The following is a 72,089-nucleotide window of genomic DNA, read 5'->3' on the forward strand; positions in this document are numbered from 1 at the left end:
GTATACATACGACCCACGCCATTATGAGTGTACGCGTAACACGCTTGTAGAGGTGCGCGTATGTATCGCGTTGTATGCGTACTCTATAGACCTTTTTCTGATCACGTCACCTAATCGATATTGGGGTCTCAGATGTAAACAAACAACACGTGCGTTTCCCACATGCCCACAGTGTGAAAACACCAAATACTGCGTATTTTCTCCTCTGTTTTGTCATGTTTCACATTAGCTTCCATAAAATAATTTTTTAAATGAAACTGTGTACTGGTTATCTTTGTTTCAGCTTGTTTTGATACCACAAAATACAAAAGATACGGAAAAACCGCCATGCTATTTGAAAATTAATCTTTGTTTTGTTTCACATTTTTGTTTACTTTTTACACCGTGAAGAACTAAACGCGTACTGCGAGCTGGTAATTCCGCGCAGGACGCATATCGTGGCGCAAAGTTGATCGCGCGCGCCGGCGCGGTATTTGCGTTTGGGTGCTGATGACTCGAATGATGGACCCCAATATCGATTGATTGGTCGGACGTCTGAGAAGTACGCGCCACAGAATATGTGAAGTTGTAAACAAGTTTCGTTCATTTTATAATAAGGGTAGTTTCTACGACGGTAGCTTAATTGTTGCTTTAAAAAATATTTTACAATTATTAAAATAATATTTAACTGACTGCGAATGAGAATAAACGATAGCAATTTTTGTTTTTACTATCCTCTACCTATAATAGACGACAGGCAGATACAATATTGTGAGTAATTGATGCCGGCGCAGCCATCGTTTATTCTTTAAATAAATGGAATATAAAAACCAGCATCATTTCATTAGCTTCATTTTGATGAAAACCACCATTTTCAATTTGCACCCTTGTTGATTTTATAGTGCAATAATTGAAATATAAAATGTTGGTCGCATGCATAATCGATTTTTCGACCGAGCCCTTAAAAAGTCTTCGAAATAAGGCAAATTGCATCAATATTGTATGAATGAATCAAGTTGTGCGATAACAATGACGCCCCGGCCCTAAATTATTTTTAATATAATCATTAATTTTCCATATTTAATGAAGAACATTGCATCGCAAATATACATGTATCTACATGTAAGACTGAGTTAAACATTTTCTTTGAGAATTTGTCACAAAAGAGAAAAGAAATTGACGACAGAGTCTTATATTCCGCAAATAAATTCATCAGGATGTTGACATACCGGGTGATGTTGACATACTTTCTCAAATTGAATGATCAACTTTGACCGTAGTCGTCTGTTGCTTCATATTGGTAGCTGACATAGGTGGCGCTGTTAGTAACTGATCATAAATATGCGGAAGGAAGTAGTTGCTACAATCCCTGTAGAGTGTAGCCTGCCCCCTCTTTCTTATCCAGATTGATTCTTTTATGTATCATTTAAAATAATATGTTCAGGGCCTCTCGGAAAAGACCAAGAGAATATTAAAGATGAACGGTTATAAAGCAAATTTCATAACCACATAAAATACTTACTCATCCGACTGTGTGCCTGTAACATCTGGAGTGCCGCAAGGGACAGTTCTTGGTCCCTTGCTATTTTTATCATTTATCAATGATCTTCTGTCTGGCATTTCTTCAAACATCCGTTTCTTTGCTGATGACTGCCTGAACTATCGCCACAGCAGAAGACATCACAACTCTCCAACATGACCTTGATCTCCTCCACCAATGGACTAACACATGGCAGATGAAATTCAACACGGACAAGTCCCACTCTATGCTGTTCTCCTTGTGCCGTAACACAATCAAAAACAACTACCATCTTGGAAGTAGTGTACTTTCAGCAGTCTCAGAGTACCCATACCTAGGCTTGACTTTTTCCACCAACATGTCATGGACTAAGCACACCAATGGAGCAATTAACGGCAAGAGCTAATAGAATCCTTGGCCTCATCCGACGTAACCTTCGTGGTGCCTCCCAGAACCGCAAAGAACGGGCTTATGTATGTTTGGTGCGCCCACATGTTGAGAACTGCAGCCACATATGGAATCCTTACACCACTAAGGCCATCATCAGGATTGAAAACATCCAACGTCAAGCTGCAAGGTTTGTCCTCCACCGATATCTGAGATGACTGAGAGTGTTACTGCTATATATGTTGCAGGAGCTACAATGGACTTCACTAGAAGAGCGGCGTAAAACATCCAGACTCCTTCTCTTGTACAAGATCAAGCACGGCATTGTGGCAGTAATTCCAGCCTGTTACCTCACTCCAATGGTTCCATCCATGACAAGGTCTTACGTACATCCACACAAATTCCAACGTGTTCCAGCACGTATCCAGTTGTATCGCTACTCCTTTTTCCCACGTACAGTACAAGTGGTGTGGTGGAATACCCTTCCAGCGAGCACCTTGTCATCACCATCTTATGAGGTGTTCAGGGGAGCAGTAGCTGCAGCCAACCCAAAATTTTCCATGGTCTTTTTACTCGCACATATGTAAGTTTCTGCACTGATGGCACCTTCACCGCACATGTTCAACTTTATTCCTGGGCTGGAAATCCAAGCTGATGGACTATGCCAAGTATTGCAGTAGAAGTAGAAGTAGAAGTGTCATCCAGGTCCCTTTTGCATTGAAAGCAAGGATTACTCAACCAGCGATTTGGTAGCCCAAATCTCTTTTAAATTATGAGAATTTAAAATAAGCGTGTAGAAATTTTTTTACTATGTTTGACCTTGTTTTATTAGGAATTGTGAAACTATTTGTTTTGTTTTTTCATTGAATTATGATGAAAATTATGAGAACTGAATATAAGCGTCTTGAAAAAACATGTTCTTTTGTTTGACTTTGTTTTATTAGGATTTGTAAATCTATTTCTTTTGTTTTGTATTGACTTATGAGAGCTGAAAACAAGCATTTAAAAAAATCTTTGTTTTATATTGTACTTGAAACTCAAAAGAATTTTGCTTTCAATTTGTTTATGACGCTTTCAAACGGTAAACTACAGGGTAAGATGGGGGGTAAGTGGGACAGTGGGGTAAGTGGGACACTTACTATACTAGATCTTCATTGCAGCACTAAATCCACCAATACGATACCGAATGGTGACTTACCCCATTGCAAATATGTATGTTATAATTTAATAATTTCACTGCTCAATATAGGAGTTTGTTTGGTATTTGAGCTGCGGGAGATGCTTGAGACCAACACTACCTTGATGTGGCGGCAAACTTTGAGGAATTTTACGTATTTATTACCAAATATTCAAAAGTCTTTGCTGAGAATTAGGAGAAATTGAGAGATAATATATTTCATTTAGCATAAAAAAGAACGCTTTTTACAAGCCTGATAGCAGAAAATCATGATGAAATCATGCAATTAAGCCAATTAGGGCCTATTTAGTATGGTGTCCCACTTACCGCATCAACTAGGGCTAGGTGGGACAGTGGCACTTCAAAATCAATTTTGATAAAAAAAAAAAGAAGTTACTAAGTTAAATTGCATATAATGCCGACAACAAGCTCAAAAATTAAATTAACACCGAAAACGCCTATTGAATGACTTGATTATTGATTTTGTGGCTGAAAATCGCAAATCGAGGGTTTTTGTCACCAAAAACCAAGAAAAAAAAATCTGTCTCGTGTATTCAGGTGAAACTAATAAACATAATGGTAGTATAGTATTACTATTGTTTTGGTATAATTATGTTAATAATGCCCAAATGCTCCAATATAAATATGTACCGGTATTGCTGTAAAATATGTTCTTTTAATGTAAGTACGGTATATCACAAATATATGTGTCAAATTTACCCTACCTTTTTGTGTCCCACTTACCCCAAAGTGTTGGGGGGTAAGTGGGACAATTGAGTCATTACAAAATTGGCCCCGTCATTCTGAACTGAATTGGAGTGTCGCCTCAAAACTAACACCAATCTTTATTCACTAGGCCTATATACATGAGTTTATATCCAATAGTATCCTTAAGTGTCCCACTTACTCTTACCAAAAAGCTAGATCCTTATAATTGTATTATTATGGTTTGTGTATTGTGTCTCCGGCATTATCCTACGGTATTTTGTTTAGTGTCTCAAAATGATTATGAGGTATTAGAGTTTTTTATATTCAAAACATGTCCCGTTTTTTCACCCTAAATCGTGCCGTATCTAAACTTTGAGTGTCTATTTATATCTATCAGCTGGGCTTTGTCCTTTTTATGGACTTTTCTTGTTAACACTGTAACTCGACACAGGATGACGTCATAAACGTACATGTAAACAAACCCTTTACATTACACGGAAGCCGAGACCGTCGCGTGAAGCAGTAAAAGCGTCCTTTTTGCAATATTTGAGTTGGTAAGTCTATGTATTCGATGGATTACCTTATAGTTTCAGTGCTGATCCTGAAAAATCAAGGCACATTATATGTGCATGTGTGCATGCGTGCCTGACTGTGTCATGATATGATGACAATATATATTGTAAGCTTACACTGCACTGCCACTGACTTTGTATGTACATGTATGTTAAAGTATTATTTTAAAAAATAGACCTTATATAGAGGGTATGTTGACTATAAAAGGAAGCAGTCAAGAGGTGATGAGTTGCAGTCTGAAAAAACCACTAGTGTAGTGGTGAAACCCCGGGGGTGAAACGTCACTGAAAATGTGAGTAGATCAACATCATTTTGCACTGGAATTGTTCAAAACGAACCATGTTTACAGTTCAATCCAACATTCCAAATGAACTTGTTCAAAGATGTGGGGATGAATTCTTGAAATGTTCTGATGAAAATCGCCGGTCCCTTTTTGATGTTCCAAAAAATCTTATCCCCATTTCGCTTTGCAAAAACACATTTGCCCCTCCTCAGCATGCTCTATTGCAACACTCCAAAGAAGAAGAGAACTAGATGGCCGAGTGGTTAAGGCGTTGCGCTGCCGGCCGGGAGATACGATCGACGAGGGTTCGAGCCTTGGGCTTGCCTTAGGTGAAAATTCTCTTCCCTCCCAAAAAGCTCCTATATATGGTCAGAAATCCTTCAATTGAGTTCAGTTACATCACAGAATTTAATTGTAGAATTTCTTCTCACCCCCATACACTGCTTAGCACGTGCAGATATAGGTAGTGTATGTGCGACGTCCGTGATTCGGAGGTCACGTAAAGCTGTTGGTCCCGTGTTCAGGAGGATTCATCCCTGTGGACGTTAAAGTGTCAGAGCTATTCGAAAAGTGAAGGGGGATCATCCCCGGTTCTGATATCTGCACTCAACCCTCTTGGTTCAAGAGGGCAAGATGGGCGATACAACTGTACATAGGCCTAGGTTGTCTACCCATAAAATCCTGTAGAATGTAGAACGCAGAAGAAGAAGAATTTAAGAAAATGAAGGCGAATAAGAACAAGAAGGAAAAGCTTCAGGGTGAAAAGAAGAAGAAGAAGAAGAAGAAAGGAACAAAATAAAGGGGAAAGGGTGAAGAAGGGAGAGGATTAGTGAAATAAGAAGAGAAACAAGAAGAAGAAGAAAATGGACAAGAAGAAGAAAGAGAGTAGAAGGAACAGCCAAGAGAGAGAGACGAAGAAGAAGAAAGAAAGAGAACGAGACTGGTGGGGAGGGGGATATGAACATGAAGAGGAAGAAAGTGACGTCGAAAAATTGAAGGAAAAGAATGCGAGGGAGAGAACTGAAGGAAGAGGAAAAGAAAGGAAGAAATGGGGAAGGAGGAAAAGGAAGAAGAAGAACAAAACAGAAGTAGAAGAAACAGAAGAAGAGGAAGAGAAAGGGAAGTAAAGAGGAAGAGGAGGCAGAAGAGACTTCAAGAGAGAAGGTCATCTCTCTCTAATATCTCCGTGTGCGTCCAGATTGGAAACAACCTTATAAACTAGAGCGAGTATCATTCTTCATTCTCGCTATATATTAACTATATTAACTTTGATAATGGAGTTTGTTATACTCCCAGTTCACCTCGGATTTTTATTACAAAGTTACGGACGTAATGAAGAAGATGTGGTAAGGGAGGACAGTTTTTATGGTCTACTTAGCTCAGCAATGCTTTGCTGTCTTCGATAATGGTTCGTGTACGCTAGAGCGTTCGATAGGAACAAGCGAACAGTATACGAGTTTGCTGATATCTATCGGAGCGTTCAGCAGAGCAGCAGGATTATAAACACGGTCGATGGTAAAACCATAATCAATTTCCTTTGTGTTCATTAAGTACATAACGACCCACTCATCAACTACTCAAGTGGTCATTAAATAAGCATGTCAGAGGTCGTGTCTGCGGACAATAGAAAGTCAATAATGTGTGTACGTTTATGTTTACATAAAGTGGTGTAATTAGGTTTCAAGGGGTTGTTAATTTGTAAAATTGATTCGATCGATATTTCGGTCAACGCGTGGTATCGGAGCGTAGTATACAATTGAGCGGAGCCTGGCAGTGTTTGCTACAGGCTTTTATGGGTTTGGGCTTTGATAAAAGCCATGCACCTCTCCGATACAATGCGCTATCGAAGACAGCAAAGCATTGCTGAGCTCAGTAGACCATAAAAACTGTCCTCCCTAAGGAAATAAATTACTTAATTAGCAGTAAATTGTGGTTTTGGTTGTCTTGTTGCTTGTGTGATAATTGATCCGTATACTTGGCTGAGTCTGAAAGCCTAAATAAGACCCAAATAAGACCCCGGCCGAACTTCTAGTTATCTGGAGAGCTTTTTATTAGCGCCCATACCAAGGCCAAGTCTTCGATGTAAGAGCCGGTGAACAGGACTACCAATCTGAGGGACTCGCCGAGACGAGCTGGCCAAGACGTTTCTACCAAGCAGTGTTATCTATCCTGGTACCAACCTCGTCGTCTAAAATATTTAGTGAGTCCTTTTTCCCCAAAGCTCTGCACCACCCCCTCCGATCGGTACGCTGCAGAGGATACCCCCGTCGGAAAATTTTGAAAGAAACCCCTTTCCAAATCGCCTACAAAGCCCTGGGTAAAAAGATATATATATTGTATCCTTTATAATTCAGATTGATCAACCTACAACATTGACAATGGATCCAGCTAGTACATCGTCGAGATGTTCTTTTGACAATCTTCCTGATGATGCACTCATTATCATCTTCTCATTCCTCACCTTATGTGAGCGTCTTATGGTTATGAGGTAGGTATTTGTTAATGCATTGTCAATTCATTTTTATCTTTGAACAAATGTTTGTTACATGAAATTCAATTACATTTGACGTATCTGGTGGAAATAAAATTTTACGTCAACAAACATTCGTCAGAACATTGTTGAACATGACTGGAAATAAGGGCCTATTCCAGGACTATTTGAGTTGAAATGATCTTCTTTGTATTTTAAAGCTTTTGAGAGATACAAATTTGTTCAATGTGGATTCAGGCCTGGGCAATTACAAAACATCGATCCCATTGGACGGATTGTATCTCAAAAACCGACCATAATTTTTGTTTACCAATTTTTTTTCTATACCACAATAGCTTGTAACATTAGTTTTGAACACTTTTAAAATTTAAAAAACAAGAGAGCACTTTATACAATCTAAACTATTACTTATAGTACGTATGTGTTAATTGTTTCTCTCTGTCTCTATTTTTAGAGTTTCAAAAAGATGGAATCGAATTCTCTCAAATTCTCAAGCCTGGACACACGTCGATTTCTGGGACGAACGACAGACGACAGAAAAACCTGACGAACACGGTAAAACTTGGAGATTTCCAAATGACAAGAATTCTGTCCTGGATTTCATGCGCAAGTATACAAGTGGAAGATTAAAATCCATTCGTCTTCATGTTATCAGTAAAGATATTCTTTCACGTCTACAGCAATATCGCAAACTTGAAACCTTTCGCTTACTAGCTGGTCGTAACCCGTTAGAAAGTGCTTTTCACTTTGAGGTTCGACCTGACAATTACCTGGATGACAAAGGCCCCCTCTATAAAGAGTTGTTTCTTCGCCTCGGAAAGTTGAAAAACCTGCGATGTTTGACATTTCAGAGAATGTATTCACTACATTTGACACCTGAATATTTAGACCCAGTTTCTAATTTACAAGAGATAACAGATCTAGAGTTTGTCGACATATTTTTGGAAGACGGGCGATATCAATTTGGCACTGATTTAAACGCTAACATTATCCAACTTAGAGCAGCGATGGTAATACTATTGAAGTTGACCAAAGTGAAGTCTTTCAGGTTTTCACTCGACGAACCTAATCCAATTCAAGCTCACGTCAACTTCGATGTGTTTTTGCGTGGCATCGCCGACAAATGGAAGAATTTAAGACAATTAACATTAGTTGGAATACGTCCGCCGTCCCGGGAAACATTTAAATTGTTGGTTTCAGCACTAACACAATTGCAGGAGTTGGAACTCTACGGTAAAATGATAACTGATGAAAACATCGCACTTATTGCTACACATCTCAAGAAGCTCACATCTCTCAAGCTTACAGATGGACAATATACCTCGACTGGTATCAGAGGTTTGTGTGGTCATCCTTCTATCGAAAGACTTTATGTGCGGCATAGCCAGCACAACCAGGCTCCCGAGTGGCTTCTGGCCGTGTATGATGTCATCATTTCTCTTCCTCACATTACCTATGTTAAAATATTAGGATACAGGGTTATATCACTTCATGCACAGCACAAAATACCGGCGCTTCAAAAAAATGTTCAGATAGAAGTGGAAAACTCACCAATCCGTTTGCAAAACTGTCTTTTTGACTAGACTATTATACCAACACAAATATGTTAATTTCGTAATAATAGCTCATGATAATTTCATATAACATGAAGTACAAATAACTCCTTCTTTTATATTCGCTTTCGTCTGAGAGTACATAAATGAGAGAGGCGCTACTTCGATCACAAAAGTGAGGACAGTGTGAGCTTGTGCAAGAGCATATACAGTGTATGAGAGTCTGTCGATCCTCGCTATTCCAAAAGGTAATTTTGAATACGTAATTTTATTAATGAGCTGATATGAATATGCGCAGATATATCGTGCTGACAAAAAGTGATTTATAAATAAAGCAGGCGACGCCTTAATAAAAATGTCTTTTCTCATCTTTCCTGAAGTTCTAAGTAATTAGGGAGTGTTCAGAAATACTTTGGGGGGGGGGGGGCTGGAAAATATTTTTTAACCCCTCTTTGCGAACCCAAAACTTTTTCGACCCCCCCTCTCAATGGAACTAAAACTTTTTTGCCCCCCCCCCCCTCATAAAGGTTCATAACTATTTTGACCCCCCCCATCATAATGTACCATTCTACATAAAATAGCAGAGGGCACATATTAATGATACTAAAATTTGTATTCATGTGCAATGAAATTGTACCCATGTCAGTCAGCCCTCGAATGAAGGATCTGAAAGGGCACGGCAACTTTTTAGGGCAAGTTGCAAGGCAAGGCAGCACAGCAGTTTGTAATATTTCAAGAGGGCATCATGGCAACTGTTGACAATTTGAGAAGGGCACCAAGGCAATTTCTCAAAAGTGAAGAAAACACACACAAACATAGATGATTTTATAATGAAGGGGCAGGGCTGGGGCACCGACAGCAACTTCATTAGAGGGGGACGACAAGTGTCTGCCTTGGGTAAAGGACATATTTTGAGGGCATTACGGCAGTGGGGTTTGGGCACCCACGGCAAAATGCCATGGGTGCTGTGGGTTAATTCGAGGGCTGCCGAAATGGTGTGTTTTGCTAATTGATGGTCAGTTCGCATGTTCGCGAAGCGCAAAATTTTTCAATTTTACCCTATTTGGGCCCAAAATATGGTGCTTTTCGATGTGCTAAAAAAGTTGAATGTGGCAATTATTGTTTTATTTTTTCCTCTATTAGGATTTTCAGTGGATGTCCTCCATGGAAAAATGAGGGGGTGGGGGACGTGTACCCCGGTTCTCAAAGCTTTCTCCGCCTATAATTGTAAAGCAACATGATTTAGTTACTATATATCAGTGATAATAAATTAATAATCTGTACTACATGAAACATTATTGTAAAAATTGACACTAAAGAAGAATTGCAGCTTTTAGTGATTTATAGAGCTGACCAGAAAGAACTGACACAAAGCTCAAAATTAAGTTATAGACAAGAAAATTTTTAACACTGGATCAAATGTACTTTTGTTCTGGTTTATTACTGGAATATTTGCGAACAAATTTTTACACCCCCCCCTCTACGTGCCGAAAAACATTTTAACCCCCCCTGTTCATACACCCAAAACTTTTTAAACCCCCCCTATTCAGAACTCCTAAAATTTTATGACCCCCCTACATATTTTCCAGCCCCCCCACCAGAGTATTTCTGAACACTCCCTTATTTCTTTACTAGATTATTAACAACTCACGTCCGGCGCGTCTGCGTGGATTACTTCGCTCGGACAGCTGAAGCTGCCCTCGCGAAGTAAACCCTCAGACGACGCGGCCGCATGGTTAAACGGCGATGAACGGTGTTAAACGGTGATAAACGGTGATGAACGGTGAAACACGATTGAATCCCTAATTCATCTAAGGTGTGGGATCCATACGCAGGACCTAATTGCCCATGCAGATTGACATTGTCCAACGGCGTGCTGCTAGGTTCGTCACCATGGTCACACCGACTACAACCCCGACTACAACCAACATGACCAACAAAGCAGTCTAACCCAAATGCTACAAAGTCTATAATGGCAGACACTCTATGAACCAGAACGCAGGGCTCACAGCAAAATCATCATGCTGATGCTGTACAGTGCATGGTCTTGCCGCCATTCCTGCTGCTACACCATACTTGTTCCCATACTTTTTCATCAGACCAGACTAGAGGCCACAATCAACAGTTCAAAGAACAACACCGCAGAATTATATCTTATTTTCTTCCCAAGTGCCATTATCTGGAATCCTCTGATAGTTCGCCACAGGGCCCGGGGCCACTCAGAATTACACTTGTAAGCATCCGCGTGAAAGAAAACGTGGGTTTAGGGTGGTTTTGAAAAGCAAAACGAGGATCCGCGCGGATCCGCGATAAGGGTCTCAAAACACTCATGTATCTCCTTGAAATTTCAAACCAATTCCTCGATTAGGGCGTTTTTAATCTCGTTTAGGGTTTAGGGTGCCAAAGTTTCGACATCCTCGCTTATGGTCATTTTTGAAAGTAAATTCACGCGGATGCTTACAACTTTTATACATAAGTGCCGCCCCCCCCGCCACAGGGTCATCTTTTTACTTGCACCGTACACACGCTTTTAGGGGTTGTGCAATAATTGTGTGTACCCCGGGGTGGTGAATTATAGGGGGGGGGCAAAGATTTTTTGGCAGACCAAAAGGGGGGAGGGGCAAGCATTTTGTGGCAGGTCGGAAGGGGGAGGGGGGGTCAAGCGATTTTTGGCAGGTCGGGTGGGGGGCAAGAAATTTTTGGCACAGATATTTTGGGCACCGTTTCTAATATTACGCGCTAAAAAGGTGTAGGAAAACGTTTGGAACACGTTCAAATATGCAAAATTTCCTCCAAAAGGCTTAAATTCAGGTTCCCAAAAAATCATACTGTGTAAGGAGGGGGGGGCAAAGATTTTTTGGCACGGCCAGATGGGTGGGGGGCAAGCGATTTTTAGCAGACCAATTTGACCACGTTTCAATATTACGTTTAAGAAACGTAAAAGTGTGGAGTTTTGATTACGTTTAAATAACGTTCGCATGAAACGTTTCAAAAACGTTATCATAGCGTTTTTCTTTGTCACTTTTGGTCTCGAAAACGTTTCAAAATTACGTATTGATAACGTAAAAGTGTGGAGTTTGTTTTACCGTTTTAATAACGTTTCCACAGAATCATTATGACGTTAAAGTTCTCGATCTCTTGTGTAGCATAAGACATGGAACCGTTAAGAAATGCATTAACTGATAGTTCAAGTTTCACATCATGAGATAATGCTTATCTCAAAGGCTTCCATGCTTCATGCTTTTGACGGTCTTATTGCTGGCAGGAATGTTTCAGATAAGCCAAAAAGATGAAAGCTATATGTAGACTAAGGTCTGTTGTTGCACCGAAGGATAAGGTCGATAAGTTGAAACAGTCAGGAGCAGTCTATAAAATTGCATGTTCTGATTGTCACGCCACATACATCGGGGAGACCAATAGGAAGCTTGAAAAACGGCTTGCGGAACACAAGTCAAAAGCAGCTGGCTCCAAGTCAGCCGTACAAGAACATGTAAAAGCAAGTAAAAACACGCACCAAATAGACTGGGACAACGTGAAAGTACTGGAGAAAGAAACAAAAGACTTTCCCAGGAGGGTCCTGGAAGCCATCCAAATCAAGAAACAAGGACCTTCAGTTAACCGAGACACAGGATTGGCGAGTACCCGCTAGTCCGAAGGTTTGCTAGTCCGAAGGTTCGCTAGTCCGAACACGTATTTCAATGGAGGACGTGACGGTCGCTAGTCCGAATTCACAAAAAGGTTCGCTAGTCCGAAAAAAAGGTTCGCTAGTCCGAAGGTTCGCTAGTCCGAAGGTTCGCTAGTCCGAGGGTTCGCTAGTCCGAATTTATTAAAAGGTTCGCTAGTCCGAATTGTTAATCAGGTTCGCTAATCCGAATCAAAAAAAGGTGCTCTAGTCCGAATTTTAAATAAGGTCCGCTAGTCCGAATTTTATATAAGGTTCGCTAGTCCGAATGATAAATAAGGCCCGCTAGTCCGAATTCTAAATAAGGTCCGCTAGTCCGAATTTTCTTTAAAGAACCTGATCAGCGCCACCATACACCGGTCTCAAAATGTATTGGAGGTGTTTGATCAAATATAGCGTGTTACCTGAGTAGGTGCACACAGGTTCACAACATTGTTCATGTTTTGCATTGTTTCTTTAAAAGTAATGATGGCAAGTACATAAAAGTATATACATTTTCAGAAAGGAAACAATGCAAGTAACCCAATAAGTTTCCAAATCGATGAAAACTGTATATTTATGTTCTAAAGACACAAAAAGTATACATGGTATAGATGCTGTTTTTCTAAAGTATTTGAATATTTATTCCTTTTAAAAATTACTGATGTAGGTTTTGCAGAATGAATGAAATTGCAATCAAATATACACCATCGCCTCAATAGTAATGGATATAATTCAAAACAACAACGAGAGCTAGGCCTATTATGAATGTCTAAAATACAAACATTTCTATTTATTTTATTTCTTCATTGATTACTTTATCTATAAATCCTTCTTCCTTTAATTTTTTCTTTCTTTCTTTCTTTCTTTCTTTCTTTCTTTCTTTCTTTCTTTCTTTCTTTCTTAAATGCGGACTAGCGGACCTTATTCAAAATTCGGACTAGCGAACCTTATTTATAATTCGGACTAGCGAACCCTAAATCAAATTCGAATTAGCGGACATGATTTTAAATTCGGACTAGCGAACCTTATATATAATTCGGACTAGCGAGCCTTATTTAAAATTCGGACTAGCGAACCTTGTTAAAAATTCGCACTAGCGGACCTTATTTAGAATTCGGAATAGAGAACCTTCGGACTAGCGGACCTTCGGACTAGCGAACCTTCGGACTAGCGAACCTTCGGACTGGCGGGCCTTCGGACTAGCGGGCTGTAACCGATTAGAATTGGATCCTGTGTGGGACCCTGATCAAACCCAGCGACACCAGGGGCAGGACTTTTCCGACTTCTGTGACGTCATCCAGTGTGATTTCACATGATCAGGTTGGTCTCTAGCCGTTTCCAAGAAATACATCAGAGCCATCAACATCGGCTGACGACGAGGAAGTTCCTCGAAAGCGCTCCCGGTAAGCGAAAATAAACAAGTAGTGTTGAAGTTTAATTTAATTTACTTTCATTTTATTACCACTACGTATGAATCTGCAATTCTATATAGTAGTAAATGGTTATGAAAAAGTTTATATAATTATATTTAGAAGTGAGTAGTGAGAGTAATAGTAAAGGCTTTTATTATTGAATGCAACATATTATAATGACACTTCAATACTGAATTCTGATTTTAGAATCAACCCGTTTATTAATCGCGAAAGCCCAAGTTTAATAAAAATCGACTATATACTTTGCATTTTTAACAGGACTTTGACCGGGGACTTGGTCCCTACTCCCTAACACACACCGGCAACACACACTGTCAATCATACTTGTTTATCAATTCAATTTAACATGTTTAACCGCAAGTACAAAGCCTGGACGTACCGGTACTGACGCGCTCATGCACCTAGTACACAAAGCGAAGCACCGTTATTTACGACGTAGTTATCAATGGTACTGACACGTGCCTGGAGGATTTAAACCATAACGAGATCTGGGCGACCACTCACAAGCCACAACCTTGGCGGAAATTCGTTGCCACACCTGCACGTTCTGGTGTTAAAAGCACGCAATCGGGGCCAATGTGATAGTTCCGTATTATTTTGTATAGCCTAATAGTTGCAAATGTACATTCAGCTTACACTTGCCCCTTTCCCACCCCCCATTTTACAATGTTGGGAGACTGTATGATCTTTTGTCCAAATCAACATTGCAAATAGGGGAGCGGGGCAGGATGTTGGCCAATTAACGCTCACGTGTGGCAACATTTTTCGCCAAGCCTTGCAGATCCATTTAAAGATGCATTACATCATGGCCAATTTTAGTAGGCCAGAAATCCGACAATATCATCCATAGACAACCGTGCTAAACATGCTAACCGCAATGCAAAGTAAGTAGTCCATTTGGGAAGCCAACAGAGGGAGTACGGTGACTAAAAAGATCAGATCATACGTGAAAATCTATCAATTGTGCACACATTAATTAAATCAGAGTTTTAAGAGTAGGCCTATAGGTCCTATAGCTATATGCACTGTGTAGTGCATGGGCAAGTGGACTACGGAGAAGTGTACGTCCTCAGTCAGCAAATGTTATAATATGGCTTTAACTTACCTCAAAAAGGAATAATTTAATAATTGAAGACAGTAGGTAAATGGTGCAATCAAAATATTAAAATTATTGTTAGGCCTAGTTGGGGCCCGGGGAACATGGGGTAGAAAAACAAACTTACTTTCTTGTATTTTCACGTGTTTTTCGATGGGTCGATTATTTAGTGGTGTGCGCTCTTTCGAAAATTGACGACGGGCTGCATATTAGCGATAATTTGCAACAAGAGCTGTATAAACTTTCATTCATCAAGTTAATTCCATACACATGTGACATGATACATATGAATTAGTTTTGTCTTTTTCTGCGAGCAAGCTACCTGTGTACTTTTGAATGTTTGAGTGGCGAGTTTAGCGCGTAAGTAGTAGGCCTACTACTCACAGCCCCAGGGCTGTCAACTTTTTGGAATTGCTTGGCGTGAGACACTGTCGAGCAGTGGCGTACCGCGCTCCATCCCGGGGGGTGGGGGGGGGGTATGATATTTCCACTGAACTTGAATTATTTTGAACTGCATTTCATTTAGATGTCAAGGATAGCATTAGTGGTGGATTTGGAGAAATCTTGTCAAATTTGACATTTTGTAACATTTTGTCCGTCCCTCACATAGAAAATGTCCGTCCCTCACATAAACTTTGGACCCACTTCATAGACGCCTTGAAAACAAACTGAGTCAAATTTCTTAATTTTTGGAGAGATGGAACATTACTCTTTCATGAAAAGTGTATAACGTGTGTATAAGTTACAATAGAAAACTTGACGATGTAACTAATGGTGGCGATTGCTTATTCTATTGATTTCCGTCCCTCACACGTGAAAATTTTGTATAGTGAAATAATTGATGCACATGTGGCAACATTTTCATGCATGAAATAACTATTGGTTGAAGGGTTATATATTAACCTAACTTAGAGGACTTTGTTTATTTTACTAGATGAATTTAGGCAGATATGAAATATGCTGGATATATGTTTTTTGTCTGTGGGTCAATTTTGCTATAATCAAAGAAATCTGGTGCATGACTCAATTTCAGTCCAGATTGACACCAAACATGTTATTAACATTTTGAGGAAAATATGATATAATTTCTTTGAAGTAATGTTTGATATTTTCTCCTCACCTTGTTTGGAGACATGCAAGACCATTGAACAAGCTTGAACAGTTAGCACAGCATGATATGTTTGACCATGTAGATGACCCGGGTTGATAACAGATCTAATGTTGTACATTACACCTTGGTTCAACAAGATTTAACCGAAACATCTCGGGACTTTCATGTGATTCGGCTGGTTAAAAGTAGCTCAAAATGTAATTAATTGAACTAAATAATATTTTTAAAATTAGTTTTGTCTTTTCAATGAAACATAAAAACTGGGTTTGAAATAAAGTTTTTCCTATTTTTCTAGGACTTATAGTACCGTATATAAATATAGCTTAATCACATGTAGGCCTAGGCATGTATCTGACCAGCTTGTTGAATGGTCTAAGGGGGACACAATGGGCATATGGGTATAGAGACCCCAGCTTTTGGACAGCGCAGTTCCCCACAGACCCCTGAATTTGACCAAAACAGCGCACTGAATGACCCTTAATTTCAGCTCTAAAAGACCCCTAAATTGATCTAATGCGAGCCATTTTGCGAGGAAAGAACATTTTGGAGTTATAAATTAGAGAGTTGACAGAAAATTTTAGGATAGGAGTTAATGTTTGGTTTGTTGTTTAAGGGTGCATTTCCCATTATTGGTGGTCTTTTGAATTGTCATAAAACATGGTAGAAGTAAGCGCGAAAAAAGTCATAGATTGTCGTGAAACTTTGCTTGATGTGATCACAATTAAGCGCCCACAATTTAAAGACATATCAAGGTCATAATGTGGTCAATTGAGCATTTCCATGAAACGTGGTGGATGTGATCACAATTAGGCGCCAAACATATTCAAGGTCATCTGAGGTCTGCTGTTGGATTGTTGGACGGTAATGAAATTTGGTGGGTGTCATCATCTTTCAGCGGGGAAAATTTTCAAGGTTATCTGAGGTCAACTGAATATTGATTGTTGTATCAACCGACTACATTTTCATTGATTATGAGGCCAATTCATGACCGTTTTCAACCAAATTTCTGCATTACCGCCTCGGTATATTCATTCTTCAATCTCCCGTATGAATTTGGTGACATTTGGATCAAAACCAGACAGAGCCTTTGATTACATACAACATTTCCCTATTTATAGTAAGATTCTGATTTAAGGGTAGACGAGGTATAATTGTTGGTCGAAGCAACCTAAAAATCGATTTTCATTATCTAGATCAATATATTATTGAAAATTAACACCTTCATGTTTTGCAAAAGTTCATTCTACAAATCGTATACTCTGCAAACTTGCTTAATTTATTGTTGTTAATTAGTTATGTACGTTTTACAAAAGTGCTGTTGTTTCAGCCCTCTTCACAACGTAACTCAAGAACCGCAGCACCTTTAGAAGTATATCTGTGATATTTTAATTCTTCTACACGCTCGCTATGAATTGAGCAATGCATTTTTTGCCAAAGCTCACTACCATTCGTAAGATGCTGTGAACTACCAAATCACAACAGTTTAAAATAATTAATAACCTTAAATATATTTAGCACACATTTTAAGAGTAAATTTGTATTTGTATTTCTTAGTATATCCTTGGTGGTATTTACCAATAAATACCCATATGTCCCATCCGGTTAATTAATTTACACACAAAACAAATTACCAGGCACTTATCAATGCTAAATTATGAAACTTGATCTTCAGCTGTGGCATTGTCATTTTAATGACATTTCTTGTTTTCTTTTTTTTCCTGTTTTCCTTGCTGCAAACATTATTAGAGTGGTAAGGGCATGAAGAGACGAAGGATACCAACAAGATGTCCAAAATTCAGTTGCAACCATTCAGATGTATAAGCTGCAGAACCAGTTTTTACTGTTTTGACAAATGGACACGGCATAAACGAAGGCACCGGATGAAGTACAGTAAACTATGCATGAAAATGAAATATTTGAATCGCATACCTGACTTAAAAACATCAATCAATGAGATATCATGGTTAGATACGAATTATCAGCAGCACTATCGAACCACTGTTGATTTGCCAAGACACGTAATGCAGGATGTGGGGAAACCCTTTGAGTATAGTGGTAATACTAAACGGCTTATTGGAACTCATACCAAGGAGAAACCCCATAAATGTCAGTATTGTTATAAACGCTTCGCACAAAGTACCCATCTTAAAGACCACATCAGAACTCATACCAAAGAGAAACCGTATCAATGTACGCTTTGTCAGAAGTGCTTTACAAGAAAGAACGCTCTACAACGACATATCAGAATGCACACCAAAAGGAGAACCTATCAGTGTAAGCATTGCCAGAAATGTTTTGCACAAAGCAGCCATCTCAAAGAACACATCAAAACAACTCACACCAAGGAGAAACCATTTAAGTGTCCTCATTGTCAGAAATGTTTTACACAAAGTGGATATTTTAACAAACACATCCGAACGCACACCAAAAGAACCTATCAGTGTGAGCATTGCCAGAAATGCTTTGCACAAAGCAGCCATCTTAAAGAACACGTCCGAACTCACACCAAGGAGAAACCATTTAAGTGTCATCATTGTCAGAAATGTTTTACACAAAGTGGTCCTCTCAACAAACACATCCGATCTCACCCCAACAGAACCTATCAGTGTAAACATTGCCAGAAATGCTTTGTACAAAGCAGCCATCTCAAAGAACACATCAGAACTCACACAAAAAGAACTTATCAGTGTGAGCATTGCCAGAAATGCTTTGCACAAAGCATCCATCATAAAGAACACGTCCGAACTCACACCAAGGAGAAACCATTCAAGTGTCATCATTGTCAGAAATGTTTTACACGAAGTGGTTCTCTCAACAAACACATTCAAATACACAATAGAAATCAAAGCAAAGAAAAACCCTTTGTGTGTCAATATTGTGTGAAATGCTTCGCCAAAAGTGATAATCTCCAAATACATACCAGAACTCACAGTAAAGAGAAACCATATCAATGTCAATATTGTCAGAAATGTTTTACACAAATGACCCATCTCAAAGACCACATCAGAATTCACACTAAAGAGAAACCCTATCAGTGTCAGTATTGTGGGAGATGCTTCACACAAAATAGCCACCTCAAAGCACACATCTTAATAGCCCATACAACAGCAAAAAATAAGACGAAACAATATCAATGTCACTATTGTGGGAAATGCTTTGCATATAGTAGCCATCTCAAAGAACACATCAGAACTCACACCGAAGAGAAACCCTATCAGTGTCAACATTGTCAGAAATGTTTTGCACACAATGGTTCGCTCAAGAAGCACATTAAAACACACAAAGAGAAACTGTATCAATGTGTGCCTTGTCAGAAGTGCTTTACACGAAAGAACGATCTACAACTACATATCAGAACGCATACCAATGGGAAACCCTATCAATGTGAGTATTGCCAGAAATGCTTTGCGCGAAGTAGCCATCTTAAAGAACACATCCGAACTCACACCAAAGAGAAACCGTTTCAGTGTAATCATTGTCAAAGATGTTTTGCACAAAGTGGTGCTCTCAACAAACACATTAAAATACACAATAGAAATCACATCAAAGAAAAACCCTTTCAGTGTCAATATTGTGTGAGATGCTTCGCCAAATGTGACAATCTCAAAAAACATACCAGAACTCACACTGAAGAGAAATGTTTTGCGGGAAAAGGTAATCTCAAAGACCACATCAGAAGTCATACCAAAGAAAAGCCCTATCAGTGTGAATCTTGTCAGAAATGCTTTACTCAAAGGACCCATCTCAAAGACCACATTAGAATTCACACCAAAGAGAAACCCTATCAGTGTCAGTATTGTGAAAGATGCTTCACACAAAATAGCAGTCTCAAAAAACACATCAGAATAATTCACCTCCAAGAGAAACTCTATCAATGTGAGTATTGTCAGAAAAGTTTTGGACAACGTGTTCAACTTATCACGCACATCAAAACCCACACCAAAGAGAAACCCTTCACACAAAGTAGTCACATCGAAAACCACATTAGAACTCACACCAAAGAGAAGTCATATCTATGTGAATTTTGTTCGAAACGCTTTTCACAAAAAGGCCATCTAAAAGAACACATTAGAACACACACAAAAGAGAAACCATATCAATGTGAGTATTGTCAGAAAAGTTACACACAAAGTGCTCACCTCAACAGACACTTAACAACTCACACCAGAAAAGAAATCATAGCAGTGTGAATATTGTCAGGAATCGTTAAAGGCCATATCAGAATTGACCAAAGAGAACGCTTCACAGCGACAACACCAGGTAAATAATTATATTGTATAATCAAAACATGTGTATGTGCTATGCATGCCGCTATATAATATATATTATAAAACAATTAAATACAAAGTAGAGTTGACATATCTAAAACCCCTTATATCAGTGATTCTTTTGATGATTTTTTGATGTGTTCTCAAAATTGCTCAAGTGGATGTAAGCCCATAGCAAAATATAGCAGGTAAGCCGGAGACCTCCAGAAAGGTCTCCTAGAGGTCTCCGACTTTTTTCACATGCAAATTAGGTATCCCCCCCGCAAACCATATGTTCTGGGATACTTAGTAAGCATTTCTGGGAGGTCTCCTGGAGATCTCCCAGAAGCCACTTTCTGGGATACTAGTTTCTGGGAACTCTGGGAGACTTCTGGGCACTAGCTCCTGAAAGTCTCCCAGAGTTCTGCTGGGATACCTGTGGGATACCTAATTTGTATGTGAAAAAAGTCAGAGACTGCTGGAGCTGGAGACTTCTGGGATACTGATTTTTGGAAAACTCAGTCTCCCTACCATGACCTTTTGTGGGATACCACTCGGAGGTCTCCTGGAGACCTCCCGGTAAATGGGCATAGTAACCCAAAAGTATCCTGCTAGTGGGAGACTTTGGGATAGTTCCGGTAAACATAGGCCTAGGTCAGTAGTGCGAACAAGTGGGTGTCCCCCGGGTGCCGGCCCTGTATTGTCCCAATGTTGCATTAATGTGGGCGTGGTTTTGAAACCCTGACATTTTCTACTATCAAAATACAATATTTGATCAGTATCATCTTCATTTTGAAGGGCCACATGTTATTATTATTATAAAGAAGAGGCATTGAGTTTGCGCTTGTTCCGAATATTTCATTTACTGCCTTGTAAAAAATCTACGTGAGCAAGGCATAATTTTTATCTGATGACACCATAGAATATATAGGTTTCATTTATCAATGGCTCAGTTTTTTGAGCTAGGTTTGTTATCGACCTTTAATACTTTGCACATCAGTTAACACAAATTCAATTGTGCTGAGTGCAAGTAACCTGTAGGTCTCCTTTATAAAGAAGGAGATCTGGTTCAACAGGTGAAACTGACCAATAATGCCTGAACCAACCGGATAATCGAGGAATGAATAGAAGAATATTCCACAGCTAGACGTGGTCCAAAATGAAATAAAATAAAAAGGACCAAAATTGGACCATTACCGTTTGCTTACGGTTGCATAATGGGAATATATTGGCAATATTATATTGTCCCAGTACAGTATTGAATACATTGGACCTCTACTGGGCCAATTTCAACCCATTTTGGCCCAGTGCTGGCAATATCTATTGGGCCAGTCGAATGCCCGTGTGCACGACCGTGTCGGACCAATACAGGCTGCCAGGGGCGTAAATTCGTTTTTGAAAGTGGGGGGGGGGACACACTGGGGAAATCAATAAATACATTAAAAATGGCCGCAAAGCAGGCCATCGCGTCATGCATGCGCGACGCAGGGGTGTCTGAGGGGATGTTCCCCCTCAGAAGTAAGAAACTTTTGCAAAATGAATACCTAATTGAAGCGATTTGGTGGCCCATTTTGGCACTATTAGTGTGTAAAATTTTAGTTTAAAAAAGCCCAAAATTTGTGAAATGACAGTCCACAAAGCATTTCGTAGAAAAGTTTTCCCTATTATTGTAGGCCTATACATGTACATGTAAATTACATAAATTGGCAATGTGGAAAGCAGAAGTGAAAATGGCTACTTGTTGACCCACCACGCAGGGGGTGTCTGAGGGGGATGTGCCCCCTGAGAAGTAAAAAACTTTTTCAAAATGAATACTTAATTGAAGCGATTTGGTGGCCCATTTTGGCACTAATAGTGTGGAAAATTTTAGTTTAAAAAAGCCACAATGTTGTGAAATGACGGTCCATGAAGCCTTTCGTGGAAAAGTTTTCCCTATTATTGTAGGCCTATAAATTACATAAATTGGCAAATGTGGAAAGCAGAACCGAAAATGGCTACTTGTTTACCCACTATGCAGGGGGTGTCAGGGGGGATGTTCCACCTTGAGAAGTTGGACAATTTTGCAAAATGAAGGTCCAATTGAAGCCATTTAGTGCATCATATTTACACTATTTAAATCATTGCTTAAACAAAAAAAGGGTCCGAACTCAATTAGCAAAATGTTAAATGTTACACAGGTCCACTGATATGTTAGGCCTATAAGACCCGCCCCTGAATTATCACACGCTTATGGGCCCACCGACCTTCACACAATGCCTAAAATAACCACAGGCCTATACCGGTACCGACTGTGCCGTGATGGGCATACTCAATTACATGCAATTTAACCTTTCTCTTCTTTTTTCTCCCTTTTCTCTTCTCCTTTTCTCCCTTTTTCTTCTCTCTTTTCCTTTTTTTTAGGGGTGGGGACCAAAAAGTGGGGGGGGGGGACATTTGATATTGTGTCCCCCCCACTTTAAAAAGTGAGGGGGACGTGTCCCCCTGTCCCCCACCCAATTTACGCCCTTGCAGGCTGCCATTCTTGGTCCTTTATAGCAGCTTTTATAGAGCCAGTATCGGGCCGATTGTATAATGTTTGCTGGGCCTTACAAGTTCAACAGCAACTTTCATTTATCACTGATTTTGTCACTTATTTTCAAAAAACAAAGAAATTTGAAGCCATTTAGAACTAGAAATTCGATTTTCGAGGTTTCTGTGGCGCTGTTTTGGCTCTCACCCAAAGATTCCATTTAAAAAAAAAAAAAAGGTCATGTTCTCACCCAATGACCCCATATTTTTTACATTTTGCTCTCACCGAATGCCAAAAATCATGCACTCACCCAATGACCCCATATTTTTTACAAATGCCCCTTAGTGCGAAAGTGCCAGCCCTACACCTAGGCCTATATCCATTTCAAATTGAAGTGCCCCCCCAGGGGTGTCCCTGGAAGCAAGATGCTAGCCAGCATGCATAGTTTATTACAATTAAATTAAAAAATGCAATTGATCAATGTTCAGAATATCACAAAAATGGTGTTTCTCGATTTGGTCAAAAAGTTTGGGTCCCGAAACTAATCCGCGTGCGGACATGGTAGGCCTATTAAGGAGGCGTTCGTGCAAGCTTAAAATAATAAGGGTGGCGCTGCTAGATCGCCGTAGCTCAAAAGGTAGTCTCAACTTGTTTCAAAAAACCAGTTTTAAATAAAATTTTATTCTTTGCCACGTAGGCCTACGTACCAAAATATGAATGGGGTAGAAAAACAATACTTACTTTAAAGGAGTGTTTCGTGATCCTATCATCCTCTTTTTATGACATTTTTCAGTAGGGCCTACATCCACGAAAAAAAGCCTATTTCCAAAATTTCAGTTGATTCCGATTTTGCGTTTGCGAGTTATGCATGATTATGTGTATTACACTGCTACCCCGGACTGCTCCATAGACAATGCGTTGTAATTTCGTTCTGGTGCACCAGAACGAAATTCAAATTTCACGATATCTTTGCAAAATGAATTTATCTGCAAGAAATATTTTGTACATAAACATTATGTAGCCAGAGGTTTCCAGTGAATAGTGATATAAAAATCTCAACTTTTTTTGAGAAAAGTGGGGGGATGAGGCTGTGGATCACGAAATGCCCCTTTTAATGTATATTTACGTGTATTACAATGGGACTTTAATTTGTGGTGTGCGCCCATGCAGCTGTGTGATATGACAACGTCAACAGAATAGCCTACCACTTTCACGGTGCTTTTTACAACTTTTTAAATTAATGTATACAATCATAATTTTTATTTCATATATGAATTTATAGTCTTATCTTTTCTGCGAAAGGTGAACGAGTGTACATTTCAATGTGGCGAGTGCAGCGGAGTCTGAGCTGGTAAGTCTATGACTATGTGATTATCATGTTGCTCGAGAAGTAGCATGAGTACGAGCAGTAACTGTAAGGCCAGCCCAAGGCCAAGGCATGCAGCAATGTTGATGTTGGGACGATGCATGCAATCAGCTACGAGCTGATCATTTAGCCTACCTCTAAAAGCGGGTGCAGAATTATTTCTAAAGATTAGTTGCGCATTCATGAAGATGCTAATTTCTATGTGACGTACCCCGCGTATTCATTGCGCTCTCACTTCAAAGTTCAATGGACATTTATGAATAGAAATGAAAATCCCTGGGGTTTCTACCTATGGCGCCCTAGCTGAACGTCTGATAAAGAAAAGATAATCAAAGTTAAAACTGGCTATAAAATATAGGCTCAGATGTGTATACGTCCGTGATAGCTGCGCCTGTTGGTATGAAAGGGCTAGACTTGAAAATTGTGATATTGGTCCGAATTTGAATTGGGGGAAACACTGCGTTAGTCTGACTCTGATATTCGGACTAGCGCAGTGTTTTTCAGATTCGGACTAGCACTGTAGTTTTCAGTTTCGGACTAGCGCCATGCTTTTCAGTTTCGAACTGGCGCAGTGTCCACAGTGTCGGACTGATATGTTTTCAGAACTTCGGACCAGCACAGTATATTTCGGATTCGGACTAGCGGCGTGTCAGATTGAAAACTGTTATTCAGATTCGGACTAGCGGCATGTCGGACTGTTGCGGTTGTTTTCATTTTCGGACTAGCGTGTGCTTTTTTTTCGGACTAGCGCCATGCTTTTCATTTTCGGACTGACGCACCACTAGCGGCGTGTTGGACTGAGCGGTGCATCCCGTCCAGCACATAATCCTTGAGCGAAACTAACTAAACCGTTGATGAGGATAGAACTGTCAGTGTCCGCTATCTCATATCGTGTCGCGATCCACTTTTTTAAAAAGCAAATTTTGCTCATTTTTAAGAGACTAACATATTTTGGGTGCCATATCCGTTGTGGTCGGCTTTGCTTTATACTGCTGAATTTTAATTAATGTGACGTCAGTGTGAGAGTGATGTGAAAAAATAGCTTTTTGCATTTTTGAAGTGGTAGGAAATGCCTGAGAAGTGAGAAACCAATACAAAATTTGAAAGGTACTTGAAAGCTTGAATTCCATTAATCCACGCTGCAGCTTGCACAAATCCAATGAACTTTTATCTTGGTAGAGTGATGCAGTATGATCACTTCTTATAGTTTGTGTCATATTAATTATTATTTGCACATTTATCATTAAAAGCATTGTTTATGGGCAAAAACTTATTATTTTAAAATCCGTAAACCTTTTCTATGTCGTACTTGAGTAGTTCAGAAGTTATAAGGGCATTTTTTCTGACACTAAGTATTAACAGAGCCCTTATTAATTTTCCATTTTTTCTGTTTGTTTTTCATGTTTTCCTAGCAGCAAACATTATTAGAGTGATAAGGGCATGAAGATAAAGGATACCAACAAGATGTCCAAAATTCATTTGCAACCATTCAGATGTATAAGCTGCAGAACCAGTTTTTACTGTTTTGACAATTGGACACGGCATACACGAAGGCACAGGATGAAGTACAGTAAACTATGCATGAATACGAAATATTTTAATCGCATACATGACTTAAAAACATCGATCAATGAGATATCATGGTTAGATACAAATTGTCAGCAGCACTATCGCACCACTGATGGTTTGCCAAGACACTTAATGCAGGATGTGGGGAAACCCTTTGATTATAGTAGTAATACTAAACAGCTTATTGGAATTCGTACCAAGGAGAAACCCCATAAATGTCAGTATTGTTATAAACGCTTCACACAAAGTAGCCATCTCAAAGAACACATCAGAACTCATACCAAAGAGAAACCGTACCAGTGTCATCATTGTCAGAAATGTTTTGCACAAAGTGGTCATCTTTACAAACACATTAAAACACACAATGGAACTCAAAGCAAAGAGAAACCGTATCAATGTACGCTTTGTCAGAAGTGCTTTACAAAAAGAACGAACTACAACGACACACGCAGAACGCACACCAAAAGGAGAACTTATCAGTGTAAGCATTGCCAGAAATGCTTTGAACAAAATAGCCATCTCAAAGAACACACCCAAACTCACACCAAAAGAACTTATCAGTGTGAGCATTGCCAGAAATGCTTTGAACAAAAAAGCCATCTCAAAGAACACGCCCGAAATCACACCAAAAGTACTTATCAGTGTAAGCATTGCCAGAAATGCTTTGAACAAAATAGCCATCTCAAAGAACACATCCGAACTCACACCAAAAGAACTTATCAGTGTGAGCATTGCCAGAAATGCTTTGAACAAAAAAGCCATCTCAAAGAACACGCCCGAAATCACACCAAAAGAACCTATCAGTGTGAGCATTGCCAGAAATGCTTTGGACAAAGTAGCCACCTTAAAGAACACATCCGAACGCACACCAAAGAGAAACCATATCAGTGTGGTCATTGTCAGAAATGTTTTACACAAAGTGGTTCTCTCAACAAACACATTAAAACACACATTCTAACTCAAAGCAAAGAGAAACTGTATCAATGTACGCTTTGTCAGGAGGGCTTTACAAGAATGAACGCTCTACAACGACACATCAGAACGCACACCAAAAGAAGAACCTATCAATGTGAGCATTGCCAGAAATGCTTTGGACAAAGTAGCCATCTTAAAGAACACATCCGAACTCACACCAAAGAGAAACCGTATCAGTGCAATCATTGTCAAAGATGTTTTGCACAAAGTGGTGCTCTCAACAAACACATTCAAATACATATCAGAAGTCAAGAAGAAAAACCCTTTCAGTGTCAATATTGTGTGAAATGCTTCGCCAAAAGTGACAATCTCAAAATACATACCAGAACTCACACTGAAGAGAAACCATATCAATGTCAATATTGTCAGAAATGTTTTACACAAATGACCCATCTGAAAGACCACATCAGAATTCACACCAAAGAGAAACCCTATCAGTGTCAGTATTGTGAAAGACGCTTCGCACAAAATAGCCATCTCAAAGCACACATCTTAGCTCACACAACAGCAAAAAATGAGACGAAACAATATCAATGTCACTATTGTGGGAAATGCTTCGCACAAAGTAGCCATCTCAAAGAACACATCAGAACTCACACCAAAGAGAAACCCTATCAGTGTCATCATTGTCAGAAACGTTTTGCACAATGTGGTTATCTCAACAAACACATCCGAACTCACACCAAAAAAACCTATCAGTGTAAGCATTGTCAGAAATGCTTTGCACAAATCAGCCATCTCAAAGAACACATCAGAACTCACACCAAAAGAACTTATGAGTGTGAGCATTGCCAGAAATGCTTTGCACAAAGCAGCCATCTTAGAGAACACATCCGAACTCACACCAATGAGAAACCATTTCAGTGTAACCATTGTCAGAAATGTTTTGCACAAAATGGTGCTCTCAACAAACACATTCAAATACACATCAAAATTCACAAAGAAAAACCATTTCAGTGTCAATATTGTGTGAGATGCTTCGCCAAAAGTGACAATCTCGAAAAACATACCAAAACTCATTGTAAAGAGGAACCATATCAATGTCAATATTGTCAGAAATATTTTGTAAGAAAAGGTAATCTCGAAGCACACATCATAACTCACACCACGGCCAAAAATGAGACTAAACCATATCAGTGTCACTATTGTGGGAAATGCTTTGCATATAGTAGCCAGCTCAATGAACACATCAGAACTCACACCAAAGAGAAACCCTATCAGTGTGAGTATTGTCAGAAATGTGTTGCACATAGTGGACAGCTCAAAGTACACATCAGAACTCACACCAAAGAGAAACCCTATCAGTGTAAGTATTGTCAGAAATGTTTTGTACAAAGTGCCCACCTAAACAGACACATCAAAGCTCACACTAAAACTAAACCCTTTGCACAAAGTAGCCTCATCAAAAACCACGGCAGAGCGGAATCCTATCAGTGTGACTTTTGTCAGAAATGCTTTGGAAATAGTACCCATCTCAAAGACCACATTAGAATTCACACCAAAGAGAAACCCTATCAGTGTCAATATTGTGAAAGATGCTTCACACAAAATAGCCATCTCAAAAAACATATCAGAACAACTCACCTCCAAGAGAAACTCTATCAGTGTGAGTATTGTCAGAAAGGTTTTGGACAACGTGTTCAACTTAACACACACATCAAAACCCACACCAAAACTCACACCAAAGAGAAGTCCTATCTATGTGAATTTTGTTCGAAATGCTTTTCACAAAAAGGCCATCTAAACGAACACATTAGAACACACACAAAAGAGAAACCCTATCAATGTGAGTATTGCCAGAAAACTTACACACAAAGTTCTCACCTCAACAGACACTTAACAACTCACACCAGAAAAGAAATCACAGCAACGTGAATATTGTCAGGAACCGTTTGGGCTAATCTCAAAGGCCATATCAGAATTGACCAAAGAGAACGCCTCACAGCGACAACACCAGGTAAATAATTATATTGTATAGACAGGGACACTAAATCAATGCACGTGTATATGATATGCATGCCGCTGTATATATATATATAACAATTAAACAAAGTAGAGTTGACATATCTAAACCCCCTTATATCAGCGATTCTTTTGATGATTTTTTGATGTGTTCTCAAAATTGCTCAAGTGGATCCCATAGCAAAATATAGCAGGTAAGCCGGAGACCTCCAGAATTGTCTCCGGGAGGTCTCCGACTTTTTCACATACAAATTAGGTTTTCCCCAAACCATATCGTCGTCTGTATTCCATAGTGGCGTATAGTGTGGCACCGCGAATAAACAACTTTTCGAGAAAATCGGGTTTGAAGAAATGCCAATTTAAAATCGAGTTGTGTAAATCAGACATTCATTTTGTAAATGATGTGAAATTTCTGTAGTAAACTAAATATATTTTATTGTTATATATTTTTCAAAAGAAATAGATACATACTATTGCTGGCAAACTGAAAACAAAAAGCACAAAGCTATACGTCACTATATGGAAAACAAGCAAAACGCAATACCCTAACCTAACGTTAACCTTACGCCACCTCGGTCGCCGTGTAATCCTTCGTCGTGTGTATTCCATAGTGGCGTATAGGTCTGATACGTCACTAAGACGTGTACGCCACTATGACATACAGTGTTTTTCATTTTTGCCGATATTTCATAATTATAAAATGTGTATAAAAAGTGGCGTATGGTCGATACGCCACTATGGAAAACAAAAAATTTCACTTTGTAACTATACGCCACATTTAATTAATTAATTACTAATTAATTAGCTAGTTTTGACTGATGAGACTTAGAAAAATGAAAGAAAACATCATTAAAAGCATATGTGCCAATTTTCAAAAAAATTACCAAAAATCACTATACGCCACTATGGAATACAGCCGACGATATGTTCTGGGATACTCAGTAAGCATTTCTGGGAGGTCTCCTGGAGATCTCCCAGAAGCCGCTTTCTGGGATACTTCTGGGCACTAGCTCCCAAAAGTCTCCCATAACCACCTAGTTTCTGGGACACTTCTGGGCACTAGCTCCCGAACTGGGATACCTGTGGGATACCTAATTTGTATGATGTGAAAAAAGTCGGGGACTGCTGGAGCTGGAGACTTCTGGGATACTGATTTTTGGAAAACCCAGTCTCCCCCTATGGGAGGGGTTTTGCAACAAAGCTCTTCATATTATTATTGACGCCTACGTAATGATTTTTAGCCAATTGCAATTATGAATTAAGGAAATAATACACCATGTTATGCCATGTTTATTAATATGTATAGTTTGAAGCACAACTTTGTCCATCCTGTCAAGTTTGTATTTATCTGTGGCGGCGAGTGACCCAAGCGAGGTCATTTTAAAGGTCGCGCCAGTCTAATCGGACTGCTCATGTACATTAGGTACAATTAGTTATTAATTATTGGTGTCGTAAAACAAAACGCGCCATAAAGCTACTTTTTATGTATGATGCGATCAAGCAAAATCGAAATACAAAATTTTCAGTTTCTTATAGGATAGTAAAAAGCATTTACAAAGCTGGATTTTGCAAAAAAAAACGTATTGAAATTGAACAACACGTCCAAAAGATATGAGCAATTAAAGAGTTTCCAAAACAAGAGGAAACAAAGGGAAATAGGGGGCCTACTTCCTTTGATTGGCTATATGTCAAAATCAATATTTCCGAGTTCCGACTGATTTTGCTTGATCGCATCACATGATAAGTAACTACTATGTTAAGGTTTATATTGATATACATAAAAACGATGTGGACTTCATATTTTACTTTTGCTTACAAAAAACATGGGAACTCGTGCTACGGTATTAAACTTGTGCTACAGTTTGTCTGCCCGAAAAGATGAAAACGAAGTACGTAATAATTCATTATACCATACACTATAAAAAAAAACCATAAACAACATCATAGAATATGTAAATTTCAATATTCCTTGAGCAATTTAAAACAAAAAACATGAAATAAAACCGTAATGAAGATGTGCAAATGAGATCCAAAATGTAGGTCTTTCTCCACTCAAAAAAGTAAAAAAATTGGCCAAGAACACATTTTTTAAAGATAATTCATGGTAAACATGCAACAACGTAACTGCAACACAAGTTAATTTAAAGTGTATATTAACCCCTTTCATTTGATACCAAACTTGCTATTGGAGCGCTTGTAGTTTGAAAGTTCTGAGCATTTTTCATGTTTTGGGTCATGTTCATTTTTGTGGAAGATATAAATTATATCGCATTTTGATCATGATCAACGACCTCCCCGGGACGACTTCCCATGCCAGTGGCGGATCCAGGCAGGGTCCGCGCCCCTTTCGTGTTTAAAAAAAACCCCTTAAATGTGAAAAAGAAAATAGGAAATAAACTGTGACGTGCACTCCCGGTCCCCGCACTCCGTGCATCCATGGGTATTCATGCTCGTCGAAAATTTCGCGAAATAGGGGGTGTTTTCAGATGAAGAAATGCGATTCGCGAAACACACAAAAAAGGGGTGTTTTTCAAACCACGTGTTCGCGAAATTGAAAAAAAGGGTATTTTCATGGAGCAGCCTACACGTTTCTGTCAGAAAAGGGTATCATTAGAAATATCGTTCGCGTTTTAGCGAAAATAGGGGTATTGTCGAAGGGCAAATAATTCACGAAATCGCTAAAAAAAGGGGTGTTTTTCCCCTAAAAACTTCGCGAAATGAGATGCAAAAGGGGGTGTTTTTAAAGTTCACCGACAAGCATGAATACCTGCGGATGCACGGAGTGCGGGGACCGGGCGTGCACTGCACATTCACATCGCGTAGGCCTAATAATAGTGTAAAAATAGTCTCCGAAATGGCTTCAATTCGGCCTACATTTTTTCCCCAAAATACTGAGGGGATGCATCCTCCCTCAGACACCCTCCCTCCGCGTATATGATTATAAGAAGTGCCCATTTTAGCTTCTGTTTTGAAATTTAAATTGCACGTAATGCCAAGCTTACTTATCTGATTGTTTTAGGTATTGCTTGAAGACGGGTTCGGTCCAAAAGCCTGTGAAATTACTGCGGGCCCGCCGATACGCGATACGCAGAGCCCGTCACATTTTGTCATCAAAGTCGGGACTAAATGCTAACCCACCCATGCATGCTTTAATAGCCCCTAATTGCGAATGTCAGTCGGAACCAATGTTTTTTTTTAAATTTTGCAAATTGATTTTGGGCCCTCTTTTTTTAAAGCAATGCTAATAGTGTAAAAATGATGCACCAAATGGCTTCAATTGGGCCTTGATTTAACATATTTTCGGTTTTCTCAAATTAAAATTCAACACAATAATAGTGCCAAAATGATCCACCAAATGGCTTAGGTCTTCATTTTGCAAAGGTGTCTCACTTCTGAGGGGGCACTTATTTCACTACACCCAGACAAGGGTCAGACCCTAGGAACTTACCAGAGGGCATAGGCCTATGTTATGTTCACACATATCCATCCACCTGTTGTTAGGGGCTGTGCAATAAAAAAAATTCCAAACAGCTCGCCAAAAATCGCTTGCCCCCCCCCCTCGGCCCACCAAAATCGCTAGCCCCCCCTCTCTCGGCCTGCCAAAATGTTTGCCCCCCCTTTGCACCACGGCTTTGTACGTGCCAAATTTTTGTGATCCCAATTTGCAAACCTAATAGTCTAGATACATAGCCTATGTTTTGAGCGCAGCGAGGCGGAAAATTTTCATATTTAAGCGTTTCCGTGCTGAATTTTCTTAAGCCTTTTTGGAGCGTTTTATTTAAAAGGCGGCCATGAATCAGTGCCAGAAATCAAGACAAAAATTGAGGGGGCTGCTCCAGCACCCCCCCGGTTCCGGAGCCACTGCATGCTAAGTACTTTTTTCGAAGAAACTGGTTCTATTTTGGAAATATGTGCTTATTTAAAGGGCAGGTCTATTGCTCGGACAACATATCATTGGCAAACTAATGTTATCAAGACAATGAAAATGACTCTTTTTTGAGAAAATAAGACGTTTAAAATTGATATTCCGCAAAAACCAACTTTTAGCTTCTGTTTTGAAATTTAAATTGCACGTAATGGAGTCGGCCCAAGCCTACTTATCTGATTGTTTTAGGTATTGCTTCAAGGCGGGTCATCGGTCCAAAAGCCTGTGCGGGTCCGCCGATACGCGATACGCAGAGCCCGTTACATTTTGTCATCAAAGTCAGGACTAAATGCCGACTTTAAAATAACCCATGCATGCTTTAGTAGACCCTAATTGCGAGTGTCAGTCGGAACCAATGTACTTTTTAAAATTTTGCAAATTGATTTCGGGGCCCCTTTTTTTAAAGCAATGCTAATAGTGTAAAAATGATGCACCAAATTGCTTCAATTGGGCCTTGATTTAACATATTTTCGGTTTACTCAAATTAAAATTCAACACAATAATATAATAGTGCCAAAATGGTCCACCAAATGGCTTAGGTCTTCATTTTGCAAAGGTTTCTCACTTCTGAGGGGGCACTTATTTCACTACACCCAGACAAGGGTCAGACCCTAGGAACTTACCAGAGGGCATAGGCCTATGTTATGTTCACACAGATCCATCCACCTGTTGTTAGGGGCTGTGCAATAATGTTTGCCCCCCCCCCCCCCCCTTCACCCCACCCTTTGCACCACGGCTTTGTGCGTGCCAAATTTTTGTGATCCCAATTTGCAAACCTATAATAGTCTAGATACATAGCCTATGTTTTGAGCGCAGCGAGCCGGAATATGTGCATATTTAAGCGTTTCCGTGCTGAATTTTCTTAAGCCTTTTTGGAGCGTTTTATTTAAAAGGCGCCCATGAATGTGTGCCAGAAATCAACACAAAAATTGAGGGGGCGGCCCCGCCCCCGCCCCCCCCCCCCCCGGTTCCGGATCCACTGCTAAGTACTTTTTTCGAAGATTGTAGCTCTAGGGTCCACAGACTCAATTAGTAGGCCTATGGATAGACCTGTTATTTTCTTCACAAGTTATTTGAATAGGTCATATCGGGGCCATCTACTAATTATGTCAAATTTCAAAAAGTAAACTGGTTCTATTTTGGAAATATGTGCTTATTTAAAGGGCAGGTATATTGCTCGGACAACATATCATTGGCAAACTAATATTATCAAGACAATGAAAATGACTCTTTTTTTTTTTAGAAAATAAGACGTTCAAAATTGATATTCCGCAAAAACCAACTTAAGCGATGAGTTCATTCGAACGAGACAGATTTGACCTAGAAAAAAGTTGACGTCATCTCTTCTTTGCGAGAAGGGACTATAAACATTCTCAATGCACAGAACGTATACTGTTGTTGTTCGCAGAAAAAATACTTTAATGGTTTTTAAACATATGTGACCGTACAGCACGAATGAGCCGTAAATGTCCTCAATTGTATTCTGACTTACAGTGTAAAATGGGCATGAAGGTCATATTCATAGGTATTTCAATTTGGTGCTACGTGTATCTCATTAAATGAGGTACACGTAGCACCAAATTGAGGTACCTATGAATACGACCTTCATGCCCATTTTACACTGTAACTCAGAATACAATTGAGGACATTTACGGCTCATTCGTGCTGTACGGTCACATATGGATAAAATCAACCGCTTCTTTTTTGTTTTATATATTAGTAAATTGTTATATTACAATTCATATGTATATCAATATCATGAGAAAGACTAAAAAATAATTTGAGCTTAGAATTTCAGCGCCGCGCCGTGATCAATCTGAGACAAGCATATATTTATTTATTTATTTTATTATTAGAACATACGCTTTTATATCAGCGGCACACGTCTACCCGACGGTGCGTTCACAAAATTACAAAGTAAAACAAGAAAACACAATAAATCAACAAACATAAAACATGGCAAAATGTTAATGAGTACAATATTATCGATCCACTAGGCACAATCCCATTTACATGATCACGAGCTATAGTTATTATAGTTTCAGTTGGATGAAATATTACAAAGCAAAGGCATAGTAACAATACTGTGTGAGGCTTTGTTTCCCAAATGAGAACAATAGTCTGCATATTGTTATTGTAAATAATAGTACAACTCATTGTTGCTAATGTCAAACTTGTCAAAGTGATTGTGATTGTAACACAAGTAAATGAGAACATGATATAGTGTCCGCTTCATTTACGTCATCAGAAAAAATAATTTCGCTTCAAACGGTGGAAGAACACGTACGAGCCCGAACTTTACCCACACAATTTCTCTTTTTTCAGGAGATATACGCATAAAAAAGTTGCAACGAGTGTCAACTTGTAATGTAAAAATTATTCTCTTCGAATAGAAATAAACTTGTTATTGCAATAGACCTGCCCTTTAATGATCTAGCGGCAAGTTCGCGTTAAAGCTGGCAACCAAATTATTTTGGTTAGGGGCTGTGCAATAATTATCAGGCATGAGAATTTTCAGTTTAAAAACTGAATTCAGTTTTTTATAGTCAAAATTTCCGCAACTTTATTTAATTTCAGCCTGTTTTTGGTACTTTTTGCCCAATTTCACGCGCATTTTCAGTTTTTTCAGGTTTTTTTAGGAAAGTGCAGTCTCATGCCTGAATTATGAGCCCTGGGGAGGGTAAAATTGGGGGGAGACATTTTGGCGAGCCGAAAGGGGGGCAAGCAATTTTTGGCAAGCCGAGATGGGGGCAAGCGATTTTTGGCACACAATCATGGGGCGCCTTTTAAATAAAATGCGCTAAAAAAGCTTACGGAACGGAAACGCTTAAATATGCAAAATTTCCTGCTCGATGCGCTCGCAACATAAACATGTATCAAGACCATTTAAGGTTTGTAAATTGGGTTCCCAAAAATTTGGCATGTGCGAGAGGGGGGGGGCAAGCGATTTTTGGCGAACCCGTGATTCGGGTATGCTGAATTCAAAACTTTTGTCTCCCATCCTATATTGGAACCACGTGACCCTAAAAAAGACCCCTCCCCCAAACTGCCTACATGATCATACAGGGGGTAACATTTTAAAATGCTCCAAATTCACTGAAAAACATCTCAAATTACTAAGTATGTCTGGGTCTATAAGAATGTAAACACATTTGCACGTATGACATATAGAGTGTATGCAATAAACCAACCGGAACGATATAACAATTGAGATGGCAGCCATGTTGGAGGACAGTTCTAAAATAGCTTAAGATGACAGAGGGACAGGTCTCTAGATCGATTCCACATCCATTCATACCTATCACCTGTTTTAATGTATTATCATGCGATTTGCCCCGTGGCACCTTATGGAGGACAGAATTTTATTTAAATGAGGATGACTCTGTCATGAGTGACGTCGTATTGCATACCCTCTATATTGAGGCTCAACAGGTCCAAGGTCAATTTGCATGTTATACAAGGGTGAAAAATTAAAGTTCCTCCGATTTTGGAAATGGGCGCAAACTGTTCCTCAAGTTCAAGGGATTCAGGAAAAGAATAGTTTTTACTATCTGTGATGTCTAATTTAGAAGATAGGTGATAAATAAATAAATACAAATTTCATTGAATCCTATGGAATCCTACATATATTTTGACTCTTTGCTGTGTTACATGCTAATTAGACATCGCAGATAGTGCTTCTTTTTCTTTTTCTGAAACCTTTAACGAAATCGCGGCAACTTTGACTTTTGACCCATACACAACAAGCAAATCAACCTGTGACCTTCTGTGCCCCATAACTTCTTAACGATGGGTCGTACACGCACAAGCATTACATTTCTGGGATCCGTGGGGTCAGACGTATAATTTGATATGTTAAAGTGTTATTGGAATAAAAATTAATTTTTGCCCCTATATGATCATATGGGGTCATTAATTGGGGGTCTTTTAGTGGGTCACGAGCTTAATATTGCTTGGCAGACAACAGATTCGAATTCAGCATACCCTAATTAACAAAACCCAATTTTACGCAAACTTGCCGCTAGGAACACGATTTTTCCAAAATAGAACCAGTCTAAGTACATTTTACTCATTTCGGCAACAAATGGACGATTAATTCCCCTCCATAATAAATGCAACTGACTTTGAGGTACATCCATGGTCACCAGGCACTTGTGTGCTTTAACCCTCAATATGGCTCTCGGGCAAATAAAGAATTTATAAAATATATTTACTATTCTCTGATTGTTTACATATCCAGCCACTTCTACTTTGAGGCAACAAGCAAAAGTGGACACGGCCCAAAACATAAAGAATGCTCTGAACTTTAAAACTACAAGTGGCAAATTTGGTATCAAATATAAAACATGCTCTTTAAATTAATTTGTCTTGCAGTTACGTGGTACATATGTTTACCATGAATTTTCTTTGAAACCCCCGTTTTTGGCCAACTTTGTTACCTCTTTTAGTAATTAGTAAGACCTACATTTTGGATCTCCTTTGCAAATTATCATTACGGTTTTAAGAACAAAAATACAGCTCGAGAATTTATAAAGAACGTGTATACATTTTGACATACGTGCTGTTTTTGTGTTTATATATTTGATATTTATAGTATTGGTGGAAGTACGTCTACTGCTGATATTAGAGATATTGCGATGTTCCAAACGCAGCACGTGGAACGTACGTTAATACGGTGTTAAATATTGCTAGTCTCGGTTCCAAACAAACTGGATTGTGCTCATTCGTCACGAAGGAGAACGAGTCAGGTGGAATGAAAGACTATGATATTTGATCTAATCTAATCTAGGTCGATAGAGGGCATAGTGATTGAAAAAATAATAGTAAGCTGCGTCTCTGCTTAATTCAAACAGGCCGCTTTTGATTTTGACTAAAATTTTGACCTACATGCCGATTAAACTTAATTGGGGGTTTTTTGTGCTCCCCTAATATTATAGTTGCCCAAAAACATATATTTTGGTAGATTAAAGATCACTACATCCATACATCATGACTTTACTTTCAAAATGAGACTTTTCGTCCTGAAAATTGGGCGCGTTGCATGGACTTAGACATGAGGTAAAATCAGCATATTTCAACGTAGCATCTGCGTTTTATTCTACGTTGGAATCCAAAATGGTATATCGCAATGTCATTTTTTTAACGCAAAGTATCACACACATTTCAATGGGCAATCTCTGCGTATGAATATTGCGTTTAAATTTAGTGCATTTTTAACACATCGCTAGCGCTGTACCTTTATTATAACGATTTGTTACAAACAAAAAGGATCATAATAATAATTAGACTTTCCTTCGTATGTTCATTATCTTTAACTGTCTTTAACATATATTGTGAAATGGACAAATTTTGTGCATTTTCAACGATGTATCTACGTCGATTTCGCACGTGGAATATCTTCAAAAATAGCTAAATACGTGACCTCGCTTCGATACAGGAGAGTGGTTTTGAATAGATCAACGTACGTCCGATGTCTGCGTTTGGAAATCGCAATGTCTCTATTAACATATTAATGGAACTCACTAAAATGGGTGACGGTGAAGTGCTACCACAAACTCATTTTCAACTCCTCTCACCGAATGACCCTTTTTCTCTCTCTAATATTCACTCAATTAATTTTTTTTTTTCAAAATTTTATGACTTTTGGCAATTTTATATCAAATATTTGCCAACTTTTATATCGTTTAAAAGTTTTCCTAGTCTCACGGAAAGACTCCATTATTTTGTACAATGTTCCCCAATCTAACGGAAACACCGCGCCTTTGTCGGTTAAATTTTTCCCCGTCTCACGTAAAGGCCTCCTTTCTTGGGCCTTCTCACCAAATGACCCTTTTTGTTGGAATTCAGTCTCTCACCACTATAGTTGCACTGCAAAAGTCGAGTGCCTCTCTCGATGGAACCAAGCTCAAATAATGTTCATAAATTTACGATTCAGTAACTGAGCAATATAGAAACAGTATACAAAAGTGGGTCAAACGATGCATTAATAGGTAAAATAAAAATTACAGTCCATATGTACATATCAAGAGAAACAGAAATATACCCGGCTTGAGACATAATACCCAAAAATATCACTGGTAACCAGCACATGCCATTGGTTAAAGCGACTGCAGACATGCGCAGTCCCATGATCACTTCTTCCTTCACTTTCGGTGAATTCTGGGCGGCTCGGCGAGATTTTCGTACTCTGAAAAATATTATGATGTACATAAGAACTATTAAAACTGTCAGCAAAAGATTGATGCCCAGAAAAATGACCAGAGAAAAATACCACGAGTTCTTAGAATTTGAAGGCGTAGGTATTTCAAATGTAAATGTCTTGATATCATTTCTAATTTGGTCAGACTTTATTTCGTAGCTTTCTGGTCTTGTTATCAACGGTAAACCAATGCAAACGTCTGAGAGTTCGTAGAAATCAGAGTCAGGATCAGCAAATATAGAAGCCAATATACTCATAGGTACGGTAACACACCAAATCACAACTACAACGATTGTTGAAGAGAATTGACTGAAATGGTTCGGACTAAATGGAAAAACAAGACGCATGAATCTATCTATTGTTATAAAAGCCAACAAAAACAGTGATGTTTCATTTGAGAGAAGTGTTAGAACGCTAGCAACTCTACACAGAATGCTTGCTCGCCAATCATCAGAGAATTGGTAGAATTCATCTCCATAGTAAGCATCAGCTATGGCCAAAATTAACATGTAACTACCCATGAAGAGATCGGAGACTGCCAAATTTCCGGCACAAATTGCTTGCACTAGTTGGTTATCATTCTTTGTTTTTGCCTTTAGTCTCCATATTAGCACTACAACATTACCGAAAACGGCGCTGAGTCCAAGCAGCCACATGAAAACTCGCAAAATACTGTTCTGCATCAGACTTCCACATTGGAATAAAACAGGTTGCTTCTCCAATACCACACAGGACTCCAGTTTCTTGAAGTAACAACACAATCTATGATCGCTGGTATACCTGCAGACAAGTAATCAACACATGCTGTAATTTGAGATATAGAAAACAATATGATCTATACATGCTTACATCATACAGAAGTATTAACTCCAAATTATATTTTCTACTGGGTTTAATTCCATACGGCTAATCCTTGTGAAAGATATGGTGGTTCAAAATGGTACAGATATTTTTGGGACAACGTGTACATGGTGTACGAGCATTCAATCAAGCGAACAAAAGGGTTAAAACGTTTTAATGATGATTCCATAACATTTCACCCGATCGTTTGAATGATAATTTGATACAAACAAAAGCAATCAAACAAAAGTATTAACATTTTAATGATAATACGATACCATAATACAAGATAATAATAGGCTTATAATGTATTCTTACAATTCTGACAAATTTTCAAGTCCATGTAGCGCACCGTTCTGAACATCAATCTGAACATTTTCAGTCACAAGAACCCTTAAAATATACAAGTTACGGATTAAATGGACATCTGATCTTGAATAAGATTATTTTGCTTGTACACTACCACCATGACTATACAACGCTTTAACAAAATAACATGGAAAACTAATAATTTAGGTTCCATTACATTTGCTCTCGACCATTTTATTTTTACTCAGATTTTGTACGAAGAATGTAAAAAATCAAATGTAAAAAAATTTACACTGCGCGTAAATTTAAGGTTAAAAGCATTATTTATACTTCACCTACAATGTTTTCAGCTTAGTCATTTCGTCAAAAGTGCCATTTGTAATAGACGACAATGAGACGTTGAAAAATAATCTACAGATAACAAAATTTTATAAACCTTTGAGCGAAATTCTAATTGCCACACCCACTGCACGTACTATTAAGCAAGTCACTTGAATGCCTGTAACGGTATATTCCTCTTCCACGCACCCCTTCCCTTTCCCCACCAATCAATGTTTGAAGAACATGATGATGAGGGAAGCAGCGTAGCTGGGCTTTTTCCAGGGGGGGGGGAGAGGGCAAGACTGTATGGGGTGGGGGCCCAAATTCCCACGGGGGGTGCCCAAATAGACAATTTTTGCCAGATAATAATCGTATGGTATTGCATATCGTATGGATTCCCCATCTCTCTGCCCCTCCTCTCCCTCTCTCTCCTCTCTTTTTCCTCTCTCTCTCTCTCTCTCTCTCCCCCCCCCTTTTTCCTATTGTTTCCTTGCACTAGGGGGCGGGGGCCCAAATAGGCAATTTTGCCGGGGCAATTCCCCAGAAGCTACGCCACTGAATGAGGGGGGGATTTCAATTAGGCCTTTCAAGTAGCTTCAAACAGTTATTTTGTTCTGAGATTGTAGCTCATTTTAACTTAGTTCTAGTGTTTTTTTCTCGATATTAAGTGGCAATCCCACCCGTTTTTCGTGATATAAAACTAAAAAAAATTTTTCTATGACAATAATTTGATTATAATTTATTAAAGATATTGGCAAATAAGAATTCATTGTTATACTATTTTTTTTTCAATAACCATGCCTTCATACTCACAATAGTAAAAGTGTAGGTACTTCTCGCAAAAACTTGTTGCCAGTGTCGTTGATTGGATTCCTCGATAGATCCCTGTAATTACGAGAACATGCAATTAAAAATCATTATTATGTAATTTATTCACTTGTTTTTCTTCTCTATCAGTTTCTTTACTACCGAGTCCCGTACTTACTACTAGTATGGTCATTTCGCTATCATGGCTATTTAATTGATTAACAAACCGAAATTCTTTCTATGTTTTTTACTTTTTTTCTTATCCAGTATTCCAGTTCCAATTATACAGCTAAACTTATCAAATAAGCATTTCGTCGTTTAGTTTTTTGTCCAACTACAGGTCTATATCAGGCAGATTTTTGGCTGGGTTTGATCTTTATATCCTTCGTATTGCATAGGGTTTAACGAATTTCCTAACACTGTTTACGCCTAACAAATTTCATTGACATGCATCTGTTTGAGTGCGCATTTGCATGAAACACGTAATTGTGGAAGACGTAATGAAAATCTTCATTATTTACAGAGCTGAGTTTCCTAACATTCGAACCGGTCCAGTAACAAAAACACATGCTTCACAGCTAACTTACAACAGCGTTACGTCGTGGAGTCCACGGAATGCATTTTTCTGTATCTCAGTTATCATGTTGTGTTCAAGAGATCTATTATAACAACAAGCGAAAAAATACATACATACACAATTCTTTTATAAAGCGCCGTTACATCTAGACCACAGCGCATAAACAAATTCAAAGCATAAACACAATATAACAAAACAAAGTGAGCAATAAAAACAGTTAACGTTTGGGGAAGAGATATGACTTCAGTAATTTCTCGAAGACTGGTAATGAGTTTTGCAGTACGAATAGTGATGGGTAAATTGTTCCACAGTCCAGGTGCAGCCAGAGAAAAAGCTTCATTTGCGGCAGAGTGGAGAGATTTGGTATTTAATTTATGTACAGTAAGCCGGAGGGTTGTATCGGAAGCAGAGCGAAGTCCGGTACGTGATTGATGGTAAGGTGTGAAACAAGAAGCTATAACCTGGAGCATGTCCATTTAAGCACAAAACAACGCGGGAGTAAACGTTCAAAGCTAAAGACATTAATATTATAAAACACAAAAGGTATCTTATACTATATACTAAGTGAGCCCATAACTTTGTACACTAAATAATAAATTGATATCTACAACAGGATTATATTATTCTGCACATTTTTTTTCTCAAAAAATAACTACACACTGGTAACAAAAATTATGTATATCAATTACTTCACTGAAATTTCAGTGATTCAAGACAAGTGGTTCATTATACAGGGTGTCCCAAAAAACAGAGGCCCCTCATTGCGCCATTTTTTTCTCCTATTTCTGAAAAGTTGATTAAATATATTTTGCTATGTAAAGAAACCTTAAATCGTTAGCTTTAATAAACCAAAACAATTATTTCTATCGGCTCACAACTTTTGAAGATATGCCCTTTTGAATAAAAGTACCCGTTTTTCACTCTGTCCACGGATAGCAAACAGAGTGGTTGGGATGGCTCATGCTGTGGAGTGGCCTGCACGATCACCAGACCTCACACCACTTTTTTTCCCTTTGTGGCAAAATCTAAGATCTTCGTAGACGTATTACTGAATGCATTTGCAAGTATCCGGCGCAAAAGGATGGTACGCAATGCAATTGATGCAATGAGGATCGGGGCTGAAACCTGTATTCGCCAAGGAGGCAACCAGGCAGAGGGCAGAGCAGCACAGTAAACTCAGTTCAGAAGAACCAAAGACAAACCAAACAGCCTTTTAGGGCTACATTTTATCATTAAAAGAGAAATGACTTATGTTGGAAATTAAAAAAAAATCAAGAAACAACAAAGTAAGAAAGTAAGAAACATAATAAAACAAAAGGCATAAATAACCAAGAAAAATTAGGTAATTGCAAGTAAAGCAAAAGAAGTCCCATTCGGCATCCATTTTACCCACAAATTAATGACACTATTAACAAAATCCATTGCCCATAAACCCATCGGTAAAGCCCATTCCATAAATAAAGTTTTTTTTATAAAGTTATCATCGAGGAATGTTTGATATTCATGCATGGTATGTGTACTCCTTTTCAATCTTTGAAGTAGCCAAACCTTCTCCGTGGACATATCTTCAAAAGTTGTGAGCCGATTGATAAAATTGTTTTGGTTTATTAAAGCTAACGACTCAAGGTTTTTTTACATACCAAAATATATTTGATTAAGTTTTCAGAAATAGGAGAATAAGAGGGCGCAATGAGGGGCCTCTTTTTTTGGGGACACCCTGTATATCGTTAGAAATGAGGTACATTCTACCGGTACCTCTTATCTTATCATAAATAACGTACCAAGGAGGAATGAAGAGGAATCTAGCTACAATGCTGGCCATAAGTGTTGGGACGGTTTGATTGGGTAATGTAAATAAGCCCCCCCACTCCCCCCGATCAATGTTGAATTTTTTGGTCACACGCGCCTAGTGGCACCCAACATTGATTGGTGGGGAAGGGGGAGGTTTGGGGTGTTAGGAAAGGGTTTAAGCTTGACACCAAAGAAACCTCCACTTTATCACGTTAAGGGATCTAAAATTAGCGTTTATTGCGTTTCGACAGTATTTTTTGTAGGACATGAGAGCACCTCAGACCTATCGAATTGCATTCTGAATACGAAGCATGTCTTTCTGATATCAAATAATTTTCATTTTTGAAAATCACAATATAATACAAATTTTATGACAAATTATAAAAATTTGATATTTTTCAAATTTTGATATATAACAGTCCTCGAAGTAAATTATATAAATCTAATGATATATTCTTAAAGTGTATGTAGCAGGGAGGAAAAGCCGACGGTCAATTGAAAATTTTGACCTTTCATATTGAAGATATAGATTTTTTTTCCCAAAAGACCTATTTTTTTTTTGGTGTTTTGGGAAAAAAATCCATATCTTCAATACGAAAGGTCAAAATTTTCAATTGATCGTCGGCTTTTCATCCCACCTACATACACTTTAAGTATAAATCATCAGATTTATAAAGTTTACTTCAAGTACTGTTAAATATCACAAATATCAATTTTAATGATTTGCCATAAAATGTGTATTAAATTGCGAATTTCAAAAATCAAAATTATTTGATATCAGAATGACATTCTTCGTATTCAGAATGCAATTCGATATGTCTGATGTGCTCTGATGTCCCAAAATAAATACTGTTCAAACGTTCATACCCCAGCCCTTAATAATAACGGAAATAAGGCCATAATGTAGTGTACGTTTTCCATAAGTGTCCCAACACATTTTGGCCATGGTTGTAGGTTAGGTGAATTTTGGAGTTATAAATTTCGTGACATCAATCTTCCTATCTCCATGAATAAGCAGGTATTCGGCCAATTCGTCAAATATGTCCTCTCGTACGGGGCTGCACGTCTGGAGAAAATACTGCGAGTGGTCGATGGAGAGGATAACGATAAGAATTACACAGAGAAAGACTAAGGCAGCCAGACTGATCTTTGCATGTGGACGAGACAGGTCATACTGCAGTTACTGTCCGTTTTCCTATACACAATACACAGTGCTCTCACCATTGACGCGTGACCTCTACAAATGATGTATGTTGGAAGAATGGGCACTTGCCTAGTTAACATCACTGTGTGAAAAATAACCAGCCAATATTTAACTTATTCTCCACACTTCTAGCAAATATATTTCTCTAACATGACCTAAAATTACAGCTAGGTTAGATGTTCAGAAATAGTCGCACTTTTGTAAAATATGAGTGAGGGCAAGGCATAGCTAGCCAACTCCCCGTGTTAATTGAATGGAGATTTGACCGAAACTATTGGTATCGGACCGCTCACTTCTGAAGGATGCCACAAAAAACGGTACAAGCTACATTTAAACTATTCTCTGGCAATCATCATGATGAGTTTCTTATATAGTATGCCGAAATTGGGTACTGTAGGTGATTGACAAAGGGTCGCACTTTTGTGTTTTAGGAAGGATATGTAAACGATAACACCAAAAATATGAAGAACTTAGTTCCAAAATGTGTTATCTCAACAATCATTATGTTGCTCATTTTCAAGAATGCTGGTTAACAAAAAGCAGGCCATTGTCTCATTTCGTGAACAAAGGTCCACTACCATTGTTTCCTTGCGTTTCCTTTATAATCGGTTACCCAACTGAAGCTGTATTATAGCAGCTCATTGCTATATCGCACATATAAAACAGACACATGTGCACAGCCAGAGAAGATCCGATTTAATCAGTTGAGCTGTTTCAATGAGTGTTATCTTGGTTTAATAGCTTTTAATGGGGTTTAAGTCCTGCAAAGGTCGAGGTGAATTCTACTGTAGACATGACTGCATCATGTGCTCTGCCGAATTGTTGAATACCCTCCATTGGCTCCCGGTGAAAGAAAGAATGAATTTCAAAATCATGTTACACATATACAACAGTATATCAGGTACTGCTCCGGCTTATATACAAGATCTTGTCACATTTTATATTCACCCAGATTCATCTAGAAGCAGTCGCAGGCTTCGCTCATCATCAGACAAAACAAGGCTCTGTACAGTTCGCTCCAATAAAAGAGCCGAGGATTGCTGTTTCACCGTTTTCGGGCCCAAGCTCTGGAACAAGCTCCCTGTTTATGTTAGAGAAGCGGAATCTGCGGCTGCTTTTACGCGGCTTCTGAAGACATACCTTTTTCCTGATGTGTAATTTATTGTTGTTATTTTCCATATATGTGACCGTCCACGGCGAATGAGCCGTAAATTCCTCCCCCGGTCAATTTTGTTTTATTTCGTGTTTAAAAAATAAACATCATAAACTTAAAAATGGTATATCATTTGATTTCAAACCGGGGTTATGGTTTGTTAAACTTTGCTCCTTCAACAAAATTATAGCTTTTTTCATTTTTACATGCGTCTCTTTTTCCACATTGCTGGCAATAAATATCAAACAGTCATAATTGGCGGTCATTTCAAATCATCCCCAAGTCAACGAGGTTTAAGAAGGTTCTCTCATTGTTAATTGTTGGTTATGCATACCTATACAAATAACCCACCACTTGAAAAGGATTTAGCAAAAGCAAACAGAGACCAGAGCTATTAAAAGTTCTATAGCCATCTAAGGTAGAAGCTTATTATCCACTTCAATAATAGGATTATTGATTGGTGTTGTGACTATCAAAATGAGTCAGATGTCGCGCCAGATTAAGTTACCGATGAATACGACCTTCGTATACATTTTATACCGTAACTCAGAATACAATTTAGGGAATTTACGGCTCATTTGTGTTGCCGGGTCACATATATTTTGTCATGTTCGTGTAAACTAAGTGACAAATGAAGAGCTTTGTTACAAAAGCCCTTACATCCACTTTTTGACTTTTTGAGAAAAAAAAATTGTGTAATTATTGCTGGCTCGATTTGATTCATTTTGGTTTTGGATAAAGTGTTGATAAAAAGAAAGAATAAGTTTGGTACAATTTTCAAGTCTACCTATTTATTTTATTATTTATTTCATATCGCGCCTTTTGTGGATGTAAGGCCTTTTGCAACTAAATAAATTTAACCTTTTCTAGAAACAACCTTTGCAATCAAATATTAGCCCATTTTTGCACTACTTTATGTAACTTGACTAATGCTTTCAAAATCAAAAAGATTTTTAATTAGATTCGGCAAAATGCCATTTTCTTAGTATTTCCGAAGCTACAACTTTTTAAAATTAAAATTAAAAAGCAGTTCCTTTTGGTTCTAATAGTTAAAGAACATTCAAGGCTACTACATCAAAAATTAAAAACAAAATTATTTTATATTCATCTTAAATTCAGATTTCTGCAAGATTTCCCAAACGGTACGATATCAGAAGGGAAGGGTTTTTTTATAAAGGTCAAACAATCACCAAAATGTGTATTTTTACCGACACTATAATATCATGCCAATAACTCAATTTCAGCCAGAGGTGGATGTAAAGGGCTTTTGCAACTAAGCTCTTCAAATACTGATCTGAGAAAGGAAAAGAGTGTAATACTAGTATATTATTACGACAATTAAATCAAAGAAATGGAGGTGTGCTGGACACCTAGGAGGTATGAACCGGAGAAAAGGCACAGAAGATAACAGATTGACCTCAAAAACCTAACTAGAAGAAAGAGGCTAAAGAAGAAGAGAGGATATAGGGTTGGGCTATGTTGGGCAAAACATAACATTATTTTTAATCCAATAAATTAGTGCTGTATTTTTATGGCATCGGGAGTAAGCCTACGTCCACTTACATTTCTTGTAGATTGGTGAGCAATTTGAACATATCATCATCAATGACTGTTGGTGAAATTTTGTCAGCGAGTGTTCTGTTTTAAAGTGAATATATATAACAAAATAAGTTTTAAAACATTGCAGATATAAATTGAAATCGCACAAAAAAGCAAATATTATGGTTTATATGAATACAAACACTCTTACAAAAGCTTAGTTATCCGCGCAACGTTGGGAAGTGTTTCAAAAGTCCATCCTCGACAATTTGTGTGAAACTTCCCTTCATTGTAAGTACACCAACACTCAGCGGGACAACGTTTTGTCTCTGAAATAAAAATAACAATAATAATAATAATAATAATAATAATAATAATAATAATAATAATAATAATAATAATAGTAATAATAATAATAATAATAATAATAATAATAATAATAATAATAATAATAATAATAATAATGATAATATAAATAATAATAACCACATTCTGTTTCATCCTCGTCCGTGAAGCAATGTTGCACTCCGTCACAAACGTCTTCCATAGTAATACAAAATGGACTATTTGCCGTGTTGAACGTTCCTTTTTTACATAAGTAGTGTCCTGGACAAATAATGTATGCTTCGAAATATATAAAACGGAAAATAACATTTTTAACAATGTTAGATGCCACTGGTATCTGGTCATGATATTGTTTGAAATGGAAGTTGTTGTTGTTGTGACTTAAGTGACTTAACTGGCTGGGCTAATTGTTTGCGGAACGTGCAATCATTTTAGAATTTCAGCCCATAATATAAAAGGTTAATTTTGACGTTCCGGACGCGGGCGAAATAGTGTTACAAGGTAGACCAAATAATTTGCTATGTTATTCATATTATACCACAAATATCTTCATCAGCATTGTTAATATAGCAATCATTAAAACCATCACATTCACCGGACTCTTCAATACAAAAACCAGTCGAGCCACATGAATACTCGTCTAGTTGACAAATGCCTGAAATGAAATGATGAGGAAAAGAAACATGATTCAAGTTCCATAAAAAAGGTTCTTGCACAATAGATCAAGAGAATGAAGAGATCATTAGATTAACTGCCTCCTGTAGAACTGTACCCTATAATCACCTGAACAAATAACACAGGATGCATGTCCAAGTAAATGTATTATACTCCAGCGTTCTTGGAGGTCTAGCCATCGTGAATAAGTAATTATAATTTTTGGGAGGGCTAATTGGCGCAGCGGTTGTTCCCTCGCTTTGCATCACTGAGGTCCCGGGTTCAAGCCCCGGCGCGACCCAAGGACACACGTGGACTTGGTTTATCACGATTCCATGCTCGATTTTACAACACAAAACATAATAAAAACACCGATTCTTTCTTTTTGTATGTGGACTTTCCTGTCTCAGAATTGGCTCACAAAAATAATACTCGTATTCATCGAACATAAACACACCCCGACCCCGGCTAAAAACGAACACATCATACGCCCCATGCGCCCCAACATTCTCTCACTTGTTTCTCTCATCTTCATTTGTTTTGACTTCATCACGTGCCTTAAACTCTGTTTTGCCGAAATTTCCCGGCCATGCTGTTACATGATTGTGATACAGCAGACGGTTTCATCTCAGTTCATTTTTTCAGTTGTGTCAGTAAGGTAATCGTTTGGATATTGGCAAGTCATTAAAGTTTCTTTTTGAACCCAGTTTATTATATTAGATGTTATAGGTATTTCGTTTCAGCTTACAGTACCGTTTGCCATTATATTTGCTATACAGGTTATACATTGTGTCGATGTGTCAAAGTTTATAAGCCCCAATTGATACCGTTACACGCACATTCACTTTTGAAAGGTCCACTACTTTTGCGGGAGCTACTAGACGCAAGGAAATTTGCATGAAAGTATTTCTAGGAGCATAACTTACAATAAACGTCCATTTATTATAATGCTATAAATTAACTGTTTTTGGTTAAAATGTAATCAGAATTTTGGCTTTATGGCTATTAAGCAAACCAACCAAATCAAATAAAGATCAATCAATATTTCAATCACACACCATCAAACATGTCAACAGATTCTCCCTGGATGAATTTTACATCAATTTCGTATCCTGTCGCATCACCAGATGAATCAGTCACGAAAGTTAGCCAAGCATTATTATCTGAAACTACCATTGTACGAAGCTTGGGCTGGCCTGTTAACTTGATCAATTCAGTATTATAGTCAGATGGGTCCTCTCCATATCCGACGATCAGAAAGTCATAACCTAACTCAACATCAAAGTGATTGATTCGTAATAATATTCCACCAGCTTTGGACGAAGAAATATAATATACACATAATATATTGTTTTCGTATACTTGTAGACCCTGGTCATTTACAACGAAGGGTGAAACTAACGCAGCTGTTGTGATATTAGCCTGCATGTTATAATTCCTCACTCCACATGCTGAAATGACAAGCGTCACTTTTTAGAATGAAATGAGTTGACCGCTGAACATGATCACGCAATTTGATATGAAGATACACACAAAGTAAAAGTACACGAAAAACGTATTGTTCCACTAGGCTTTTGAAAACACCCATAATGTATCAGAGCAAATATGCTATTCTCACAAAAAGTAAACGTGGAATACTTGCGCTCGCAGTTTTGTGCTGTTGCAGCTTTTAGTGGCTTTTGGTATGGTTAGGATTAGTGAACGCCCCGACGAGGGGAAACAAGTGGTTGTTTATCTCAAACTCCGCTTAGAATTTTTGCCGGAGGGGAAGGAAGGAAAAAAGCAGATGAAGAGAATTTTTCATTTTCTCGGGTGTGTCTTGCTGTGTTCTGTTAATATGCTGTCCCAGAACTTTGTTTCCAAGTTACAAAATCGTGAACTTGATAAAGTGGAAATCTTTTAAGACCTTACAATGTGACCGCTCTGTTCACTAGTGTTCCGGTCAATGGTGCTTTGGAAATAGGTAAAAGAATTGCTCGATAAAGACAAGAGCTGGACAAAAAGAACATATCTCACATAATCAAGCTCCTTGAATTTTGCTTAACTACTACTTATTTCAAGTTTAGAGGACAATTAGACCAATAAGATCCTGGATGTAATATGGGCCTCCCTATAGGCCGATCATCGCTAACGTATACATGGAATGTTTGGAGGCTAACATCCACCGCTGAACCCCAAATAATTTGGCACTTTGGTGAAAATACAAGCGGACGGCACGGTTAAGGGCAGTAGTTACCGAAAACATACACATACTGACCAGTATTTGGCCTTTGATTCCCACCATCCACTTGAAAAACAACTCAATGTATTAATCAGAACCTGCGCTTTGAATCTGCGGCTAAGTGGTGTGGGGTCCAAAAACAACAGGTTAAAAACATTGCGACTAGGAATCCTCCTCCAAAAATAAGACATTTGTTGTAGTCCCGTACGACCAGGGCCTATCAGAAAAGACCAAAAACAATCTTTGGCAGTTACATTGTATCTACGGCATTTAAACCCTAAAGCCGATTCGTCAATTACTTGTTGCCCCTAATGACAGGAGTTGTGTACCGCGTACTTTGTGAAGGCTGTGAAAAAAGTGTACGTGGGTGAAACAAAGCGAACCCTAGGCTGAAAGAACACACTGCCAAGCCAACCTTAAATCAATCGGCATTAGCAGAGAGCACAGCAAGGACATCGGACATAATGTTGTTGACCAGATTTAAAATCTACCTTTGATACCTATTCCCAACAGACACGTATAAACCTCTTCATTCGTATTTTTCGTATTTGAATCATGTTGGACAGAAATTGCCCAGTGTTTTCATTTTGTGGTTGTTTAAAACTTACAACAGTTGTGTTCTTCGTTACGTATTTCAAGATCAACTACTTCATTTCCTTGTTTGTAATTTTTGCAGTGTTCCGTAGAGTCACAAACACGATGGCTATCTAGGCAGACCAATACATACCAGTATATCAACACACATTTGTATTCGTTGAACCTGCACCTCCATGTACCTGGGAGAGACATACGTGTTAAATATTATTATTGTTTTGCTTTTAGCCTATATGGCGACATATTTGAAGCACAATGTTCATCTAAGTTATATGATCTAACACGTCTTCATCTACTTGTGTATTCCTTGTATAATTGGTTGGTTAATAGATAGAACACACTTTTGTTGTATCACAAACGGTATTTAACCCAAATGTTTGGTTAAAATAGGAGCATTTTTTAGGTTTTGACCCCCGCCGCGCCCCGTAGAGCCCAAAATGCGATTTGCATATAACTCGAGAATCATACGCCACAGGTAGACCATACTTTTTTCTGAATCGTTTTGACCAGATGAATACCTTGATGTGGTTTTGAATACGGTTTTGAACAACATTTGATCAATATTGAAAGTTGACTTCTGTATGTCCTTTTAAAATAATAACTTTTTTGGAGCAAGATGTATTGGATTTCAAGGTGTTCCGCAGAGTTATAGTTTACATGTAGTTCCATCAAGCCTAAGTCATAAAACAATGCACGACCTTAGGCATGTTAGTTAGAAACCAACAATTTGTAACTGGGCTACTGGGTTTCACCTAATCATTTTCGCGCAACAAAAATCGTGGGACCCTGTCTGATCATCACCACCAGTGCATGGCTATCGTGAAGCTGCCATCAGACAGAACCCAAATGTAGCGAGTATGATTAAACATTAGGGTGATTCAGAAATACAAAAGTTTTTATTTTTGATGGGCCAACATCTAATTTTGTTCATTCTGGTGTAAAAATGCATCATGCAAAATTTCATAAAATTTAGATCAACTTTGGAGGGTGCGCCCGGGCTTTGAAGTTTTGTATGCAAAGTCAATAGGGTTTTGGTGCAAAACTTTTCTCCAACGGGTTTTTCACACAAAGACTCATCTTATGTGGGTGAATTTCTCAGGTGTGTTAGATACACATGTTTCCTATGTAAACCCATCGGAAATTTAAATCACCAAGTTCAAGATTGTCTATAATAATGAAAAAAGTACATTCAACGTAGAGGGAGTGAATCCTCTCAGTAGCACTGCTGATAGTTGTAACAGGCAAATGAATAAACTCCTGAATATTAACAAAGGTATATGCACTATCTATTACAGGTTGTAATTGATTGTTACATAATTATCTAGCAGTATGAAAGAAGAAGACCTCCCACCATCAGACATCAAGTTGATATTGCAGGCTCCCATAATGCTTCCTGCATAATGCTAGGATTTCTAGCCATTATGAGTTATGAATAGAGCCATTTGATCATTAAACTCAATAGATACAATGCACCATGGGAAGAGGAGAGATGGACATTTTGTATTCTCTACATTTCCAAGTGGATGACAGGTCACTGAAGCTGAAAATACAATAGAGAATATTTATACCCTTCATTCATTCTATTATAGGCTATCCTAATTATAATATTTTCCTTTGGTCAGAGGACTGGCCAAATGTTTTAGCTGTTCTGTCTTCTGCTTTCCCGCAATTGAAACAATTGAGTTAATTTTTGAATTTTCTCCGCTTGTCAATATTTTCATTTAATTTTTCTTACATATTTATTTCATGAATACCTAAGACTACATACTAAGAGTTTTATAGCATAGTTGGATAAGTTAATTATTACTTTCTGGTGGTTGAGTGAAAATCACTCAAAATCCTCATAGACTTCACACACAAAACTTCAAAGCCCGGGCGCACCCTCTAAAAATTATTTGAATTTCGTGAAATTTTGCATGATGTATTTTTACACCAAAATGAACAATATTAGGGGTTGGCCCGTTGAAAAATCAAAACTTTTGTATTTTTGAATCACCCTATTAAACATACTTAGGGAGCCAAATCCCATATTTTGGAAGCAAGTGAGTAATATAGAAAGTTGGCCTATATAGGGGTTTTCTATGGCTCATGGGCAATAACTTCCGGGTGCCCAACTAAATCAATCATGGGGTCAAATTTCAAAATTGCTTGAATCAAATAATTTTGATTTTTTTTTTTAATTTCGCGACGTAATACAAATTTTATGACAAATTATTAAAATTTGATATTTTCTAAATTTTTGATATTTAACAGTCATCGAAGTAAACTTAATAAATCTAATGATATGTACTTAAAGTGTAAGTAGCTGGGATGAAAAGCCGACGATCAATTGAAAATGTTGACCTTTCATTTTGAAGATATAGGTTTTTTCCCCCAAAGACCTCAATTTTGTTGGTGTTTTGGGGAAAAAATCCATATCTTCAATACGAAAGGTCAAAATTTTCAATTGATCGTCGGCTTTTTATCCCAGCTACATACACTCTAAGTTCATATCATTAGATTTATAAATTTTACTTCGAAGACTGTTAAATATCAAAAACATCAATTTTTAATCATTCGCCATAAAATTATGTATAATATCGCGAATTTAAAAAAATCAAAATTATTTGATATCAGAATGACATTCTTCGTATTCAGAATGCAATTCGATATGACTGATGTGCTCCCATGTCCCACAAAAATACTGCCCAAACGTTCATACCCCACCCCTTAAAGTAACAAAAATACTCTTCACGGACATACAGACATTTTCTCCACTGTAAAAGCAAAATTTAGAGATAATATAATTACTGTTATCTGTAAGAGGTAGCACAGATATATGTGCAAGAAATACTTCTTGTTTAGATCTCTCCGGTTGTAGCTCTTCTTCACGTAGCTCGACGAAAATCAGTGAATTGTTTCCGATTGTTATTGAGCTTGGTGCCATGTTGCTATTAAATAATAAATAAATTCTTTCTCCAGCCTCTGTGTATGGCGTATTTATTTGTGTGTTTAACCAACTTGAGCCTTCATAGTGAATTATGTCGATTAAACATGCCATATCATCTGGAACTTGAATATGCCAAACACAATAGAAGGCGTAAATCGACCGAGGAGTATTGGGATACATGGGACTCGTAACATTAGTTGTATGAACTTCATTCAGATCAATAACGCCACCTGGACATGACGTAACTGGCTCTAAAATCAAACAAACAATAAAACTGAAATAGAATAAGATTGCAAACTTTCGAGCGCTTCGCGCAAAATAAACCCAATGTGTATCAACTTACACTTCAAATAGTATGAAATTGAACATTTTCGCGCGATGCCCCTGCGCAGATATCCCGGTGTTGGGCCAAACTAATGCTCACTAGCTAGGCTTTTTTTTCTTTGCCCTCTTACTACTGGCTTGTTCGATCGTACGCCGGTCTAACTATTAAAAATCACTCTCTTGTAATGGAACGAGGTCGCTTATTTAGCCGTATTGAATATTCTGTATACGTACGAAATAAATGTGATTGGACACTACGAATGAGCCGTAAACACGGCAAATTGTATTCTGAGTTACGGTGTAAAATATGCGTGTAGGTCGTATTCATAGGTATCTCAATTCGGGGCGACAAGTATCTCATCAAACACTATAAAAATAGATCTTGTCTTTGTTTGCTTTAGCTAAATCCTGTTCAAGTGGTGGATAACAAAGCTTTGTATTTTGTCTAGGTATGTATAACCAACAATTAACAATGAGAGGACATTCCTGAACCTCGTTGACTTGGGGATGATTTGAAATGACCGCCAATTATGACTGTTTGATATTTATTACCAGAAAGGTGGAAAAAGAGACACACGTAGAACCGAAAAAAAAAATATACAATTTTGTTGAAGGAACAGAGTTCAATAAACCATAACCCCGCTTCTGGATATCGATTGAAGTCAAATGATATACCATTTTAAAGCTTATGATTTATATTTTCTAAACACGAAATAAAACAAAATTGACTGGGGGCCGAGTTTACGGCTGATTCGTGATGTCCAATCACAAATGTGCGGACAGCGCGTATAAAATGCACAAAATTTGTCCGTTTTACAATAAAAAGTCTCCACTAGTTCCATCCCCATTTAATCAGAGTCTGATGAGTTTATGGCAAAATAATTCATATAATAATTTTCTATACACTTTCCTGCGAAGGTTGATACCAAATTTGATATCAAACGTTTAATCATCGTGAGCTTAGGAACCGTTGTTTGGAAATTCGTGAAAACTGAACCATATTGGGGTAAATTTGTTGTTTTTAATAGATGCACTATCAAGTGACAAACTTGCCTATACAAGGCGCACAAAGATTCCAACAAGCGCAACAAAGAAACAACACAGTTTCTTGAATGAAGCTTTATATAAAGCAGTATTTATTTCAATTTTTATTTCTCTGTACTTTTCATAACTTTTTATTTTGTCAGCTCTTTTGTTTCAGTTTTTTTTTGTTCCGTTTTGTTTTAAATTAAAGGCACCCAAAATAGCCGTTTATCACTCTCAAACCAGATTTCTAGTTCGTGGAGTTTTGAATAGGCCAGTTTGTTACTTTTAAAACTGGACCTTCGTCTAATCAAATTCTTGTAACTTTGCTTTTTGAAGTCACATTGGATTCAATGGGGTGTCATAATGTGCCGGATTAGATAGTGCATCTATTAAAAAACAAATTTACCCCAATATTGTTCAGTTTATAAATTGTGATTATTTTTCCAAGTGTACGGATACTTTTTATTAACAGTGTGCACAGGTCTGGGGCAAGAGTTTGGACAAATTAGTGCTGAAGCATTTGGCACAAGAATTTTATGAAAAACCATATTAATGATGATTTATAGATGATTAATGACGACGATGGCGACGACGATGATGATGATGATGATGATGACGATGACGATGACGATGACGATGATGATGATTATGACAGTGATGATGATGACAACGATGATGATGATGATGATGATGATGATGATGATGATGATGATGATGGTGATGACAACGATGTGATGATATGGCTATATTGAAAGTGTTGTTATACATGTTATATAAAGCTACATACCACATCCTTCATCGGACCAATCAAGGCACAACTGCTCACCGTCACAAACAAGTTTATAATTTAGACATCCATATCCCGAGTGGCATTGGAATTCGTCTGACTTGCAATCAACTAACGGCAAGAATATACGTGTCAATATGGTAAGGAAGGGGAATATTAAAATATGTTATAAACTAATATGCTCAGATCAGTCTAGTCAAAAGTATTATAATATGCTAAAGATACAGGTAACAATTATTATGTATTACGTAATAAACGCCAAGATTTGTTTTGCATAAAATAAGTTGCGGTATCGACTTTGACTGAATTTCGAATCACATATTGAACAGCAAGATCAATAAATGAAAAGCATAACTGAATAATTGAAAAAAAAATAAAGGACATCTCCGGCATTCACAACATTATGCCTTGTATATAAGAAAAATAATTATCAAGCACGAATCACGGTGGTTTTATTTAAAACAAACTCATATTGACCATAAAAACGCATAAAAGCATCTATCTCTCAACACGCGATATTCAACATTCCCGGCCTCCGATATTGTCTTGTGCAATGACATCGCAGTATAATGAAGGATGACGACAATTGAGCACAAATAACCATGACAACATTGCACTGGACGGTCAGCGCCCGGGAATTTTGAATATCGCGTGTTACGAGACGGCTGTTTTTATTAGCTTTATATGGTCAATATGAGTTATTTTTAAATAAAGCCATATGCATGATTCGTGCTAGTCTACTGTAGTAGACCAGTTTAATTTATCATTCCCTAAATTAATCTCTCTGACCTGACCATGGAAAACTCATCATTCCTGTTCTGATTCAACAGCTCAGATATCCATGAGAAAACTGGTCTACTGTATTTCGAATATACAATGAACTATGCACTCTATAGTGGGTATGATGTTACCTCATTAAAAATGCAGTCTTGGCTGTTTATGCACATATCCTGTGGTTTTACAAATCAAGCCGTTTGAATAGCCGTCCAGCGCGTATTATTTGCACAAGGTCCAATGTATACGCTTGACGTCGCGCACGTATACGCGATGGTTAAGCTGTCAAATGAAATCTGAATAAAACCCCACGTGGGTTGGGTTCAGTGAACACAGTGGGTTGGGCTAATGCATAAACATGTATGCTTGCCTATCTGTTATTGGTTAAGATTTACCACCCACATTGATTTTTACTTCATTAACATTCATCTCAGATTCGAGATGAAAGAGGTTGAGTCTATGTGTTAAGATATGGTGGGTCACACAGGTCATATCCAACTACCGCAGTCCTTTTTTCTCTGGGCAGGGCAGTCACTGGAGATGTGATGTGTTTCGTCATAGATTTTAAATGGTTTCATGCATGGAAACGTACGAATTGTTTATCAAAAAAAAAAAAAAAGGAATTCAGCTTTTTTCTCTGGGCAGGGCAGTCACTGGAGATGTGATGTGTTTCGTCATAGATTTTAAATGGTTTCATGCATGGAAACGTACGAATTGTTTATCAAAAAAAAAAAAAAAAAGGAATTCAGCTTTTTTCTCTGGGCAGGGCAGTCACTGGAGATGTGATGTGTTTCGTCATAGATTTTAAATGGTTTCATGCATGGAAACGTACGAATTGTTTATCAAAAAAAAAAAAGGAATGCAGCTTTTTTCTCTGGGCAGGGCAGTCACTGGAGATGTGATGTGTTTCGTCATAGATTTTAAATGGTTTCATGCATGGAAACGTACGAATTGTTTATCAAAAAAAAAAAAAAAAGGGAATGCAGCGCAGTCTAGATTCGTGCTTGATAATTATTTTTCTGTAAGGCATAATGTTGTGATTGCCAGAGACTTCCTTTAACTAAGCCAACACGAATATCAATGCCCGTGGTATAGAACTTACATGGTGATTATTACTGTACTTTACTTTTTGCAAGAAATGTCTGTTTAGGGGCGCACCATATGATTTTCAGCAAGAGTTTGGGTCGGGCGTTATTTTAGTTTTTGCCGTTGAAGGCGGCGGGCGAAATGGGGAGTTGGGTGGATTGACTACTCATCATTGGGACGGGGTTTTTTTTGGTCTCACTGGACGACAGTTTTTTTTCTTTTTTTTCAAAAATCTCGCGTATCCCCTGAAATTAAAAAATGTACAATTTTAATCTACTGAAATACCAGGTTGGGATGTTGAGATTAAAAATGACAATAATTGGGTTTCACCAATAGCCACTTTTTGAATGTCCACCCTACCATTATGAAACCACTTATCAATCTATTTTACGCATTAAGTACACTAGCCATGCTAAAAACAATAATCACCATCTCTTAGATGAGCAATTTCAACTTTCAGTGAAAACCCCTTTGCATTATGATCTTGATGGTCTGATGTGAATAAAATCCATACTGATGTTGAGTTAACTGTCATTGAATTTGGGTATCCATTACTGTTATGCATAATCATGACACTGTGATGAGTATTGGTATAAATGCCGACTCCAATATGCAGTTTATCCCCTCGATCCAGGTGAACTTCCATAAAGGTTAGCAGAATAAACTCGGTATCTAAGTTTGATATTGTCCATATGCACTTCATATCGTTTGGATATATCACGGGGAAGAGTGGTGATGTTATCTGGGATGATGTGTTTGTTGTGTTTGATAACACCAGCGTTTCATCTTCGGAACAAAAACCTGTAACAATAATAATAATAATAATAATAATAAACACATTGCCCAAAACAATAAGTACAAGATCAAAGATCTAACCCAATGCTATACCTGATCCCACTTCTTGAAGTACTACCTTTTACCCTACCCTTTCTGCACATGCGGTCAGAACGAACGCTGTTCACAGCCATCACTAAATTCCACCAACTGATTGTTCATTAAAACTCTTATACTTCCATCACTAAACTCAAATCAATTACTTTTATTGACTAACATTTCTTGCAAAGCAACCCCGGCAAGATAGTACGATCACCAACTCCTACTTCCACGAACTTACAGCCCCTTACCACAATCTTCATCTGAAGTAGGGACACATTGCCGATCGCCGTCACAAACTAGGTCGATATCAAAACATCCAATACCACAACGAAATGAACGCTCACCACAAGATCTTTCCACATCTAAGAGAAAATATTTAAACGAATTACTCGATTTCAACAATAACATGAAGTCTACATTTCGTTATGACGTCTTTGGGGAGGAAGCATCAATTTCCCTGGCAAGAATCAGCTGAATAATACCAATCAAAGACCAGCATGGTAGTCGTATGCAGCTAGTATGGTAGACAATGGAGCACAGGGCACAAGATAATTGCTTGACATGGATGAGACACACCGACATCGCCTGGCTAATAATTACTTTGTCAGCAGCACATCCGTCTTTTTCGCATTCGACCTGTGCTAGAAATCTTTCAGGTTTATAAATAGCGCCATGTGCGGTATACTTTGGTCACTTCTAGAGGGTTTCAATTCATACTTATAATTCGCTTATGACGACTGGGAGGAGATGAGATTTCAACCTGGGCTAAACCCTTCTGTTACCGTTGGGGAGTGCAATACGTGATTGATTAAAAATCAATAACTCGCAGCTTGCCGATTGATTGTAGATCACTATAAATCGGAGGAGCCTTTTGTAAGCTATTTGACCCCGATCTTATTGTTAGAATACAATAGCTACCTTCTAATTACGTTTCCATATCAGGCCAAAAGGATGTATGCTTTGTGTCAGATGTATGTACTGTACTTCTTTTGTCGTGGTACGAAATTCGAGACCTAAAGTCCCGAAGCTTTATTATAAAAAGTACAGATAAAACACATTCTTCTTTTGGATTTTTGAGACAAGAACTATTTTGTGTGCAAAATAACACGGATAGATTTTCTTTTGAGACTTCAAATTCCTTGTAAATCGTCAGTTTTACCGAGGTTTCTTGTAAGTTTTTGTTTCCATGAAAGTGGTCAAGAAAAAGTTCAAAAATATCACATTTTTGGCCGGCAAATTTAAATTTTATTCAGGCTATCTTGCAGCTTCGACTTTAAAGTATTAAAGATATATATGGGACATTTCATATTTCCTTGAGGTGTTCTCTGAATGTTTATGTCAGAAAGATCATGGTTCAATACAAAATATTCACCAAAAATAGTAACTTGCCAACTTGATATAATTTATTTTAAAGACGGTCCCTGCATGCATGCATACATGGCAGGTATGGTACAATATAGGGACGCACCATTTGATATCAAGGTGGGGGGCTGAGTCGTGACAATTTTTAGTAGGCCTCCTCGGTGAAGCAATTTTAGCGTCTCGATGAAGCAAACAGTTTACATTTTGTAGCACCTAAATTTCGCGTAGCACGAAAAACGTTCTTCTTATGTTAAAATGAGTTCATATCAGGAGCGTAGTCAGCTTTCGTGATCAGAGGGGAAAAATAAAGGTTTTGGGGGAAAATACAAAAATAATCATCAATTTGGACCGGTATTATTAATGCGATATGTACATACACTGGGCCTACATATAAACTGTTAAGTTTTCGAGCCTCCAAAAACCGGGCCAAAATGTCTTTAAAAATTTGGTATTTTACATTCATTTTGGTGCATGATCAGGGTAATTTTGGTGGGAAACAGGCTCCTTGCCCCTTTCTTTTCCTATGCCTTCCCGATTTCTTTCATTTTTTGTTATGCGGGCACTCTTTTCAGGGAGCACTCTGCCCCCGCTGGTTAGTACCGGTACACGCTTCTGGTTCAAATGGTGAGTTTTAGCATGTTTTTTTCATGAATGTTTTCAAAGGAGATCCATGTCTTGTGATTATTTTCTTCAAAATATAGGTTCATGTGAGGATATCTCACCAAAACCATACTCTGATCCATCCACTGACCCCACATATGGCTCCCATCATCACGTGGCATGGACTCTGGGGAAAATCTTTGAAGTGGAGTGAATCAAGTGTATTCACTCACAGAATAACCTTTCACAAACAAATGCGAACAAAATACTTGCCAGTTTGAAGCTAAAATAAAATTAATATACTTGATGAAAACTGGAGCACCCTTGCCACCAAATTTTTTTTCAGGTCCGAGGTGGTGCAATGTTGTTGTTGGGTTTTTTTTTTTTGGGGGGCTCTGAGGTGAAGCAAATTTTTTTATCAGATGGCGTGACAACTTCTTTTCCAAAATACTACCAAGCCCCCCCACCTTGATATCTAATGGTGCGTCCCTTATATAGGTTTATACATATACAATACAGTGTTGTATTTTGTTTATTCGACATCGAAGTGATTACATAACTTGGGTCACGGCCGGTCGTTGCATCAATCAAAGAAGTTTAGTCAGACTGATTCGAGGGGGGGGACACTCCCACTTTGGAGGTGACGCGTACTAGTATGTAGGGCTGTTAAGACCCCCCCTTTTCAGCGTCGCTGTCACCCACAGACCCTATATTTTTTACGAGCACATGCTCTGTCACCCGAAGACACCCTATTGTTCCATTCGATCTGTCACCAAAAGACCCGGGCCAAAAGAGTGCCGCACCAAGATGAGGTGCAGGGGAGGGGGTGATGTGATTCAATACTTATCCCAGGGTGTTGAATTATAGGGGGAAGCTTTTTGGCGGGACAAGGGGGGAGCCAATATTGGCACAGGTATAGGTATTTGCACCGTTTCGATATTGCGAATGTGATGTAGAAACATGTCAGGATAGGCCTAAATTCAAATGGTAGGCCTATAAAGGGGAATATTTTTGGCATGTCAAAATATTTTGATGTATAGGCCTAGCCATGATAATCTTTACTTAGTATTAAAACCAAAAAGAAACTGTCTTTGGGTCACTATGTTTGAAAAAAATTGTTTTGATTAACAAAAGTTGTAGCTTCGGAAATACTAAAAAAATGCCATTTTGCCGAATTTAATAAAAGTAAATGAGATATGTCAATTTTTCTCTTGAAAACATTAGTCAAGTTACATAAAGTAGTGCAAAATATGGGTTCGAATTTGATTGCAAAGATGGTTTCTAGAAAAGGGTAAATTAATTTTGTTGCAAAAGCCCTTACATCCACAAAAGGCACGATATAAACGAAATAATAAAATAAATAGGAAGGCTTGAAAATTGTACAAAACCTATTCTTTTAGTTTCTATTTATCAACACTTTATTCAAAACCAAAATGAATCAAATCGAACTAGTAATAATTGAACAATTTTTGAAAAAGCTGTTTTTCTCAAAAAGTCAAAAAGTAGATGTATAAAGGGCTTTTGCAACAAAACTCTTTATATATTAATATCATCTGTATTATTAATATAATAATAATAATAAATAATAATGGAGCGTATTTATAACGCGCAAACATCATCTAAAAGATCTCAGGGCGCGAAAACAAAAAAGAACCAAAGGACACACAGTGAAACACAAAAAACCTTAGGAATCAGGGAAAGCATGTTGGAAAAAATGAGTTTTTAGACTACATTTGAATTGAGCAAGAGAAGTGATATTGCGGCCCCCATTTGCGGATGTTGTTGGGAAGGGAATTCCAAGCTACAGGGGCAGCATAACGAAAGGAACGCATACCGGCAGATGATAAATTAACACGCGGGGTCCTGAGTAGCTTTTCAGATGATGAACGGAGGGAGCGTTGAGGAACATAAGTACAGAGAACCGCGGAGAGGTAAGACGGAAGGGTACCCTCAAAGTGCCGGTATGCAAACACACATAATTTAAACTGAATCCGGAATTTTATGGGTAGCCAATGAAGCTCATAAAGTATGGGGGTGATGTGATCATATTTACGTTTTTTAACAATGAGCCGGGCGGCAGAGTTTTGGATCCTCTGGAGGCGGAGAATTTGATCAGAAGTGATACCAGCCAAAGTGGAATTACAGAAATCAAGGCGAGACGTGATAAGAGAGTTAACAATTATTAGAAAGATTGACTATTATTTTTGTTGATATATTATAAGTACTGAATTTACTAGTATTACTATCACCAAGTCAATAGTAGGCCTATATTGTTATAATTCAATGTTAATTAAAATGTCAGCAGTAGCCTAGGCACATCAACAATATTTGGTGGGTATGTTCCCCCGGAATGTTTAGGTGGTGGTTCTTTGGGAGATGCGGGCGTACCAGTAAAAGGAGGTCTTTTGGAGCTGCGAACAAGTAAAATATGGGGACGTCAAAATCAAGGGTCTTTCTTGGCTTGTTGCTTGAAAATCCCAGAAATATGAGGAATGAACAATTTGGGGGTCTTTTAGAGCTAAATATTTATTTATCAAAATCAAGGGTCTTTCGGAGTTCTATTTTGGTCAAATATAGGGGGTCTTTCGGAGCTGCGAAATCCAAAAGGGGGGTCTCTCCGGGGAGCATACCCGTATGGTCATTTGTGTTAAGTGCCCTTCCCCCCGTGAGTATAATGCATTTGCCACTTCCGAAATTTTTTTACTGATAAGCATAGGAACCGCATAGTCAGAGGCAAGGTTCATTATTGATTGGAGATTCAGTAGGCTATAAAGAGACAAGTGCGGTAATAGCATTTCAAGTGTATACGCGCTTAATTTCGTAATCAATAAGAGCTAATGAACAAAATCATTTCTGACAGAACTGCTAGCGCAGTTGTGTAAGCGCTCGACTGTGAAACCGGAGGTTGTGGGTTCGAACCCCGTCAGAATTTTAATTCAGATAATTTTCTTTTTCTTTCGTGAAGAAGAAATAATAATTGAATCCGTCTTATAAAATTTAACATAGTATAGTAGAATCATGTAGGCCTATGTGTTATCAGATAAGATCTTCTGTAGATTACCATATCAAAAGAATTTCGAAGTTTTGTCAAGCAAGTTTCTAAGTGTGCCCCTAATCGTGGTTTGTATAGAATTGAGGTGATAGCTTTGTTTGATAATAACCAATGACAGAGCCGCTACGATTTTAAATTAAAAACAGGTCACCGCTTGAGGCGCTGCATTTAAGACGCAGCCTAAAAAGTTTATTACGGGACAAAATAGACGTGGCAGAGAACTAAATAAATACCCGGGATCGATACACGTGAATTTGCTATGCACGAGTTTGATATGAGAAGAAAATCTTTGGATACCGGGATAGAAAATGATGAATATCTCCCGTAAATGATTTCGTATAAAGAAACCAGATGTGGTTCTGCACTTGAATATATATTTTGAACAGATATGATAGTCGTTAGCTTGCGTCTTGAGACAGTAGCTTGCGTCTTGAGTCAAAAACTGACAATAATTCTGATTTATATGTGCCGAATTATATAGCGCAGTGTATAGGCCAATCGTGGTAGTAGTCTAAAAGAATATGACCTATGGCGTACCATACTCGACTGACACACAGCGAGGTCATGTCACCGAGCTAATCGGGGCTATTGTCAGTAGCCTTAGTCAGATGTCCTTCGGCCCATTATGCGACTCAAAACTAATAAACAGGTCGATACAAAATGGCCATGCGTGGCGGTGGATTCAACCTACCATGGCGATTTCTGCCATGAAGATATCGGGGCGATGACACTGTGTGAGAGGTGTTGAACCTGTTAAAGGGATGAGATGTATCCTGGACTTTGACTTTTTATATTCTTCAGCGCCGCCCTGGACAAAATAAATTGTGTCTACAATTCACACAATATTTCCGTCGGCAAAACATGCCCTACACCCTCCGAATCATATTGGTCTTGCGACCCCCCCTGATCATGGATGATTCCATGAGCTTATAGGTTTAAACCAATGAACGGACTTAGATACGCTCAGAATGAAGGCTATGTTTGTTGTAGATATCACGGAAGCGTGGTTGTACGTTTCATTTGCAAGTTTTCGAAAACGCTAAATGTCCTTCAATCTTAGAAATGCTGTTAAAAAAGGAGCCGCAATAAATAATATAGTAAAGAAAGGTCGAGTCCGGACTCCCGGGACAGTATTACTACACGAATCAAAGTTGGCAATCTACCAACATAATCATTATTGAGAGAGCAAATGATCTGAGTGAAGCGATTACTCAGTAAACACACAACGTTTTACAGTAAACGTTTAAATGTCGGGTTATATAAAGGGTTATCCAAATAAGCCCCATGTCACAGGGGAATTACCCACAGTTGTCAAGAATTGTCAAAATATTATAAACTTACTAAAAGTTTCACAAAGTTGCATAACATTTCTCAAAATTCTACATTGCATAACATTTTCTCAAAATTGCCTAAAATTGCTGAAAACACCCTCAAAAGTTGTCAAAATTGCTCACAATTGCGCCAATTCGCTTATTGCACGGTTCCGCCATTATGCACGATGTGCGGGGAGAGCCTCGAACTGGCAGCATACATGAATGGGAATTGAACTAGTCATAACGTTCTGTGTAAGGTTACATAATTCTTCCTTTCATGTATGCTGCCAGTTCGAGGCTCTCCCGCACATAGTGCATAATGGCGGAACCGTGCAAGTAGCGAATACTGCATAAACTCAGCTTCTTACCATTTACATTGGCGTCAATTTCGAATTCGACCGGAACCGTGCCAATAGTTTCATAATATTGCGCATATGTTATCCATATCTCATTTGTGTGTAAGATAAACCAATGAAATTGCTTTGCCAACGAAGCATCAAACACTCTACTCAAGCCTCTATGAGGAGCATCACCATACCCCATGATAAATTGTGTACATGGTACACAAAGGACAGAAACGATTTGAATGGTTAAGTTCATCACTGAATTATCGGAGTGAATTATCCAGATGCATTTTTGATACTGTTGGTTCACAGTAATCCCATCATCCCCGCAGCAAAGGAGACTACATCACCAGGAACAATGCGAATATGATTAGTTTCACCTGTACAAACTGTTCAAAGGAAATATAAACTATTATTGTTTCATGTTTACCATGTTTACAGTGTTTCGCAATAATCAAAGCAGCCTCAAGACCCTGTCTTCGGAAAATTTAGTACGGGGATGTGCCACGCAGAATTACGGATGCTACCTTTCTCTACCTGTTTGTTGCTGTTTTTGCAACTTACCAGTATACCAATTTTTCACAAATCATCCCCGTATACCTTCAACCAATGAGAACTCCCCTACCCCCCCCCCACCCGCTTCAAGACCCAGATTCCGCCTTGTGTTCAAACCTAAAGTGCAACCTATAATAGGAGACTCCATTTAAAAGACCCTGTAATATTAACTTTATATATTACTTTAAAGACATTATCACACTATTACAATCCTATGTCCATTCAAAAAAGAAAGAAGCATTACCAGATAACATTATGAAATAAAGCAATGATAATAAAAATCACACGAGACGACCTTTATTTCATGTATTATTATTGTCAATGATTGACACTTACTTCTTGGTTTTGTTTTGTTGACGACCGGCATTTCGCATGTAATATTTGTTTGTAATGGCGTTCCATCCTGAGGATGAGTCTCGAGATACGTCAATGAATCACGATTAATCTGCACAATGTCGCCATAATATTTTCCGTCAATTTTGGTGACATTAAATCGAACATATGTGCCGTTAATTGTAATGCCATGGTCAATTTGAGAAGGATATTCCAGTCCCCTTTCACGTTTATATGAAGACATTTCTGTGTATACACTCGACTCTGTCGGAAATAAGATATAAAAGTTAACAATAGTCATTAGCGTGGGGGGGGGGGGGGGGTATTCTTAAAATGGCTTTTTGCAAAAGTTGCAAAAGGTGGGAGGACGCTTCCCCACCCCAGGATTGACGACCATGGGCCAACGTCAAGATTGTTTGCCTAATGCTCCGCGTTTAAGCTACCCCGCGTCTCTTTACATACCTGGCATTGGTGCACACAATTCCTAAGTACATGTAAGGATGTTCATGGCGCGCGTCCCTCAACAAAACTGACTCATTCTTGTGTCCACGCAGAAACATCCGTGCCACTCATTCTGCTGCTATGGAATTTACCTCACGATAATCTTCTACTTTCATTCAGTCTGGTCTTATACTCTTTCTAAACGCCGCGACTATTCGAGTTTGTTTCACAATGTGTGTTCATCTCCAAGCACCTCCTGCACTATTGAAACCCTATTACCAGCTGACTCAGAGCTCCTTTATTCACATCCAGTGAATTGAGATTTGAAAAAAAACTTGAACTTGTACCATGGCTTGGTGCCAATTATATCTTTAAAATTCAAGCATACAACAATTAAACTTACGCCAGTAACCGGTTCCTGAATCTAAACCAGGATTCCAGGACGACGAAATATCAATACATTCTATTAATCCATTGTCTTCTAAATCGGAGCATCCACGCCAAAAATCCTCAGGTGCAATCGGGCTGTTTACACTACTCAAAATATACGTCTCGTTCACTGAAACTGAACCACACAGTATTGATATTTAGTTAGTTAGTTAGTTATTTAGTTAGTTATTTAGTTAGTTAGTTAGTAAATAAGTACAGGCATTCGCCAAAGACAAAGTATTAAAGAAATCAATAAGTTCATATTGCATAATACGAAATATCATACATACAAATGAAGGGGCAGTCAATTTCATCTTCCTTATCAAGACATGTATTGTATCCATCACACTCGTGAACTTTGCGATAGCATACCATGCCATTGTCACAGTATTGAATATCTCCTTTGGCTACATATGAACCTGCATAAGGGCATACTGAAAACACAATTATTATGAAAATTAATGAAAAAATCTCTTTAAGGTAGTATGTACGACTAATGAAGCTTGCAGCCACAATAGCAAATCAGAAAGTTTACAAACATGTGTCCAATATTAGTACCGCAGACAGGGCAAGGGGATGCATTAATTATCTCGGAGCCTAGGAAGTCTTAGGGAGCTTTAGGGGGCCGTAAATAAGTAACGAAAACAGACCTTAATAAGCCCGTTAAGGCAAAAAAGAAGACCTTAGAAGGCCCGTAAAATAGCAATATTTAACCATTAGCGGACAACATTGGCAAATTGTCGCGCCCTTAGCGTGCATATTTGGCCTCTTCAATGTTCATATTTGATCACTTTAGCTTGAAATTGACAAATTTTCCTTCCTTGATATTGAACAATGAATATATTTGTAAAATGATGTCATCGACATTATTAAATAAATAGACCATAATACTACTCAAATAAGTAAGAAATTATGTCTGGAAGACTTTAAAGTGAAACTCCTCACTTTTTTCAACGTTTCTTTCAATCGTAAGGTAAAATCCAGAATCAGTGCCGAAATGATCTGATGTAAAGAGTACCCACATCGAAGTACCCTCTATAAAGAGTCTTTCTGGCGCAAACCAACGATACCTCGGATATTGGTATAAGCCCGTTTGCTTTGATATAGTTGTGTCGTTACCCACTATCAAAACATCATAATCTTCAATGCTTAAACTACGACCAGTTTGAATTACAAACAGTCCGTCGTCTTTAGCGATAAACGTCCAAGTACAGCTAACGTTGTTTGGGTAAGATAGAACGAAGTGTGGAGAATTGATGACAAAAACATCGAAGGTCTGTAGATGTTCCTTCTTGATTTTACAAGTAACTGTAAAACAAAGACTTACTTAAAATTAATAAGAACTAAACAGATAATATCACGTCTATAATTCTATTAACACAGGGCGTACCCAAATTTCTTCATGTTCTTGGTAGGGTGGGGCAAAATAAAAAATTTCAGGGGAAAAGACGAAAAAAAATTGCATCATCCTGACCCGGTAATATCGGTGGGATATATATATACTTGAAGCGGATTTTTTAGAGCGAGTATACATGTAAAGTCTTTGAGTTAACCAAAAAGGACTTTGTCATACTGCAGTTACTGTCCGTTTTCCTATACACAATACACAGTGCTCTCACCATTGACGCGTGACCTCTACAAACAGTGTATGTTATAGGTATATGGGCATTGCCTAGTTAACATCTCTGTGTGAAAAATAACCGGCCAATATTTTAACTATTCTCCAAACTTCTAGCAAATATATTTCTCTAACATGACCTAAAATTACAGCTAGGTTAGATGTTCAGAAGGGGTCGCACTTTCGTAGAATATGAGTGAGGGCAAAGCATAGCTAGCTCATAGCTAGCCAACTCCCCGTGTTAATTGAATGGAGATTTGACCGAAAATATTGAGCTATATTGGTAAGCTACATTTAAACTATTCTAAATAGGTTCTAGAAAATATAGTTTTGTAACATGTCCTAAATCTTTAGCTAATTTAGATGTTTGGAGAGGGTCGCACTTTTGTGTTTTAGGAAGGATATGTAAACGATAGATAACACCAAAAATATGAAGAAATTATTTCCAAACCGTGTTAAGTCAACAATCATTATGTTGCTCATTTTGAAGAATGCTGGTTAACAAAAAGCAGGTCATTGTCTCATTTCGTGAACAAAGGTAAACATACCTTTCATTTCCTTTATAATCGGTTACCCAACTGAAGCTATAATACCAGCTTTATTGCGATGTCGCACATGTAAAACAGACACTTGTGCACAACCAGAGAAGATCTGATTTAATCAGTTGAGCTGCTTCAATGAGTGTTATCTTGGTTTAATAGCTTTTAATGGGGTTTAAGTCCTGCAAAGGATGAATTCTACTGTAGACATGACTGCATCATGTTAGGACAAACGGTATTTTACACTATTTAGGCCCATGCTCGGGGTAAATTCTGGTGGGAAACGGGTTCCTGCCCCTTTTGTTTTCCTTTGCCTTCCCAATTTTCTCTATCATTTTTAGTCAGAGGGCATTTTTCTCTTTCATTTTTCGTCGGAGGGGGGGGCATTTTCACGTCTTGTGTCTCCTGGATATGATTTTCATATAGCAGGTCCCAGGTAGGTCAACATTTATAGTTCATGAATAAGAATTCTTATGACCAGGGGATGTTCTGGAATGGTTTTGAATTTGACCAATTTTGACCCCTAGGCTATATGATAAAGTAATGGTCCTTGCTGCGGCTACGGAATTTTCCCGATGCTCTCTATGCCGAGTCCGGCTAGGCTACGACATTATCAACCAATCTGGTGCCTACCTTTTCCACAACTTTCCTTCTCATCGGAACCATCAGAACACGAACCGTACCCATCACAGACCAATTTCAAGTCCAAACAAACAGAATTACATTCATGGGTATCACCATGTTCACACGCCGTCACTGCCATTGGAATGTACAAAAACAACAGGGACAAATAATGTTGAAATCCGGAAAATCCGGCAATTCCGCAAAATACATTTTAAAAGGGCCATTGGCTTTGAAATGTCAAAATAAATACACTGTTAATATTTTTAAAAGTATCGCACCTGGGATTGCAACATAATACACGAAATAGAGGTTTTGGTAAAAGAATCAATTAACCAAGCGGGTCATTAAGTCCAAATTACAAAATAAATTTTTAAGCATTAAACTGTGTACTTCTTAATTATTCATGCAAGAGCAAGATGTATAAAAGTAAGTATACATTTCTGGATAGGAACATTTACCATATAAGGCAAAAAATATGACTTTTTCCATTTTTGGCTGAAAATTATATATTTTTAATTGGTTAATAATTCAATAAACAAGGCCAATATTCAAAAATGAAAAAGGAGTTCCTAATATGGAGTGTTTAGATTTCAAAACAACGCACAAATGCCAAATATTTGATCATTCTTTTCATAGGGTGTTTACACAAATTCGAGGCAATAAATGGGTTGGTTTTTGGTCTTGTTTTTATCATTTTCCATAGTGCTTTTTCACCAAATCTGTGTTTATATTTAGATTCCTTGACAAATTTCCATTCAAAATATGTACTATACCTTTAAATCTCTTGCACGAAGTTACTGCACTTTTAATTAAAGCATTTCTGAGAGCGCACAGTCATCTTCAGATCAGCTTAGTTAGAGCATGGTCAGAGAGCGGAAGTGTGGTTAACGCTATCATAAGCTTGGATGTGATTAGCTCACATTATCCTTAAGAAGGGTGCAGCTGCAACTCCGGACTGCAGGCTGCAGTCCCGAGTTGGCTTAGCACTTGACAAAAAATTCTGAATGATACGTTCTTCAGTGCCATGATCTGTTTCTTTATAGTATATATAATATTATAAACAATACTGCACAAAATAACAACAAACCTGTGTCAACATCTTCTATCCGTAGTTTAATGCCATTCACGATTGGGACTGTGTCCAGCCGCTGAACTAATCCATTACCTAATGTAATTATTGTTTGGTCCTCTTCTTTTAATCCTGTTTGTGGATCATTAGTCTGAAACCAGATCCATACCACTGATTCCATTAATATCATTGTATCATCAACATCTATGTGTATGTCAGAAGTTCCCACTTTCACTAATTTGCTGTCATCCTCAAAGGCACTCCCTGAACCGATTGTAAGTGATACACCAAACGTGATGTTGAAATCTAGAAATGTGAGTACGAATGATCCCATATGGTTGGATGTCAAGACCCACTTGATATCAGCGTATGTTTGTCTTGGGTACTTATGAGATGATAATTCAACAAAACCTCCTTTGGATAATGCAACTTTTTTTACGTACAAATATTCTGTTGATATCAACAATGCATATAGTTAATGGGTCTTCAATTTTATTTAATGCCATATTATAACCGGCGGGTAGTTTAGCGATCTTTGCCTGTTCAATAAGAGTGCAAAGCTGCTCCCCTACCCAATAAAATATCAGGCATTATTTGTTGTTTGAAGAAATTGAAGAAAATCTACTAATTTGATATGGGAATGACACTTTGCAAGGGTAAAATTAGGATTTATTGTTATACGCATAGTACTGGAGATTAGCGAATCAATTGAGCCCAAGGTGATACAAGCAACAAAATCGACATCATTTTATATAAATTATGCTCTTCTTGTGGGTCACTACACTTGTTGGTCAAAAGTTATATATAGTTTGACCTACTTACCATTTATCGTTCAGGACTTATGACCAAAAAGGTCAAATATAAACATTTGGGCTTCACATGGGTCTAAACAGAAAATATCCTTAAAATTGATTGACAATATTGTCT

At 38.1% G+C, this 72,089-nt stretch overlaps 2 protein-coding genes across 2 annotated transcripts; both read left to right on the plus strand.

The window, feature by feature from the left end:
* Positions 1-4,227: 4,227 nt before the first annotated feature.
* LOC140137698 (F-box/LRR-repeat protein 12-like) lies at positions 4,228-9,011 on the plus strand. The gene is made up of 3 exons (XM_072159454.1): positions 4,228-4,324; positions 6,981-7,114; positions 7,572-9,011. The coding sequence occupies exons 2-3, from the start codon at positions 7,005-7,007 to the stop codon at positions 8,698-8,700; spliced, it is 1,239 nt and encodes a 412-aa protein (XP_072015555.1). The 5' UTR covers positions 4,228-4,324; positions 6,981-7,004; the 3' UTR covers positions 8,701-9,011.
* Positions 9,012-15,126: 6,115 nt separating this feature from the next.
* LOC140137179 (uncharacterized) lies at positions 15,127-28,972 on the plus strand. The gene is made up of 3 exons (XM_072158831.1): positions 15,127-15,223; positions 17,721-20,161; positions 25,525-28,972. The coding sequence occupies exons 2-3, from the start codon at positions 17,759-17,761 to the stop codon at positions 28,513-28,515; spliced, it is 5,394 nt and encodes a 1,797-aa protein (XP_072014932.1). The 5' UTR covers positions 15,127-15,223; positions 17,721-17,758; the 3' UTR covers positions 28,516-28,972.
* The last annotated feature ends 43,117 nt before the right edge of the window (positions 28,973-72,089 follow it).

This window comes from Amphiura filiformis, chromosome 17, assembly GCF_039555335.1.
Source record: "Amphiura filiformis chromosome 17, Afil_fr2py, whole genome shotgun sequence".
Taxonomy (NCBI): domain Eukaryota; kingdom Metazoa; phylum Echinodermata; class Ophiuroidea; order Amphilepidida; family Amphiuridae; genus Amphiura; species Amphiura filiformis.

Excerpts from the sequence above, each read along its gene's own strand:
- LOC140137698 (XM_072159454.1), top strand. The coding sequence starts at position 7,005 with ATGGATCCAGCTAGTACATCGTCGAGATGTTCTTTTGACAATCTTCCT. Across the intron at positions 7,115-7,571 it reads GAGCGTCTTATGGTTATGAG|AGTTTCAAAAAGATGGAATC; the intron begins GTAGGTATTTGT and ends CTCTATTTTTAG.
- LOC140137179 (XM_072158831.1), top strand. The coding sequence starts at position 17,759 with ATGTCCAAAATTCAGTTGCAACCATTCAGATGTATAAGCTGCAGAACC. Across the intron at positions 20,162-25,524 it reads GAAAAGAAATCATAGCAGTG|AGTGATAAGGGCATGAAGAT; the intron begins TGAATATTGTCA and ends AAACATTATTAG.